Source organism: Zea mays, chromosome 1 (genome assembly GCF_902167145.1).
Source record: "Zea mays cultivar B73 chromosome 1, Zm-B73-REFERENCE-NAM-5.0, whole genome shotgun sequence".
In the NCBI taxonomy this organism is placed as follows: Eukaryota; Viridiplantae; Streptophyta; class Magnoliopsida; order Poales; family Poaceae; genus Zea; species Zea mays.
The window spans coordinates 79,430,735-79,502,823 of record NC_050096.1 but is presented as its reverse complement, the minus strand read 5'-3'; the positions used below and the strand labels follow the sequence as shown (position 1 = coordinate 79,502,823).

At 46.0% G+C, this 72,089-nt stretch overlaps 1 protein-coding gene across 1 annotated transcript; it reads left to right on the top strand.

Annotated features, from left to right (window-relative positions):
* The first annotated feature begins 35,133 nt into the window (after positions 1-35,133).
* On the top strand, positions 35,134-60,317 carry LOC100384368 (xanthine dehydrogenase). Its single transcript, XM_008659233.3, has 14 exons — positions 35,134-35,731; positions 43,721-43,820; positions 44,498-44,606; positions 50,517-52,019; positions 53,326-53,568; positions 53,671-53,985; positions 55,260-55,499; positions 55,749-56,033; positions 56,111-56,332; positions 58,031-58,192; positions 58,315-58,449; positions 58,805-59,041; positions 59,140-59,313; positions 59,777-60,317. Exons 1-14 carry the CDS (start codon positions 35,587-35,589, stop codon positions 60,017-60,019), a joined length of 4,113 nt encoding a protein of 1,370 aa, XP_008657455.1. The 5' UTR covers positions 35,134-35,586; the 3' UTR covers positions 60,020-60,317.
* The last annotated feature ends 11,772 nt before the right edge of the window (positions 60,318-72,089 follow it).

Sequence of the window (72,089 nt, the reverse complement as noted above, 5' to 3'; positions counted from 1 at the left end):
CAGGGGTGTCCTGCATTTTCTACCATACAGAGCTTCAAATGGTGACATCTTCAAACTGGCCTGATAGCTATTATTATAAGAAAACTCAGCATATGGTAAACTCTTCTCCCAACTGCCACCATGCTTGAGAGCACAAGCTCTTAACATATCTTCCAGCACTTGGTTAGTTCTCTCTGTCTGTCCATAAGTCTGGGGATGGTAGGCTGAACTAAAATTCAACTTTGTATCCAAACTCTCATGCAACTTCTTCCAAAATCGAGAAGTAAACTGTGATCCTCGATCAGACACGATCTTCTTAGGCACTCCATGTAGACAAACTATCCGTGTCATATACAATTCTGCTAGCTTGGCTCCCGTATAATTAGTCCTCACAGGTATAAAATGAGCCACCTTTGTCAATCTGTCCACAATTACCCAAATAGAGTCATATCCTGCTGGAGTGCGGGATAGTCCAACAATAAAATCCATACCAATTTCTTCCCATTTCCACTCAGGTATCTTCAATGGGTGCAATAATCCAGCGGGTCTTTGATGTTCGGCCTTGACTCTTTGACACACATCACACTTAGCCACATGAGCAGCCACATCTCTTTTCAGTCCATACCACCAATACTTTTGCTTCAAATCTTGATACATCTTAGTGCTTCCAGGGTGGATGGAGTAATCAGAATCATGAGCTTCTTTCAATATAGCCTCACGGAGGCTATCGATCTTTGGAACACAAATCCGATCTTTGAACCATATAGTACCTTGCTCATCCTCCGTGAATTCCGGAACTCGACCATCCGTGATCAGATCCTTAATCTCTTGAATCTTAGCATCACCAACCTGACCTTTACGAATCTCTTGCTCCAAGGTAGGTTCCAACTCAATGGTAACTCCTTCAGTGTGAGTAACAATTCCCAGGTTGAGTCTCTCAAAGTCTTTTGCTAATTCATCAGGTAGCTGGACAATGAAAGCGGAGTGAACATGCTCCTTCCGACTCAAGGCATCTGCGACCAAATTTGCCTTGCCCGGGTGATAGTGAATCTCCAAATCATAATCCTTGATGAGCTCCAACCAACGGCGTTGCCTAAGGTTGAGATCTTTCTGAGTGAATATATACTTCAAACTCTTATGATCCGTGTATACTTGGCACTTAATTCCCATAATGTAGTGTCTCCAAATCTTAAGTGCATGCACAACGGCAGCCAGTTCCAAGTCGTGAGTGGGGTAGTTCAATTCATGCTTCCGCAACTGACGAGATGCATAGGCAATCACATGTCCTTCTTGCATGAGCACACATCCCAATCCTTGGCCACATGCATCACAATAGATATCAAATCCTTTCTGTAAGTCTGGCATTACCAACACTGGAGGTGACATCAATCTCTCCTTCAATTGATCAAAGCTCTCTTGACATTTCTCATCCCACTCGAATTCTCTTCCTTTCTCTAAAAGCGATGTCATAGGCTTGGCAATCTTAGAGAATCCCTCAATGAATCTCCGATAATATCCTGCGAGTCCCAAGAAACTCCGAATCTCAGTAACTGTAGTGGGCACTCGCCACTCCATTATCTCCTTCACTTTAGCAGGATCCACTGCTATTCCTCCATTAGATATAATATGACCAAGGAATGGCACCTTGTCAATCCAAAACTCGCACTTGCTGAACTTAGCGTAGAGTTGATTATCTCGCAACTTCTATAGCACCAACCTCAGATGTTGTTCATGATCACTTTCATTCTTAGAATAGATAAGAATATCGTCGATGAACACCACGACGAATCTGTCCAAATACTCCATAAACACCTTATTCATCAAATTCATGAAATAAGCCGGTGCATTGGTTAATCCAAATGACATAACAGTAAACTCATATAATCCATATCGAGTCGAGAAAGCCGTCTTGGGAATATCCGATGGTCTAATCCTCATCTGATGGTAACCGGATAGGAGATCAATCTTCGAGAACACTCTAGCACCTCTCATCTGATCAAATAAATCCTCAATACGGGGTAATGGATACTTGTTCTTCACCGTGACATCATTAAGTGATCTATAGTCCACACACATCCGTTGAGATCCATCCTTCTTCTGCACAAATAACACCGGTGCTCCCCAAGGTGAGGAACTCGGACGAATGTAACCAGCCTCTTGTAACTCCGTCAACTGCTTCTTTAGTTCCTTCAACTCCTCTACGGACATTCTATATGGCCGTTTGGAAATAGGGGCGGTTCCAGGTAAGAGATCAATAACAAACTCAACTTCTCTATCAGGTGGCATCCCTGGTAACTCCTCTGGAAAGACATCCGGAAAATCTCTAACCACCCGGATGTTGTTACCAACAAACTCCTCAGGCATAAAGAACATTGCATGCATGGATGAGGAGGTTACTGCAATATTAACCTGAAATCTTTCTCCTTTAGCAGTAGTGAGTTCTACGGTACCTCGACCACATGCTATAACGGCCTTTGCCTTTCTTAGCCATGACATACCAAGGATCAGATCTATACTGCTTGACTCTAATATTATAGCAGTAGCTCCAAATTCTCTACCCATAATGGTTAATGTCAATCTACGTGTCATTTGATTCGCCTCAACAGGCCCTTTAGGTGTAATTACTATCATGGGTTTTCTCATATTTAGCAGTGGTATTTCATTTGTGTTGGCATAACGAGCAGACATGAATGAATGTGTAGCACCAGAATCAAATAATATGGTTGCAGGAATTGCATTAACATAAAACATACCAAGTACGAGGTCACCACCATCAGGAGTATCATCAACGCTGACTTGATTCACCCTGGCTATAGAATATCCCTTGCCAGGGGTCTGTTGCTTGTTCTGAGCTGGGGTAGTAGCAATCCTCTGTGGGCAGACATTTGCATAATGACCGGTCTTCCCACACTTGAAACATGTAGTGCCTGGACTCTGTCCTGCAAACTTCGTCGGGGTGCCAGTGGGAGTAGCCTGTCGAGGAGGTGGAGTCCTCAGTGGTGATTGCTGAACTGGGCGTGGTCCTCCCGGTCGAGTCGGTGTACCCTGTGGTGAACTGTAGCGAGGACGAACACTGCTGCTACCCTGTCCTTGAGAGATAGCCTTCCTCTTCAAATCACCCAGTTGAACACGCTTGTGTTCAATAGCAAGAGCCTTATCCAGTAGCCTCTGAAAGGATGGAAAAGTGTGTGCAACCAGTGCATACTGCAAGGGTCCATTAAGTCCTTCAATGAAGTGCTCCTGCTTTCTTTCATCCTCAGCAACTTCCTCCGGAGCATACCTCGACAGCTGAATAAATTTGTCTCTGTACTCGCTGACCGACATATTGCCTTGCTTCAATGACAGAAACTCCTTCTTCTTGATCTTTATCATCCCAGCTGGAATATGGTAGTTCCTGAACTGCGTACTGAACTCTGCCCAGGTAATAGTATCAGCAGCGTCATGGGCAGCAGTATAAGAATCCCACCAGTCAGCAGCAGGACCAGTCAGACGTCCAGAAGCATATAAAACCTTCTCCCGGTCAGTGCATTGTGCAATGTTGAGCATCTTCTCAATTGACTTTAGCCAATCATCCGCGTCCAGTGGATCAGGTGAGCTAGCGAATGTAGGTGGCTTATGACTCATGAACTCCCGGTGCTTATCAAGGGGTGGAACTGGTGGTGGTGGTGGAGGCAGTGGCACTTGTTGCTGCTGTTGCTGTTGTTGTTGCTGTTGAAGTTGTTGTTGCAGCTGCTGTTGTTGCGCCCTCCTTTCTTGGCGTATCTCATCTCTCTCCTGGCGCAACTCCTGGCGTATATCTTCTCTTTCCTGACGCATTTCCTGGCGTTCTTGCTGCATCTGGGCACGCATATCAGCCATAGTGTCCGCCATTTGCTGCATCACCGCCATCTGAGCAGCAACCAGTGGGTCAACTCCGCCTGGTGGAGGATTAGGAGGATTCATCTCTGCAGGCTGTGGCTGAGGTTGTCTGTATATTCTCCGAGTGTGTCGATTAGGAGGCAAATCAATTCCACCACCCCGCCTGGTATCGACCATCTGAGTTAGATACATATGGTAAGAAAATAGTAGCCAAGGCAGGTACTTACAAATCAGGTTATTTTTGGGGGATTTATTAGCTAAGCAGATTAATATTTCACCTACTAAAGCTAATTCAATACCTTATGTTGGTACATGCTAAGATGTCCATCTATAATAATTCAATCAATCAAAGAAGCAAATCAGGCATTGATCATCAGAACAATCAACCAACATTTTTTAAATAGAGAAAATAGTTTTGATTTTTGTCTTAGGCTTCCTATCTCTTATGAATGTCATAGGGGTAGGGATTCCAAGGTGTGAAATCCATCTTGTCTCAGAGTAGAAAAGGTAAGAATGATTAGAGTAGAACAGTAGAAGGTGAGACAGGATCAAGATAAGTGTAGAAAGAATTAGAATAAGATAAGTAGGTAAGAGTTTTGTCCATTTCTATCTAGGTTTCGTCCTACAGTCAACATTTCCTCTGATACCACTTCTGTAACACCCGGTTTTAAAGGACAAAGCCGGGTGCATCTCATACATGCGCCAAGAAGACAACATATATAATAACAGAGTGTATAGAGATAAATGTCATAAATCATCAGAGTATTTATTACATAGCGGAAGACTTATTACAAAATAAAGATAAATATAAAACGAACTAAGGATCGTCGGCGCCAATGTCGACTGAGAAACGCCACCTAGATCGGATCGAACTCCTCAGTGTTAGACGGCTCCTCCTGAACCACCTGTTCTTCTCCTGTGGGGGGGGGTGTGAGACAGCAAGAGTGAGCTCACATACGTTCATAGCTCAACAAGTCGTGGGGAATAATGTGGCATGAACTCACCAAAGGTGGGAGTTCATGAAGTGTAAGGCTGATCAATGAAATAAAGGCTGAAGCTGAGCATTGCTTTTACAAGTTGGTCAAAATTTTATTAGCAGTTACTAAGTGTAAGTAAATACCAAACCATAGTAATAATAAGTAAAAGTAATAATAAAATAATCCCAAATGCAATGAAATGACAGGTTAAGTTTAAGTTCCATAATTTAATCATGTGAGTGTCCGAGCCGCTCATGACCGTGAGCACGGCTAGTATACCAGTTTTACACTCTGCAGAGGTTGCGCATCTTTACCCACAAGTCGTGTTACCCATTTGCCACGGAGTTGATCAGACTCCATACACCTCTACCTAGGAAGCGAGGCAGGGTACCACTACGAGGCCTTTACAAAGTTCCACTAGCTTCAGACTACCCGCTACAGTTTATAGGAAGCTCCAGTGCAGGGTTCTTGCCTGACCGCCATCGCAGCAAAATCAACCCAAGGACCTCCCTACACTGACCACTCCCCTACTGCCCTTGCCCCTTTCGGGTAAGGTAGCCCTCCACTAGCTTTCCTAGTTAATCAGCCAAGGGCGTCCCATTAAACCCTTGTGGTAGCACTGTTTTCCCGGGTGGTTCTCCATGTTCCCATTAACATAATGATCTTAACATGAACATTGAAGAATAAAACAGATAACAATAAATAGTATAACAATGAGTGATGAATATCTCTATACCCAAATCCACATAAAGCAATAGCATGTACTACCCAAAACTTTAGTAGTAAAACCAGTGGTGAAGCAAGGTATAAAGATAGTCAAATCTAGGGTATCCTATTGGGTCCCAGCAAAATTATCCTATGCAGATCATTATGAATAATAAGAACATGAATGGGTAAAAGAAGTGATCAAGGGCACAACTTGCCTTCCACGAGCTCCTGCTCAGCAGTCTCTACTTGTTGAACCCCAGTTTCCACAGTGGCTTGCTCGTCTACTCGCATCAATACAATACATACATAGCATAGCATAAATTAACATCACATCAAACATGCAAATAGAATATACAGTAATAGACTAGACATTAAAATAAGATCACAGGAATTGGAATCATTAAATTTGGAGTTGTATATTTTAAGTTATGGATTTTCTAAGGTTTTATGCATTTAATACAAGATTAAGTGAAAGAATAATGTTAATGTGTTTGTCATGTCAGAACAGAGGCACTAATGGGTAGACAATATTATTACAAAAATTTAGGAACTGGAATGGACCAATTTGGAGTTCCTATGCAATTTCTATGAATTATACAAGTTTTATCATTTATTTATGCACTAAAAATTGATTTCTGATATTAATTTCTAATTTTCAAAGTTCTCTGGATTGGGCCTCAAATACAAGGAAGCGCAGGGGCTACGGTGTAAAATATCCTAAGACTCAGTGGACTGCACAGGATGGACGGCGGGTTTATTCATCAATACTACGAGGACTCTTTTGTAAGATGAGCTATGCGAAAGGGTATGGTGAGTTCTGGGCCGTCCGATTAGATTTCAATGCTCCCGATTAGACTTAGACTACTTCCTGTAGCGACACGCGGATATGGCCATTGGACTTGGGATCGACGGTCGCAATTTAATGAAGCGAGGCGCAATCCACGCCGTAGGATTGAAGATCCACGGTGCCCACTCACCTACGCGAAGAGATTCATCTACTCTAACCACAGCCGCACATCACGAAACGGACGGCGGATATCTCATCCCCAAGTTCGTGACCCCGCCAGTACAGCGCCGCCGGAGGCCACGGCCAGCGCACTCCGGCGAGCAAATTCCGGTAACCCCAGACCCTAATCCTAGTTCGAATTGACACCAGGCAAAGTGTAGAGGAAAGCGGAGCGGTCGGGGGTGAGCTTACCAATGACGGCGGCCGAAGAGTCTCTGCCCACGAGATGGGGGTATCCCGCGGCGAGCTTCTCACACCGGTGAGAAATTCCACCCCACCTGGTCACTGGCGGCCCCTAATTCCTCCTCTACCACCTCCGCCGTGGCACAGCGAAGCGCCAAAGCCCGACCTGGTTGGTTGAATAGGCGCGTAGGTGCCAATCCACGGTGGAGGTCACGCAACCGTCACTCTGCGGCAACGCGGCGGTGGCTTGGGTTGTGCGGCGATTTCTTTCCTGGGAACTTCTGAGTGCAGGAAAGCGGGCGTAGTTGCCTTTATCCAGCTGTGAAGGGCACGGCAAGCGCGAGATCGTTGGCAATCATGTGCAACAGCCATGCCGACATTCCCGGTGAGGGGCTCGCGTGGTCATTGGGTCCGCCCGACGCGGCGCTCGGAGCGGAGGTGGGTGAGGGGTGCTGCCGTCCTGGGTTTGGCTTAACGTTCTCCCGCTCGCCCAGTCCGTGGACGAGTCCCCGTTCGTGGTCAACGGGAAAATCGCGCCGAGTAGCGGTGAAATCGGCCAGCCGTTGCGGAGTTGGGGGAGAAGGTTCTGACATGGGGGGGTCCCAGTTGCGGTGAAAGGCAGTCGGCGTGGGAAGCAGCTTTGAGGCTGACTGGTTGGACCCACAACCCAGTGAGCGCGCGGTGGGTTCGTTGAAGAGGCCTGACCTGTCGGGCCCACGCGCCAGAGAAGGGGAATCAAGCGAGCGCGTGAGATGAAAAAGAGTCTGGCGGCTTGGGTCCACGAGTCAGAGAGCGGGCGCGAGAGTGACCAGCCAAGCGCGCGCGGGTGGGATTGAATCAGGGCCGCGCGGATGAAAACAGTTATTGGGCCAGATTTAGGGATCCGAGGCCCAGCTGGCTTTTTATTCTTTTTCTTTTATCTTCTTCTTTCTATTTTCTTCATTTTTAAATCCAATTGAATTCAAGTTTGAATTCAAGTTTGAATTCAAACTTGATGGCTCATCATTTACACTGTATTTGTATAGTTAACAGTAGTAAGTTTAAGGATATCTATTTTTTTATATATATTTTTATATCATTTCTCCTTTTCTTATTTTCCAAACTCTGGAATTTCTTTTAGGATTTAACTTCCCATTGGGGTATTAACATAATTAATAATATTTTTTTTGTTTACCATATTTTTATATCATCACAAAATGCACACAAGGTAAGATCCAGTATGATGCACAAGTTATTTAGGTTTTCTTGGTTCTAATTGCTCACTTAACTAGTGTTGATCACATGCAATGAATAGCAGAGGCCACAACAAATGAGTTTTTTTCTATCCACCTTTATCACACTTTTGAGTATTACAGGATGTGTGTCACCACTTTGTCCGAATGAGTTGAAACGATTTTGTGAACATTGTACACCAAAATGAATGGTCCATGCAAGTTTTTAGAGTTTTCTAGCTAGGCTATGGTATTGTAACAAATATCTTTACGAAATACAACAAATAATTACAATAATTAGTAAACTAGGTCTGAAAAATGCATAACTGCACACAACATCATAGGTTGGTTCCATAAACATGCCATTAAAGTTTAAAATGATTTGGAGAAAGTGGTAGTATAGATCCATCACAAGCATGAACATGTCTCACTTAGTAATTAGCCTTATATGAGGGCTGTATGCATTTTTGTAGGATGTATGTCACCACTTTGTCAGAACAAATTGCATTTTTTGTCAACATTGTACACCAAAATGAAGTGTAGATGCAAGTTTATAGATTTTTCTAGCTACCTAAGGTTTTTTAGCACTTATTCTTTAGTAAAATAACAAATACTTACATTAATAGTTAAACTAGTTCTAAAAATTGCACCGGCACAAAACATCATGGTACACCTCCATCAACACCCCAAAAAAAGGTTGAAATGATTTGGAGAAACTGGTGCTATACATGTAAATAAATAAAAGAAAAATTCGAAAATGATTGAAAAATGTAAACAAAACAAAAAAAAACCTACCTATCCTAAAGCTCGAACACAAGACGCCAGGGTTCACAGCAGCAAGGAGTTACCATTGGACTAGTCACGTTTGTTCGTTAGTAACAGAGCGCAGTTATATTTAAGCATAAACTGTTCTCTGTCCAGGATGTAACCGAGCGCCCAGTTCAGAGTTCTGAATGCCCAGTTCAGAGTCTGCATTTTCAGATTGTTCAGTTCAGAGTAAACTCTGCTGCCCAGTTCAGATTGCTGCCCAGTTCAGATTGTAAACTCTGCCCAGTCCAAAGTTCAAAGTTGCCTAGTCCAAAGTTCAAAGTTCAGATTCAAAACTAGCTCAGTTCTCTGAGATATAACCAGCTCAGATTTGTTGGTTATCTATTTGTTCAAAGTTCAGATTCAAATCCACACAATTGTTCTTGCACACATGGATGTTTTCGTATCCAAGGCCCAATTCTTTAAGATATTTCATGGCCTCATTATATGATTTTGGCAACTCACTGTTAGGGTATCCATCGGACATCAGCTTCATCATTGCTGAAAATGCTGTATTGCTGATTCGATAACGAGACTTCATATACAATATCCTCACCATAAAAGAAAATTTTGAATGGCTAGAACCCGGACTAAGTGCCTTCTTTGAATCTCCAAGAACTCCTGCAAATCTTGGCTCTTCTCCATCAGCCTCTGCCGCTGCAAACAGTTCACCGATCATCTCAGGTACTCCATGATCATCATCGTAAACATCATCGTCCACATCCATATGTATCCCAAAGTCATTATCATATCCTTCGACATCCTCCTCTATACCCTCAACTTCTGTATCTGCCGACTCCCCATGATGAATCCACCTCGTGTATGTAGCTGACATTCCATAAATGTGTATATGAGTTTCTACTTCACTCTGAGGTCGCAACCTTTGATTAAGACAATTCACGCACGGACAACGAATGTCTGTGTCTTCTGGGTATCTTTCAGTAACAAAATTCATGAACTCTTCAACTCCTTTCACATATGCAGGTGTGAATTGTTTCCCATAAACCCATCTTCTATCCATCTATTTTGACAATAAATTAAAACTTGCATTAACTCCATAACTATGATTACATTGAACAAAATTGAAAACCACATCAAACACATGCATATATGAAATAAAATTCAAACGCACATAGAACCTTATTGTCAAAAACACAACACATCAAACCTTGTCTTTTCTCCCTGCCCTGCCGCTGTTCTGTCCACGCCCGCTGTAGCTATGCGCAAGACGCCGCTGCTTTGCCGCGCCCGAAGCTTCTCTGCCTCGCTGTTTGCAGACGACGTCGTTCTTCCAACACAGTTGGATCAATGGATCAGGCGACAAGATCGCTCGTTCGTTGCGACGCTACCCAGTTGCCGATCAAGCGGACGACGACAGACACCGGCGTCGTTGTGTGCCGTAACCTGACGGCCGATCGCAGAAGCGCAGATCGCAGCAGGAAAAAATCAGAACAGGCGAACCATGCAGATCGCAGAATGGCGGCTGGGAAAACCTGTTAACATAACGACAGATGGGAACACATTAACAAACGGATAGTTTCTTTATATACACGAACAAGTCCGTAGTCTGGTGGTAGCAACGATTTAACGCAAGCCGCAAGTCCCTGGTTCGAAGCTCCGTGGGCGCACCTTTTTTTTGCCAAATAACTAACTGCCGCTTCGTACTGGGCCGGGTCCGCGTCGCCAGGTGGGGGCTGTGTCCCAAAAAACTGCGGCCCATGTAGGCCAAGGATCCCACGCCGTCAAGTGGTGTGTACACGTGGGCCGTTTTTTACTAAAACTCATCTGTGACCAATTTATTTCATCATTACGTCAGCCGATCAAGCCAAATTAATCTGTGACGTTCCTTTCATTTTCGTCTATGACGTTCCTTTCATTTTCGTCTTTAATATTCAAGTCTAATCTTCGTCCCTTGTAATTGTTGACGAAGCTATCAATTTGGTCATAGAAATGTATCAATCTGTGACTGAAGTCACCAGCGTCACTAGAAAATCGTCACTGATGATCACATTCTTACTAGTGCTTGAAGGTTCTTGAACTCGGACCCGTTGTCGCTTCTAATCTTTTTCACCTTGAGCTCAAATTTGTTTTGAGCTCGCCTTAGAAAGCGCTTGAGGGTCCCTTGGGTTTCTAATTTATCCTGCAAAAATAATACCCAAGTGAAGTGGGAAAAATCATCAACAACAACAAGACCATACTTACTTCCCCCTATGCTGAGGTAGGCGACGGGTCCGAAGAGGTCCATGTGAAGTAGCTCCAAAGGTCTTGATGTGGTCATCGCATTCTTGCTGTGATGAGCACTTCCCACCTGTTTGCCTGCTTGACAAGCTGCACAAGGTCTATCTTTTTTGAAAAACACATTTGTTAGACCTAACACATGTTCTCCCTTTAGAAGTTTGTGAAGGTTCTTCATCCCAACATGTGCTAGACGACGATGCCACAGCCAGCCCATGCTAGTCTTAGCAATTAAGCATGCATCTAGATCGGCCTCCTCTTTCGAAAAATCCACTAAATAGAGTTTGCCATCTAGTACACCCTTAAAAGCTAGTGAACCATCACTCCTAAAGACAGACACATCTACATTTGTAAATAGACAATTATAACCCATATGGCACAATTTACTAACAGACAGCAGATTATAGCCTAGCGACTCTACTAGAAATACATTAGAGATAGAGTGCTCATTAGTGATAGCTATCTTGCCTAAGCCTTTGACCTTGCCTTGATTCCCATCTCCAAATATTATTGTATCTTGGGAATCCTTATTCTTGACGTAGGAGGTGAACATCTTCTTCTCCCCCGTCATGTGGTTTGTGCATCCACTGTCAATAATCCAGCTTGAGCCCCTAGATGCATAAACCTGCAAGGCAAATTAGGCTTGGGTTTTAGGTACCCAACTCTTGTTGGGTCCTACAAGGTTAGTTATAATAGACTTTGGGACCCAAATGCAAGTCTTGTCTCCCTTGCACTTGGCCCCCAACTTCCTCGCAATCACTTTCTTATTCTTACGACAAATTTCAAAAGAAGTATTGCAAGCATGGTAAATTGTAGAAGATTCATTACACACTTTCCTAGGCACATGAGCAACATTTTTCCTAGGCATATTTCTACCATGCACAAAAGAAGAACTTGATGCAATCATAGCATGTGAATCATAAGCATAACTCCTATGAGCATTTCTAGAAAACTTTCTATCGCTATAGATGAAAGCATGATTTCTTTGAGCACTATTAGCCATAGGGGCCTTCCCTTTCTCCTTGGCGGAAATGGAAGCCCTTTGACTTATTAAGTTCTTGGCTTTCTTTCGAAAGCCAAGCCCATCCTTAATAGAGGGGTGTCTACCAACAGTGTAGACATCCCTTGCAAATTTTAGTTTATCAAAGTCATTTTTGCTAGTCTTAAGTTGGGCATTAAGACTAGCCACTTCACCATTTAACTTAGTAATAGAAGTAAGGTGCTCAACACATGCATCAACATCAAAATCCTTACATCTATTACAGATAACGACATGCTCTACACAAGAACTAGATTTATTAACAACTTCTAGCTTAGCATTTAAATCATCATTAATACTTCTTAAGCTAGACACAGTTTCATGACAGGTAGATAATTCGGAGGAAAGCATCTCATTCCTTTTTACTTCTAAAGCAAGAGATTTTTGCACATTAATGAATTTGTCATGCTCTTCATATAAAATATCTTCTTGCTTCTCTAACAATCTATTCTTCTCATTTAAAGCATCAATCAATTCATTGATCTTATCAATTTTAGTTCTATCTAAACCTTTGAATAAACTTGTATAGTCTACTTCATCATCACTAGATTCATCATAACTTGAGGAAGCATACGTAGGGGTATCTCGAGCGTTTACCTTTTTTTCTTTTGCCATGAGGCAGGTGTGGCGCTCGTTGGGGAAGAGAGACGACTTGTTGAAGGCCGAGGTGGCGAGTCCTTCGTCGTCGGAGTCGGACAAAGAGCAATCCGAATCCCACTCCTTGCCAAGGTGCACCTCGCCCTTCGCCTTCTTGTAGGACTTCTTTTTCTCCCTCTTCCCATTCTTTTCTTGTCCCTGGTCACTGTCATTATCGGGACAGTTAGCGATAAAGTGCCTAGTCTTACCACACTTGAAGCAGAAGCGCTTTCCCTTTGTCTTGCTTTTGTTGGGATGCTCCTTGCGTCCTTTTAGCGCCACTTTAAAGCGCTTGATGATGAGGGCCATTTCATCCTCGTTTAGCCCGGCCGCCTCAACTTGCGCCACCTTGCTAGGTAGCGCCTCCCTGCTGCTTGTTGCTTTGAGAGCAACGGTTTGAGGCTCATAGATAGGCATTGGGTCATTCAATGCCTCATCAACATATCTTGCCTCCTTGATCATCATATGCCCGCTTACAAACTTTCCGAGTATTTCCTCAGGCATCATCCTTGTGTACCTAGGATTCTCATGGATTGAATTCACAAGATGAGGATCAAGAACAGTGAAGGACCTGAGCATAAGCCAGACGACGTCGTGATCGGTCCATCTCGTGCTTACATAGCTCCTGATTTTGTTGACCAGGGTCTTGAGCCGGTTGTACGTTTGTGTTGGCTCCTCTCCCCTGATCATTGCGAACCTCCCTAGTTCGCCTTCCACCAACTCCATCTTGGTGATCATGGTGGCGTCGTTCCCCTCATGAGAGATCTTGAGGGTGTCCCAGATTTGCTTGGCGTTGTCCAAGCCGCTCACCTTATTGTACTCGTCCCTGCACAAGGATGCTAACAAAACAGTGGTAGCTTGTGCATTTTTATGGATTTGCTCATTAATGAAAACGGGGTTGTCAGTACTATCAAAAAGCATTCCATTTTCAACAATCTCCCAAATGCTTGGATGGAGAGAGAATAGGTGACTACGCATTTTGTTACTCCAAAATGGGTAGTCTTCTCCATCAAAGTGCGGAGGTTTCCCAAGTGGAATTGAAAGTAAATGAGCATTAGAGTTAAATGGAATACGAGAATAATCAAAAGAAAAGTTTGAGTTGACCGTTTTATTTTTCTCATCGTAGTCGTCGTGTCTTTGGGAAGAAGAAGACTCGTCGCTATCGTAGTAGATGATCTTCTTGATGCGCCTCTTCTTCCCATCCTTTTTCTTATGACTCGAGCCAGAGTCCGAGGGCTTATCATCTCTTGGCTCATTAACGATGGACTCCTTTGTCTTGTCGTTGACCACCATCCCCTTTCCTTTAGGATCCATCTCTTCGGGCGATTAGTCCCTTGCGTGAAGAGAACGGCTCTGATACCAATTGAGAGCACCTAGAGGGGGGGGGTGAATAGGTGATCCTGTAAAAATCAAACACTTGTAGCCACAAAAACTTGGTTAAGTGTTATCTCAATAGAAACAAGTGGCTAAGGACCGAGCTCTTGTGAAACACAATAGTCACGAAAAAAATAGGCACAAGAGACACGATGATTTATCCCGTGGTTCGGCCAAGTAGCTCTTGCCTACTCCACGTTGTGGCGTCCCAATGGACGAGGGTTGCACTTAACCCCTTTCAAGTGATCCAATGATCAACTTAAATACCACGATGTTTTCCTTTCTTTTACTATCTCCCGTTCGCGAGGAATCTCCACAACTTGGAGCCTCTCGCCCTTACAAATGATGATCACAAAGAAGCACGGAAGTAAGGGAGGGGAAAGCAACACACACAAGACTCAAAGCACGAACACAAACACGCACACAAGCCACAACTTGAGCTCACAACACAATGCGGGGAGTTCTCTACTCAACTAGAGCTCAAGTCACTTATCACAAAGAATCGAATGCGCGAGAATGGAGTCTTGGTGCTTAGAGATGATCAAAGAATGCTTGGGTAACTCCTCCATGCGCCTAGGGGTCCCTTTTATAGCCCCAAGGCAGCTAGGAGCCGTTGGAAGCAACCTGGGAAGGCAATTCTTGCCTTCTGTCGGGTGGCGCACCGGACAGTCTGGTGCACCACCAGACAGGTACTGTTCATAGTCCGTTGCAGATCTCCTTCCAAAAATAGAACAGTCGACCGTTGCAGAATTGGAGCCGTTGGCGCACCGGACACTGTGCGGTGCACACCGGACAGTCCGGTGCTCCCTGCCGACCGTTGGCGCGCCCATGTGTCGCGCGCGGATTGCGCGGCCGACCGTTGGCGTAGTCGACCGTTAGCTCACCGAACAGTCCGGTGCATCACCGGACCGTCCAGTGAATTTTAGCCGTACGCCGTTGAACGATTCCCGAGAGCGATGACTTCGCCGCAGACAGCTCATCGGACAGTCAAGTGCACCACCGGACAGTCCGATGAATTATAGCCGTACACCGCCGTCATTTCCCGAGAGTGGCCTGTTCACCGGAGGCTGGCCTGGCGCACCGGACACTGTCCGGTGCACCACCGGACAGTCCGGTGTGCTAGACTGTGCTGAGTCTTGGCTGCTTCGAGCCAAGTTCTTTTCTTCTTCTCTTTTCTCTGATTCCAGTACTTAGACAAATACATTAGTACACAAAAACCAATGTACAAAGTCTAGAATCATACCTTTGCTTTGATTATCACTTTTCTCTTGATTTAGCACAAGAGGGCTCATTTAAATGTGTTGGGCACTTAATCACCAAAACATAATGGAAATTGCCCAAAGGCACATTTCCCTTTCAGTAGAGCATAAACGGTAGCATTTGCATGAGGGCTAACAGTGCTTCGGGTTTCAAAATACAAATTCTTTTGAACAAGCAAAAAAAATATCATCTATGTGGTCGACGGACCGTCCGGGCCAGAAGGCCGGACCATCCGCGACTCTGCCAAACAAGTATGCTGGCGCCCTGTCTCTGTCTCCCTTCGCGGTCCATCTGGGCCAGGAGGCCAGAACGTCCGCATAAGCTAAATTGAGTTTGGGTAGGGATAATGTGTTTTTATGTCCTTGCACTACGGACCGTCCGGAGTTTTTAGCCGGACGGTAAGTGGTCCATGTGCGGACCGTTAGGCCATGAATGGCGGACAGTCCGCTCGAATTGTTTTGACTAACCAGTGCTCTGCTATTCCAAGTTGTCAGGTCCCGGACCGTTCGGCCCAGGAGGGCGGACCGTCCAGCCTTGACTTTTGTCTAACAACTCTGACAGGTTTCAAACGGTCCATATAGCTGTTACTAGTACGGCGGACCGTCCGGCCATGGGGCGTGGACCATCTGCATGTGCACAGAAGCTGTGCTAGTTGCACATAACGACTATGTTTGAGTTGTGGGCTATAAATAGAAGTGGAGCTCATGTGTGAGGCTTCACTTGGCCACTCCCAGCACACATTGAGCTCATTTGTGATCCTCCAACTCAAACTCTCACACTCGTTGCTTGAGATCGCATTCTAGTGAGTGATTGAGAAGTTCTAGTGCATTTGCATTCTTTGTGATCTTTTGAGGCACTAGATGGTACACCAGGCAAGCGTCATCGACTTGTTACTCTTGGAGGTTACCGCCTCCTAGACGACTTGGGTGTTGTCTCCGTCGAGCTCTCCGTGAAGATTGTGGAGGAGCCGCGATGTTGATTGTGAGGGGTTCGCGCTCACCTCGCCGGAGCGGCAAAGGCGACACTAGTGGAATCGAGGTATTGAGTGAGTTCTTGTCCACTTGGCTCAAAGATCAAGCCGTGTCTTGGTAGAGGAGCAAGTGAGAGCTTGAATTCCACCTCAACGTGGATTAGGGGTGATCGACAAATCACCGATACCACGGGATAAATTTTGGTGTTATTCCCTCAACTTTTACTCATTACTTGCAAATAGTTAGTAATTTGTGTATTGTCTATCTTTTGTAGTGTTAGCATAAATTGCTCATTATATGTTGTTGACTCATCAAGGCTAGTAATTTTATATCTCTTGTTGATTTGATTAAATTTCTCTAGTGTATTTTATTTTAGTCAAAACCGTCTACTCACCCTCCCTCTAGCCGGTGTCCTAGATCCTACAGTAGGAGAGAAGAACGCCGCACGATGGGAGAAGGAGACGCTTGTACGTGCGATTTGAAGATAAATGTATGTCCGATTTGGGAAAGGTAAATGACAGACTTTGTAATTTTGTGAACATAACCATGGGTAGTGGGTCTTCTACCAAAAATAATCCCAAGTAAGCTCCTTTTGATGAGATTACGAGATTATCATAATCTGGGCTTCAGATTATATAATCTGAACCTATAATCTAGGTGTTTGTTTACCTGCCAGATTATTTACGTCAGATTATATAATTTGGATAGATTATAATCGGAAACAAACATGCCTTAAGGAATGCCTCGGGGGTATTTAGTTGTGGGTCCCAACCGGGAAGGGCTCATGAACTTGGTCGAGCTAGAGGCTTGGTTCCCTATCTTATAGAGCCCTAGGCTTAACTAGAACTAGGCATGGGCCTTAGGGTATGAGGTTGGCTTCAACTAGGCCTTCTATGGGTTTCCTTCTACAGATGAGATGTTGAAATACGTATTGTAGTGTCATAAGGTATGACCTTCCTCGGACATTGAGAGTGATAATGAGAAAATATCAATTGGTTACTAAGCAATGGCTAAGGAGAATGTTCATGTGTTGGGAGATGAAGTTGATGAGGTGCATCCTATTCATGCACAACGTGTTAGTGGTGCCATGCGATGAACTAGTGTGATGTTTGGATTTGTTTTTTGCCATATGTGTAGCTCATCTCCTTAGGGTTTGGAACTGATAAAGTATTTAAGGAGGTGCATCTAAATTAGGTTGCCAAAGTTCTCCATGAAATCACTTGTTTAGTTCATTTCTCACCTCCTTTGATTTTCTCATGTTATCCATACAAATTTTGCCTTACTAACTCGACCACGACATTTAAATATGCCCATCCTAAAGATCTTGAATTTTTAAACAATAAAAAATACTAGTAGATAATGACCATATTTATATTGGTTAAGTCACATGGAAGTATGTTAGAGGTCAAATGAGGCCTTAGGAAGTCCATTTGACTTTGTTGATAGAATCGCCAAAGCTTGGAATTTTATGATGATAAAAGTTGCTAAGGCCACAAATGTTACTGCTAAATTGTGGTAAGATTATACTAAGGAGGCCAAAGAGGGTAGTAGTGGCTCTGGTCCTAGCAACAAGAGAAAGAGGTTTGTCTTTTCTGAAGACGTGATGCTATCTTCACTAATATTAGTATATGACTAATGTTTTGAAAGATGTGGCATTTGCTATTTTTTGGATTTGTCCCCTACTCTATGCAAGAGTTTGTGTGGTGTATTGTAATACTCATGGATCAGTTAGACATTATGCAATCAGAGTTAGATCTGAATTATGAACAATTGACTATTGCCTATGTTGAGCAATGTTTTCATTTTCCCTCTCATGTGTTGTATGTGATTCCTTCCTATTTCTATGATGATTGCTGCCCGTGGTATCACATTTTTACTTTTTTATGTTTTGTTTGTGCTTATGGTCATTGTCTATGATGTAAACTTGTATTCTAGTCAATTATAGGTTTGTGATGTCAATACTATACACTACGACTATTCTAAGCACATGCCCATTCCTAATGATTGCTATGTGTAACGATTTTTGTTTTCTTGGACCTCATGAAATGATATATTTTGCTGATATCTTTACCACAAGATCTACACTATTGTATCGAGTAAAACTTATGTTTTCGTTGATTTATGAGTAGAGCTATGGCATGGTATGTACAACTAAGAGTGGACGTGTGACGCTTTTGCAAGAGGGAAATGACATGTACAAGTTTATGGGTTCCCAAGTGCCCTTAACAAAAAACACATGTCAAAAGAAGAAGCATTTGTAACTGTAGGAAACGGGTGACGCCTAAGAGGGGGGGGTGAATTAGGACTTCTAAAACTTTTACTAAACTAGGCCACAATTAAATCCTTAGAGCAAAACCTTATGCAAGTAATCAAAACTAGAATGTGCAAACTAGGTTTTGTCTAAGTGTTGCTATCTCTACCGCAAAAGGCTAAGTTTCAATCTACACTAAATAAGTATGACTACAAGATTGAAACTTAAATGCTTAATATAAATGCGGAATGTAAAGAGCTAAGTAGAGAAGCAAACTCTCGTGGATGACGCCGGTATTTTTACCGAGGTATCCGGAACCGCGCAAGGTCCCGACTAATCCTCGTTGGTGCCCCTACGCAAAGGGAAGCCCACGCGAGGGCCAAGCACCTCGGTCGAGTAACTCCGTAGAGAGCCGCGGGCCTTCTCCACGCGCAAGTGGTGCTCCGCTTCCGGCTCCTCTCGGACGCTCCCCGCCGTCTCCACTATCGAGCTTCCGGCCGAAACGCCGCGGGCCTCGTTCCCTCCGGTACACGATGGCGGCCGTGACACAAACGCGGTTGTCACGGTCTCACAAGACTCTCGCCCCACTCGGTACAATTACAACGGCTCGCGCAAGAGCCGAGGGGTTGTGAGGTTTATCTAAACTCACTCAACTAACTAGGATTCACCTAGAGCAAGCGCTAAAGCGGTCTAACTAACCTAAGCACTTCGCAAAGCACCTACGCTAATCACCGAGTGATTCTATTAAGCACTTGGGTGTTTGAGCACTTGGAAATATGCACTATGTGTATTGGAATGTTGCTTGGGCTCTCACACTAGAGAATGGCCGGTTGGGGTGGTATTTATAGCCTCCACACCCCCAGCTAGCCGTTGGACAGAAAGCAGCAGCTTTCTGTCGTCGGGTGCACCGGACAGTCCGGTGCACCACCGGACACTGCACAGTAGATGTCCGGTGCATGCCACGTCAGCCGACCGTTGGCGCCTGTAGCAGTCGACCGTTGGATCCGACCGTTGCCGTCTGCCCGTTGGCACACCGGACAGTCCGGTGCACACCGGACAGTCCGGTGCTACAGCCAGAGAGCGCCAGTCTGCGGCCTCTCTGCGCAGACTGTCCGGTGCCTCACCGGACAGTCCGGTGCACACCGGACACCGATGTCCGGTGCGCCACCAGGCGCTGGCTGACAGCCCTTGTCTTGGATTTCTTCGCTGATTTCTTCGGGCTTCTTTGTTCTTGAGTATTGGACTCCTATGCATCTTTTTATGTCTTCTTTTGAGGTGTTGCATCCTCATTGCCTTGGTCCAATTCTCTTCGCATCCTGTGAACTACAAACACAAACACTAGAAAACTTATTAGTTCACGGATTGTGTTGTTCATCAAACACCAAAACTCAATTAGCCAAATGGCCCGGGGTCCATTTTCCTTACAATCTCCCCCTTTTTGGTGATTGATGACAACACAACCAAAGCAAGCAAATAATACAAGTATTTGAATGAAAATATGCAATCTACTTGCTAAGATGCATGATTGTCCCCACAATGTGATATTATGGACTTAAGCCTCCCCCTAACTCCATAATTCACTTACTTCCTATTTTTGGACCAAATAACCAAAACCACTTGAAAAGCCATTTGTAGATATAAAGTTTTAAATTAGTGGTGTTAGTGGTGTTTGGTGTTTGATATAGTTTTCATTGCTTTGGCCCCTAAACTTCTCCCCCTTTGGCATCAACCACCGAAAAGGAAGACATTAAAAGCATGAAGGAAGTAAATAAACGCTTGCCCTCAACAAGAATTGTATCAAATGATATCACTAGAAGGATATTAAATTAAGCCATGAAAGATACCACTTGTAGACCATGAAAGATACCACGTGTAGGAGTTCCTCAAAAGATTACTCCCCCTAAATGAGTATTCTCCTTTAGAAAGAGTTTTTCTCCCCCTTTAGAGATGAAGAAATACTCCCCCTGACAGAGATCCTCTACTTAGGAAAAAGCATGTGAAAAATTAGAGGTGCAAGACATGATTTGAAAAGACTAACTTCCCTTATGCATAGGTAACAGAATATGAGTTAACTACTTATGCATTTTTAGCAACATGGAAGCATATGATATGAAATATAGTCTAATCAAATATTGGAGAAGACATGTAAATGATACTGAATGTAGTCTCAAAAGATACCAATTGAAGACCAATGGCGAGCTTGAGAGACATGAGAGTTCTTGGAGATTTTGCAGTGGAAGATTGTTGTCTTTCTTCGGGGACTTCATTTTCCTTACAATGAGACTATCACATGAAATAGACTTGAAAAGGTGTTAGTCTCAAAGTATTAGATTATAGAGTAACCTCCCCCTAAAGGTGTGCATACAAGTTTTGAATACTTGTAGGAGACATGCACTTTGATTTGATATCAAGTGGGGTAAATTATCCATAATCCAAACTTTGGCACATATAAGTTAAATGATACACTTTGTAGAAATCAAAATTTTCAATTGATGCATCATTTACTATGGAGTGATATAAAAGCTATGTGCCATGCTTAAATAAACATTTTAAGCCATGTAGGTTTGCTTAAGTATATGAATTAAAAACAAGCAATCCTACCATATGATTTACCTAGTATGCATGATTTTAAACAAGAGTACATAACAAATGTAATACTAGGCAAGAAAGGTAAACTAGATACAAGGTAAAATAGATATGCATATCTAAAAACAAGAGAAATACAATAAACTAGTTACCTTAGTCATGGGTGGGAAATTTGGGTCCAAAGTTTTCACTAACCCACTTGGCAATAAACTTGATCCAATATGATGTATCCCATGATATACATCCCAATTTTGCCAAGTCTCCAAATTTCCCGAAGACCTTCGGTCCACTCACTTCCCTTTAGGGATCCAAACCTTTTTGGTGCTTTTCATGGTTGAAATTATCTCCTTTGGCACCCAGATGCGTTTGGCCCCCTTTCCTTTGTTGGCTTGCTTGTTGGCCTTGATAGCTATCACCTTTCCGTTCTTTTTCTTCTTGATCAAATATGGTGTAGCATCCTTTTTGTTCACCTTTTTGATGTAGGTGTTGGAGATTTTGCTTGATGGCTTTTGCTTGAGCTTTCGCCTTTGTTTATCCCCGGTCATCGCCTTGCATTGGAAAGACTTGTGGCCTTCCTTGTGGCACAGCCTACAAATCACAGTTTCTCCCTCTACAGGCTTGTTCACTCCCGCAGTGGTGTTATCCTGTGGAGGTCGGATTTGTTTGGCTTTGCCTTTCTTGTCATACAAAGCCTTGCCGAGGCGAGCCACTTCTTGCTTTAATTGTTCATTTTCCTTTGCAACCTCATCCGAACATGTCTCTACAACAATATTCTCAACAACAACTTGGTTGCAGGGGTTAGAATCATCAATTAAATCAAAGCAGGAAGTAGAAGCATCTTTCTTAATTATTTCAGGTATTTCAACTAAAGATGCTGCTGGGGTGCTACCAATGTTTTCTAGCTTAGTAGTTAGCTCATTATTGTGTATGCTAAGAATTTCCATTTTCTCTAGCAAATTTTCAATAGCTTCTTGGGAGCTAGCTAACTTAGCCTTAAGTTTTTCATTCTTTTTGATAAGGCTATCTGATAGTCGCCTAGAGGGGGGGGTGAATAGGGCGAAACTGAAATTTACAAATATAAACACAACTACAAGCCGGGTTAGCGTTAGAAATATAAACGAGTCCGCGAGAGAGGGCGCAAAACAAATCGCAAGCAAATAATGAAGTGTGACACACGGATTTGTTTTACCGAGGTTCGGTTCTCTCAAACCTACTCCCCGTTGAGGAGGCCACAAAGGCCGGGTCTCTTTCAACCCTTCCCTCTCTCAAACGGTCCCTCGGACCGAGTGAGCTTCTCTTCTCAAATCAAAGCCGGGAACAAAACTTCCCCGCTAGGGCCACCACACAATTGGTGCCTCTTGCCTTGATTACAATGGAGTTTTGATCACAAGAACAAGTGAGAAAGAAAAGAAGCAATCCAAGCGCAAGAGCTCAAATGAACACGGCAAATCACTCTCACTAGTCACTAGGGTTTTGTGTGGAATTGGAGAGGATTTGATCTCTTTGAATGTGTCTAGAATTGAATGCCTAGCTCTTGTAAGTGGTTGAGAAGTGGAAAACTTGGATGCAATGAATGGTGGGGTGGTTGGGGTATTTATAGCCCCAACCACCAAACTTGACCGTTGGCTGGAGGCGTCTGCACGATGGCACACCGGACAGTCCGGTGCACACCGGACAGTCCGGTGCCCCTGCCACGTCATCACTGCCGTTGGATTCTGACCGTTGGAGCTTCTGACTTGTGGGCCCGCCTGGGTGTCCGGTGCACACCGGACATGCACTGTTTGATGTCCGGTGCACCGGCATGGGCGTTCCTGACGTCTGCGCGTGCTGCGCGCGCATTAAATGCAGCGCAGGGAGCCGTTGGCGCCGCAGGGAGCCGTTGCTCCGCTGGCACACCGGACAGTCCGGTGCACACCGGACAGTCCGGTGAATTTTAGCGGAGCGGCTGCCGCGCGAACCCGAGGCTGGCGAGTTCAGGAGGCCGAGCTTCCTTGGAGCACCGGACATGTCCGGTGCACACCGGACAGTCCGGTGAATTATAGCGCGCCGGCTTCCGAGAATTCCCGAAGGCGAAGAGTTTGAGTCTGAGTCCCCTGGTGCACCGGACAGGTACTGTTCACTGTCCGGTGGCACACCGGACAGTCCGGTGCGCCAGACCAGGGGTGCCCTCGGTTGCCCCTTTGCTCCTTTATTGAATCCAAAACTTGGTCTTTTTATTGGCTGAGTGTGAACCTTTTACACCTGTATAATCTATACACTTGGGCAAACTAGTTAGTCCAAAGATTTGTGTTGGGCAATTCAATCACCAAAATTATTTAGGAACTAGGTGTAAGCCTAATTCCCTTTCAATCTCCCCCTTTTTGGTGATTGATGCCAACACAAACCAAAGCAAATAGAGAAGTGCATAATTGAACTAGTTTGCATAATGTAAGTGTAAAGGTTGCTTGGAATTAAGCCAATATAACTACTTACAAGATATGCAAGGAATGTTCCTTTCTTATTTAGCATTTTGGACCACGTTTGCACCACATGTTTTGTTTTTGCAAATCCTTTTGTAAATTCATTTCAAAGATCTTTTGCAAATAGTCAAAGGTAAATGAATAAGAGTTTGCAAAGCATTTTTTCAAGATTTGAAATTTTCTCCCCCTGTTTCAAATGCTTTTCCTTTGACTAAACAAAAAAACTCCCCCTAAAAGAGATCCACCTCTTAGTGTTCAAGAGGGTTTTGATATACCATTTTTGAAATACTACTTTCTCCCCCTTTTGAACACAATAGGATACCCATTGATAAATACTTTTGGAAAGCACTAAGTTTTTGAAATTGGTGGTGGTGCGGTCCTTTTGCTTTGGGCTCATTTCTCCCCCTTTTTGGCATGAATCGCCAAAAACGGAATCATTAGAGCCCTCGTTAGTGTTTTTCTTCCTCTTTGGTCATAAATGAATGAGTTAAGATTATACCAAAGATGAAGTCCGTTCCTTTTGCTTTTGAGCTTTTACTCTCTCCCCCAAGGATGAAGTTCTTTTCTTTGATGCTCATTTCTCCCCCAAAGAGTAGAGAGTTGCTCGGAGTGATGGCGAAGTATGAGTTGCGGAGTGGAAGCCTTTTTCTTCGCCGAAGTCTCCAATTCCCTTTCAATATACCTATGACTTGGTTTGAAATAGACTTGAAAACACATTAGTCATAGCATATAAAAGAGATATAATCAAAGGTATTCAAATGAGCTATGTGTGCAAGCTAACAAAAGAAATTTCTAGAATCAAGAATATTGAGCTCATGCCTAAGTTTGGTGAAAGATTGTTCATCAAGTGGCTTGGTAAAGATATCGGCTAATTGATCTTTAGTATTAATGTAAGAAATCTCGATATCCCCCTTTTGTTGGTGATCCCTAAGAAAATGATACCGAATGGCTATGTGCTTAGTGCGGCTATGCTCGACGGGATTGTCGGCCATTTTAATTGCACTCTCATTATCACATAGCAAAGGGACTTTGGTTAATCTGTAACCATAGTCCCGCAGGGTTTGCCTCATCCAAAGCAATTGGGCGCAACAATGTCCTGCGGCAATATACTCGGCTTCGGCGGTGGAAAGAGCGACCGAATTTTGCTTCTTTGAAGCCCAAGACACCAAGGATCTTCCCAAGAACTGGCAAGTCCCCGATGTGCTCTTCCTATTAATTTTGCACCCCGCCCAATCAGCATCCGAATAACCAATCAAATCAAATGTGGATCCCCGAGGGTACCAAAGCCCAAACTTAGGTGTATAAGCCAAATATCTCAAGATTCGTTTTACGGCCGTAAGGTGGGATTCCTTAGGGTCGGATTGGAATCTTGCACACATGCAAACGGAAAGCATAATGTCCGGTCGAGATGCACATAAATAAAGCAATGAACCAATCATCGACCGGTATACCTTTTGATCCACGGACTTACCTCCCGTGTCGAGGTCGAGATGCCCATTAGTTCCCATGGGTGTCTTGATGGGTTTGGCATCCTTCATCCCAAACTTGGTTAGAATGTCTTGAGTGTACTTCGTTTGGCTAATGAAGGTGCCTTCTTGGAGTTGCTTGACTTGGAATCCTAGAAAATACTTCAACTCCCCCATCATCGACATCTCGAATTTCTGTGTCATGATCCTACTAAACTCTTCACATGTAGACTCGTTAGTAGACCCAAATATAATATCATCAACATAGATTTGGCATACAAACAAGTCATTTTCAAGAGTTTTAGTAAAGAGTGTAGGATCGGCCTTTCCGACTTTGAAGCCATTATCAATAAGGAAATCTCTAAGGCATTCATACCATGCTCTTGGGGCTTGCTTGAGCCCATAAAGCGCCTTAGAGAGCCTATAGACATGGTTAGGATACTCACTGTCTTCAAAGCCGGGAGGTTGCTCAACATAGACCTCTTCCTTGATTGGTCCATTGAGGAAGGCACTTTTCACGTCCATTTGATAAAGCTTAAAGCCATGGTAAGTAGCATAGGCTAATAATATGCGAATTGACTCAAGCCTAGCTACGGGTGCATAGGTTTCACCGAAATCCAAACCTTCGACTTGTGAATACCCTTTGGCCACGAGTCGAGCTTTGTTCCTTGTCACCACACCATGCTCGTCTTGCTTGTTGCGGAAGACCCATTTGGTTCCTACAACATTTTGGTTAGGACGTGGAACCAAGTGCCATACCTCGTTTCTCGTGAAATTGTTGAGCTCCTCTTGCATCGCCACCACCCAATCCGAATCTTGAAGTGCTTCCTCTACCTTGTGTGGCTCAATAGAGGAAACAAAAGAGTAATGTTCACAAAAATGAGCAACTCGAGATCTAGTGGTTACCCCCTTATGAATATCGCCGAGGAAGGTGTCGACGGGGTGATCTCGTTGGATTGCTTGGTGGACTCTTGGGTGTGGCGGTCTTGGCTCTTCCTCATCCTCCTTTTCTTGATCATTTGCATCTCCCCCTTGATCATTGTCATTATCTTGAGGTGGCTCATCTTCTTGATTTTGCCCTTCATCAACTTGAGCCTCATCCTCATTTTGAGTTGGTGGAGATGCTTGCGTGGAGGAGGATGGTTGATCTTGTGCATGTGGAGGCTCTTCGGATTCCTTAGGACACACATCCCCAATGGACATGTTCCTTAGCGCTATGCATGGAGCCTGTTCTTCACCTATCTCATCAAGATCAACTTGCTCTACTTGAGAGCCGTTAGTTTCATCAAACACAACGTCACATGAGACTTCAACAAGTCCAGTGGACTTGTTAAAGACTCTATATGCCCTTGTGTTTGAGTCATAACCAAGTAAAAAACCTTCTACAGTTTTAGGAGCAAATTTAGATTTTCTACCTCTTTTAATAAGAATAAAGCATTTGCTACCAAAAACTCTAAAGTATGAAATGTTGGGCTTTTTACAGGTTAGGAGTTCATATGATGTCTTCTTGAGGATTCGGTGAAGATATAACCGGTTGATGGCATAGCAGGCGGTGTTGACCGCTTCGGCCCAAAACCGGTCCGGTGTCTTGTACTCATCAAGCATGGTTCTTGCCATGTCCAATAGGGTTCGATTCTTTCTCTCCACTACACCATTTTGTTGTGGCGTGTAGGGAGAGGAGAACTCATGCTTGATGCCCTCCTCCTCAAGGAAGCCTTCAATTTGTGAGTTCTTGAACTCCGTCCCGTTGTCGCTTCTTATCTTCTTGATCCTTAAGCCGAACTCATTTTGAGCCCGTCTCAAGAATCCCTTTAAGGTCTCTTGAGTTTGAGATTTTTCCTGTAAAAAGAATACCCAAGTGAAGCGAGAATAATCATCCACTATTACAAGACAGTACTTACTCCCGCCGATGCTTATGTAAGCAATCGGGCCGAATAGATCCATGTGGAGTAGCTCAAGCGGCCTGATGGTCGACATGATGTTCTTGTGTGGATGATGGACTCCAACTTGCTTCCCTGCCTGGCATGCGCTACAAATCCTGTCTTTCTCAAAATGAACATTTGTTAATCCTAAAATGTGCTCTCCCTTTAGAAGCTTATGAAGATTCTTCATCCCAACATGGGCTAGTCGGCGGTGCCAGAGCCAACCCATGTTAGTCTTAGCAATTAAGCATGTGTCAAGTTCAGCTCTATCAAAATCTACTAAGTATAGCTGACCCTCTAACACACCCTTAAATGCTATTGAATCATCACTTCTTCTAAAGACAGTGACACCTATATCAGTAAAAAGACAGTTGTAGCCCATTTGACATAATTGGGAAACAGAAAGCAAGTTGTAATCTAAAGAATCAACAAGAAAAACATTGGAAATAGAATGGTCAGGAGATATAGCAATTTTACCAAGTCCTTTGACCAAACCTTGATTTCCATCCCCGAATGTGATAGCTCGTTGGGGATCTTGGTTTTTCTCATATGAGGAGAACATCCTTTTCTCCCCGGTCATGTGGTTTGTGCACCCGCTGTCGAGTATCCAGCTTGAGCCCCCGGATGCATAAACCTACAAAACAATTTTAGTTCTTGACTTTAGGTACCCAAACGGTTTTGGGTCCTTTGGCATTAGAAACAAGAACTTTTGGTACCCAAACACAGGTCTTGGAGCCCTTGTGTTTGCCCCCAACAAATTTGGCAACTACCTTGCCGGATTTGCTAGTAAGCACATAAGATGCATCAAAAGTTTTAAATGAAATGGCATGATCATTTGATGCATTAGGAATTTTCTTCTTAGGCAACTTAGCATGGGTTGGTTGCCTGGAACTAGATGTCTCACCCTTATACATAAAAGCATGATTAGGGCCAGAGTGAGACTTCCTAGAATGAATCTTCCTAATTTTGCTCTCAGGATAGCCGGCAGGGTATAAAATGTAACCCTCGTTATCCTGAGGCATGGGAGCTTTGCCCTTAACAAAGTTAGACAAGTTCTTAGGAGGGGCATTAAGTTTGACATTGTCTCCCCTTTGGAAGCCAATGCCATCCTTGATGCCAGGGCGTCTCCCATTATAAAGCATGCTACGAGCAAATTTAAATTTCTCATTTTCTAAGTTGTGCTCGGCAATTTTAGCATCTAGTTTAGCTATATGATCATTTTGTTGCTTAATTAAAATCATGTGATCATGAATAGCATCAATATCAACATTTCTACATCTAATACAAATAGATACATGCTCAACAATAGATGTAGAGGGTTTGCAAGATTTTAATTCTACAACCTTAGCATGCAACATATCATTTTTAGTTCTAAGGTCAGAAATTGTAACATTGCAAACATCTAGTTCTTTAGCCTTAGTAATCAACTTTTCATTTTCTACTCTAAGGCTAGCAAGAGATACATTCAATTCATCAATCTTAGCAAGCAAATCAACATTATCATTTCTAAGATTGGGAATTGAAACATTACAAACATGTGAATCAACCTTAGCATTTAAAATAGCATTTTCATTCCTAAGGTTGTCAATCATCTCACGGCAAGTGCTTAGCTCACTAGATAATTTTTCACATTTTTCTACTTCTAGAGCATAAGCCTTTTTAACCTTAACATGTTTTTTGTTTTCTTTAATTAGACAATCCTCTTGGGAATCCAAAAGGTCATCCTTTTCATGAATAGCACTAACCAATTCATTTAATTTTTCTTTTTGAGCTATGTTAAGGTTGGCAAAAAGGGAACGCAAATTATCTTCCTCATCACTAGCATGGTCATCACTAGAGGATTCATATTTAGTGGAGGATTTAGATTTAACCTTCTTTTTGCCGTCCTTTGCCATGAGGCACTTGTGGCCGACGTTGGGGAAGAGGAGTCCCTTGGTGACGGCGATGTTGGCGGCGTCCTCGTCGTCGGAGGAGTCGCTTGAGCTCTCGTCGGAGTCCCACTCGCGACAAATATGGGCATCGCCGCCCTTCTTCTTGTAATACCTCTTCTTTTCCTTTCGTCTCCCCTTCTTGTCGTCACCTCGGTCACTGTCACTAGATATAGGACATTTAGCAATAAAATGACCGGGCTTACCACACTTGTAGCAAACCTTCTTGGAGCGGGACTTGTAGTCTTTCCCCCTCCTTTGTTTGAGGATTTGGCGGAAGCTCTTGATGACGAGCGCCATTTCCTCATTGTCGAGCTTGGAGGCGTCGATTGGTTGTCGACTTGGTGTAGCCTCCTCCTTCTTCTCCTCTGTTGCCTTGAATGCAACGGGTTGGGCTTCGGATGAGTCGCCAAGCTCGTTGATTTTCCTCGAGCCTTCTATCATGCACTCAAAACTTACAAAATGCCCGATAACTTCCTCGGGGGTCATTTTAGTATATCTAGGATTACCACGAATCAATTGAACTTGAGTGGGATTAAGAAAAATGAGAGATCTTAAAATAACATTTACCACTTCGTGATCGTCCCACTTTTTGCTCCCGAGGTTGCGCACTTGGTTTACCAAAGTCTTGAGCCGGTTGTACATGTGTTGTGGCTCCTCTCCTTTGTGAAGCCGGAACCGACCGAGCTCCCCCTCGATCGTTTCCCGCTTGGTGATCTTGGTGAGCTCGTCTCCCTCGTGCGCGGTTTTGAGTACATCCCAAATCTCCTTGGCGCTCTTCAACCCTTGTACTTTGTTGTACTCCTCTTTACTTAGAGAGGCGAGGAGTATTGTTGTTGCTTGAGAGTTGAAGTGCTCGATTTGGGCCACCTCATCCTCATCATAGTCCTCATCCCCTACGGATGGTACCTGCGCGCCAAACTCAACAACATCCCATATGCTTTTGTGGAGCGAGGTTAGATGAAATCGCATTAAATCGCTCCACCTAGCGTAATCTTCACCATCAAAAGTTGGTGGTTTGCCTAATGGGACGGAAAGTAAAGGTGTATGTTTGGAAATGCGAGGGTAGCGTAGGGGAATCTTACTATACTTCTTGCGCTCTTGGCGCTTAGAAGTGACGGAGGGCGCATCGGAGTCGGAGGTCGATGTTGATGAAGTGTCGGTCTCGTAGTAGACCACCTTCCTCATCCTCTTGTGCTTGTCGCCTTTCCGGTGCGGCTTGTGGGAAGAAGATTTTTCCTTCTTCTCTTTGTGGTGAGAAGAAGATTTCTTCTCCTTCCCTTTGTTGGAGGAGCTCTTCTTCTTCTCCCTCCTTTTAGTGCGGGACTCTTCCGATGAAGTGCTCCCTTGGCTTGTAGTAGGCTTTTCGCCGGTCTCTACCTCCTTCTTGGCGTGATCTCCCGACATCACTTCGAGCGGTTAGGCTCTAATGAAACACCGGCTCTGATACCAATTGATAGTCGCCTAGAGGGGGGGGGGGTGAATAGGGCGAAACTGAAATTTACAAATATAAACACAACTACAAGCCGGGTTAGCGTTAGAAATATAAACGAGTCCGCGAGAGAGGGCGCAAAACAAATCGCAAGCAAATAATGAAGTGTGACACACGGATTTGTTTTACCGAGGTTCGGTTCTCTCAAACCTACTCCCCGTTGAGGAGGCCACAAAGGCCGGGTCTCTTTCAACCCTTCCCTCTCTCAAACGGTCCCTCGGACCGAGTGAGCTTCTCTTCTCAAATCAAAGCCGGGAACAAAACTTCCCCGCAAGGGCCACCACACAATTGGTGCCTCTTGCCTTGATTACAATGGAGTTTTGATCACAAGAACAAGTGAGAAAGAAAAGAAGCAATCCAAGCGCAAGAGCTCAAATGAACACGGCAAATCACTCTCACTAGTCACTAGGGTTTTGTGTGGAATTGGAGAGGATTTGATCTCTTTGAATGTGTCTAGAATTGAATGCCTAGCTCTTGTAAGTGGTTGAGAAGTGGAAAACTTGGATGCAATGAATGGTGGGGTGGTTGGGGTATTTATAGCCCCAACCACCAAACTTGACCGTTGGCTGGAGGCGTCTGCACGATGGCGCACCGGACAGTCCGGTGCACACCGGACAGTCCGGTGCCCCTGCCACGTCATCACTGCCGTTGGATTCTGACCGTTGGAGCTTCTGACTTGTGGGCCCGCCTGGGTGTCCGGTGCACACCGGACATGCACTGTTTGATGTCCGGTGCACCGGCATGGGCGTTCCTGACGTCTGCGCGTGCTGCGCGCGCATTAAATGCAGCGCAGGGAGCCGTTGGCGCCGCAGGGAGCCGTTGGCGCCGCAGGGAGCCGTTGCTCCGCTGGCACACCGGACAGTCCGGTGCACACCGGACAGTCCGGTGAATTTTAGCGGAGCGGCTGCCGCGCGAACCCGAGGCTGGCGAGTTCAGGAGGCCGAGCTTCCTTGGAGCACCGGACATGTCCGGTGCACACCGGACAGTCCGGTGAATTATAGCGCGCCGGCTTCCGAGAATTCCCGAAGGCGAAGAGTTTGAGTCTGAGTCCCCTGGTGCACCGGACAGGTACTGTTCACTGTCCGGTGGCACACCGGACAGTCCGGTGCGCCAGACCAGGGGTGCCCTCGGTTGCCCCTTTGCTCCTTTATTGAATCCAAAACTTGGTCTTTTTATTGGCTGAGTGTGAACCTTTTACACCTGTATAATCTATACACTTGGGCAAACTAGTTAGTCCAAAGATTTGTGTTGGGCAATTCAATCACCAAAATTATTTAGGAACTAGGTGTAAGCCTAATTCCCTTTCACTATCATCGGTAGCAGTGGATGGAGCACTAGATTCCAATAGCTCAATTTTAGTTGACAGCTCACTATTTAAGTTTGCAAAAGTTTCAAATTTTTCTAGCAAACCTTTGTAATCATTTTGAGAGCTAACCAACTTATTTTTCAAAGTTTTAAGTTGAGCTTTTTGCTTAGTGCAAATATCCTGGAAAAAATTTACGGCTTCCGCAAGTTCTTCTAGAGAGGCCTTTCCCTCACCTTCATCATCACTACTACTTTCATCACTAGAGGATGGAATGCTTTTGTTACCTCTTGCCATAAGGCATTTGTGTGATGACCGTGATGATCGTGACGAGGACCGGTGGCTGCGCGTCCTTGGAGGTTCATCTTCACTTGAGGAGTCATCCCAAGTTCTAACACTTGTGAGCGCCTTGCCTTTGCTCCTCTCCTTTTTGGGTTTGGCCATATTTGGACAGTTGTCCCTGAAGTGGCCCTTCTCCCCACATGCGAAGCATCCTCTCTTCCTTTGCTTTTTCCTGTCAATGTTAAAGAGAAGATCCTCGACCTGCAGGGGCACACCCATTAGATTAATCTTGCGGATCATCCTCATTACCTTTCCGACACGTCGGATTGTTTCTTCGTCCTCGGAGGATGATGTGCATGGTTGATTATCTTCATCATCATCACTTTCTTCTTCTTCCTCTTCTTCACTTGAGGAACTTGGAGTGAGAGCCTTCTTTTTGCCCTTCCTTTCATCACATGCAAAAGCATATGGCTTTGAGGGAGTTGGCTCCTCTCCCCGACTCATTTTTCGCGACATCTCAAAGGCCGCGATTTTCCCAATCACGATGGTCGGGGTCATGTTGCTCAAGTCCTCCATGTTATGAAGGATGGTGATGATGCTCCCATATCTTTGTTGTGGTAGCAGGGAGATAATCTTCCTCACAATGTCCGCATCACCTAGCTTATTTATGCCAATAGAGTTGAGCTCATTGATTATTAGATTCAAACGAGAATACATGTCTCTAACAAGCTCATCATCTTTCATAGCAAAAGAATTATACTCATTTAAGACTAGGCAATGTTTTTGCTCACGGACATTTGATGTGCCGTCATGGAGCTCATGCAATTTTAGCCAAATCTCATTAGCAGTTTTCAGGGTAAATACTTGATTGAAAATATCCATGCTAAGAGATTCATACAAGCAATTTTTGGCTCTAGCATTTAAATGGATTTCTTTTTCCTCACTCGTGGTGGGTTTCTCGGGATTCTTGAGAGGTTTCATCCCGTCACGAGTGACTCTCCAAACACCTAAATCAACGGCCTCTAGGTAACAAGCCATTCTAGCACTATAATATGGGAAGTTAGTGCCGTCAAAGTGTGGTGGCCTATGGGTATCCATCCCTTCCTCTAAAAAGCGTCGGCTCTTTTAGCGGTGAAGCTAAAGCGTTTCAAATGAGCCAAACCGGGCTTTGATACCAATTGTAGGAAACGGGTGACGCCTAAGAGGGGGGGGGTGAATTAGGACTTCTAAAACTTTTACTAAACTAGGCCACAATTAAATCCTTAGAGCAAAACCTTATGCAAGTAATCAAAACTAGAATGTGCAAACTAGGTTTTGTCTAAGTGTTGCTATCTCTACCGCAAAAGGCTAAGTTTCAATCTACACTAAATAAGTATGACTACAAGATTGAAACTTAAATGCTTAATATAAATGCGGAATGTAAAGAGCTAAGTAGAGAAGCAAACTCTCGTGGATGACGCCGGTATTTTTACCGAGGTATCCGGAACCGCGCAAGGTCCCGACTAATCCTCGTTGGTGCCCCTACGCAAAGGGAAGCCCACGCGAGGGCCAAGCACCTCGGTCGAGTAACTCCGTAGAGAGCCGCGGGCCTTCTCCACGCGCAAGTGGTGCTCCGCTTCCGGCTCCTCTCGGACGCTCCCCGCCGTCTCCACTATCGAGCTTCCGGCCGAAACGCCGCGGGCCTCGTTCCCTCCGGTACACGGTGGCGGCCGTGACACAAACGCGGTTGTCACGGTCTCGCAAGACTCTCGCCCCACTCGGTACAATTACAACGGCTCGCGCAAGAGCCGAGGGGTTGTGAGGTTTATCTAAACTCACTCAACTAACTAGGATTCACCTAGAGCAAGCGCTAAAGCGGTCTAACTAACCTAAGCACTTCGCAAAGCACCTACGCTAATCACCGAGTGATTCTATTAAGCACTTGGGTGTTTGAGCACTTGGAAATATGCACTATGTGTATTGGAATGTTGCTTGGGCTCTCACACTAGAGAATGGCCGGTTGGGGTGGTATTTATAGCCTCCACACCCCCAGCTAGCCGTTGGACAGAAAGCAGCAGCTTTCTGTCGTCGGGTGCACCGGACAGTCCGGTGCACCACCGGACACTGCACAGTAGATGTCCGGTGCACGCCACGTCAGCCGACCGTTGGCGCCTGTAGCAGTCGACCGTTGGATCCGACCGTTGCCGTCTGCCCGTTGGCACACCGGACAGTCCGGTGCACACCGGACAGTCCGGTGCTACAGCCAGAGAGCGCCAGTCTGCGGCCTCTCTGCGCAGACTGTCCGGTGCCTCACCGGACAGTCCGGTGCACACCGGACACCGATGTCCGGTGCGCCACCAGGCGCTGGCTGACAGCCCTTGTCTTGGATTTCTTCGCTGATTTCTTCGGGCTTCTTTGTTCTTGAGTATTGGACTCCTATGCATCTTTTTTGTCTTCTTTTGAGGTGTTGCATCCTCATTGCCTTGGTCCAATTCTCTTCGCATCCTGTGAACTACAAACACAAACACTAGAAAACTTATTAGTTCACGGATTGTGTTGTTCATCAAACACCAAAACTCAATTAGCCAAATGGCCCGGGGTCCATTTTCCTTACAGTAACCTTCCATCGTGGAGAGAATCAACTAGAGGAAGAAGTTGATGAGAGGCCTTTTGCTGCTACGGAGAGAAAAAAAGAAGACAATTTGGATGTGTAAAGATGGTCTAATTTTTATTTCAAGCTATGGCTATTGTATTTTCAATTTGAAAGTTGATGTAAGTTTGTTTGTTATGTGTAGCAACATGGATTAAGCTCAGTAGGTGTTGGAGACATCACCATCCTATGCATGTGGTAACTGACATTTTTATGCAAGCAATTAAACAAGTGAGCTTACATGTACCTTTTATATTTTTCATGTGGCTCTAACAATCAAAGAGCTGCTTGCTGCATCACTGGAGATGGAGACAACCAAACAATATTCAGTTACATGGCTAAAAATAACCTCGAGATGTGATGCAGGCTATGTGACATGAGATAAAAGCTAAACTAGAAACACAAAAATGCTACTTAGATCATCTAACCAACTTGAAAAATAGCCAAACTGACCCTTTTGGAATTTGATTTACGATATATATGCGTATGAAAGTATATCCGGTGTGCTAGGATGTTGTACCAGGACGGATGTGTGTCCCTATTTTGATGATGCCTCCGTATCCACTTAACCAGAGGGACATGATCAGCAAAATCTACCAAATCACGTGTAGACAGTCTGTGTCTCACCAAAATCTACAAACCACACGTAGACAGCGTCCGCTCAAAATTTTTTTTTACGGAAAGCTGTATGGCGTCAGAAATTTTTTAACGGAAAAGCTGTATCGCGTCACCGCCGCCAGTACGCCCGCCACCGGCGCTCGTTCTTGTCTTCGTCCATGCACTGTACACTACACATCACCGACTGTACCGCACCCGCACATGCGGGAAGCCGCCTCATCCTCTTCGTCGCCGTGATCCATCCATCCACATCACTGATCAGACCCGTGCCGTGCAGTTCCACCACACTTGGGGGAGGCAGAGCCCCAAGCGCGCGTCCGACCTCTGGACCTCCGCAGGCGGAACCTATTGCTCCCTGCAGGTTCTCTCGCGGGCCTAGCCGTGCTTCTTCCCCACCCGGAATCTGATGGGATCGCTCACGCGGGTGCCGGCGGAGGACCCAGCAGCGGCGGAGGAGGAGTGGTCCGACGAGGCGGTCATCTACGTCAACGGCGTCCGCCGCGTGCTCCCGGACGGCCTCGCCCACCTCACCCTGCTTCAGTACCTTAGAGGTCACTCTCTCCCTCCCTCTCCCTATCTATTTTTACTATTTCTGTTGAAGGACGTTAAGATTAGGAGATTCGCCTGATACTGGAACTGTTCGCTCATCTCACCCTGCTGCAGTACGGTAGAGGTCGTTCTCTCTCCCTCTGTTTTTATCATTTGTGTAGCACGTTAAGCTTAGGAGATTCGACTGATACTTGGAATTGTGCAGTTGGTAGATGGTCGGTAGGAGACTAGGAGTGTTTTTACCTCACCTTCTTATACTTGGATGTGCTGGTCCCAGATTGGGACCGGGATCCACTGCAATATATCGCCTGCTTGTCTTTCTTCTTTTAGAGCAGAGGAATCAACGATTTAAATTGTTGGACTAGTGGAGGTGCCGAGATGGTTTGTCAAGCTGGCCCAGTGGAGCTTGTCAGCTTTTTGCAAACGGAATTACTCTGAGAAGGGAAGGACCGAAAAAGAACATGAATCTGTAACGGCCAATAGTACTTAGATTCTTCTGTAATTCCAGATAAGGAATATTAGGTGTTTTCTGGTGGATTAGCAGTGAGAAGAAAGGGGGATTAAGAGTGTTGGAGACTGAACCCACACCCTAATCAGGGGTTGGGAGTGGTATTAAATAGGGAGAGTAACTGGGCCAAGGCCCATTACACAGGGGTATAATGGTCATTACACAGGGAATAGCACAAACCCTAGACGGGTAGTCTAACACCCCCCCGCAGTCACAACTCTATCCTGTACAGATGTTGAGACTGGATCGGAAGTCTAAAAAGACACTCGACGGTAACCCCTTGGTGAAGATGTCGGCGAACTGAAGCGTGGTGGGGACGCTGAGAACGCGGACGTCACCGGCAGCGACACGCTCGCGGACGAAGTGCAGGTCGATCTCCACATGCTTCGTGCGCTGATGCTGCACGGGGTTGGTGGAGAGGTAGACCGCGCTGACGTTGTCGCAGTAGACGAGGGTGGCGCGCTGGAGGGGACTGTGGAGCTCGTGGAGGAGCTGGCGCAGCCAGGAAGCCTCGGCCACGCCATTGGCCACGGCACGGTACTCGGCCTCAGCGCTGGAGCGAGAGACGACGGGCTGCCTCTTGGCGGCCCAAGAGACGAGGTTGGCGCCCAGGAAGACGGCGTAGCCGGAGGTGGACCGGCGCGTGTCGGGACAGCCAGCCCAGTCAGCGTCGGTGTAGACCACGAGCGCCGACGTCGGGGATGGGCGGAGTAGGAGACCGTAGTCGAGGGAGCCGCGGAGGTAGCGTAGAATCCGCTTGAGCGCAGTGAGATGGGGCTCCCGCGGAGTGTGCATATGCAGGCACACCTGCTGGACGGCGTACGCGATGTCGGGCCTGGAGAACGTGAGGTACTGGAGCGCGCCGGTGAGGCTCCGGTAGGACGTCGCGTCGGCGACCGGAGGCCCGTCGTCCTCAGAGAGCTTCGCCTGAGTGTCGACAGGCGTGGAGCAGGGCTTGCAGTCAGACATGCCAGCCCGCTCCAGGATGTCGATGGCGTACTGGCGCTGATGGAGGAAGAGACCCTGGGGCCGACGTTCGGCGGTGACGCCGAGGAAGTGGTGGAGGGGCCCCAGGTCCTTCATCGCGAACTCCCGCTGAAGGGCGACGATCGTGCGCTGAAGGAGGTCGGCGGTGGATGCCGTGAGCACAATGTCGTCGACGTAGAGCAGGAGGTAGACGGTGTCGTCGCCGCGCCTGTAGATGAACAGGGACGTGTCCGACTTGGCCTCGACGAAGCCGACAGAGGCCAGGTAGGAGGCGAAGCGGCTGTACCAAGCCCGTGGCGCCTGCTTGAGGCCGTACAGGGACCTGTTCAGCCGGCAAACCAGATCCGGACGGTCAGCGTCGACGAAGCCGGTGGGCTGGCTGCAGTAGACAGTCTCCGTCAGAGTGCCATGGAGGAAGGCATTCTTGACATCGAGCTGATGGATCGCCCAGTCGCGGGAGAGGGCGAGGGAGAGGACGGCGCGAACAGTGGCGAACTTGACGACAGGGCTGAAGGTCTCGTCGTAGTCCACTCCGGGGCGCTGGGTGAAGCCCCGAAGGACCCAACGGGCCTTGTACCTGTCGAGGGAGCCATCCGAGGTCAGCTTGTGGCGAAATAGCCACTTGCCGGTGACCACGTTGGTGCCTGGTGGACGCGGCACCAGGTCCCAGGTGTGGTTGGCCAAGAGGGCTGCGTACTCCTCCTCCATAGCACGACGCCAATGTGGGTCGGCGAGGGCAGTGCGAACGGAGGAGGGTACCGGCGAAGCGTCGGGTGGAGTGCTGGTCGTAGCAGCTGCCAGGATGAGCCGGTCGACGGGGCGAAGAACGCCAGCAGCGCGCCGAGTCACCATCGGGTGGACGTGCCCGGGGTCGCGGTGGATGGCGACCGGGTGGTATACGGACGACTCGGAGTGGACCGCCGGGACGTCGGGAGCGGCTGGTGGGGCCGGCTCACGGCGGTGATAGACGACGGCGGGGTCGGCGAATCGGGCCGCACTCGTTGACGGGCCCGAGTCGGGGGGCGCCGAGGTAGTGGCGTGGCCGCGGCGATGGTAGACGAGGGCGGGGTTGGCGAATCGAGCCGGAGTCGACGGGGCCGCGCGAGGCGCAGGCGGGGTCGACGGGGCCGCGCGTGGCGCGGGCAGGATCGACGGGGCCGCGCGTGGCGCAGGCGGGGTCGACGGGGCCGCGTGTGGCGCAGGAGCCGGAGTCGACGGGGCCGCGCGAGGCGCAGGCGGGATCGACGGGGCCGCGCGTGGCGCGGGCAGGATCGACGGGGCCGCGCATGGCGCGGGCAGGATCGACGGGGCCGCGCGTGGCGCAGGCGGGGTCGACGGGGCCGCGCGTGGCGCGGGCAGGATCGACGGGGCCGCGCGTGGCGCAGGCGGGGTCGACGGGGCCGCGCGTGGCGCAGGCGGGGTCGACGGGGCCGCGCGTGGCGCGGAAGAGGTCGTGGGGGCCGCACGAGGAGCAGGTAACGGCGCAAGTCGGGGAGCCGAAGGTGGGGGAGGAAGCGGATCGGACTCGAGGAGGGAGTCAAGATCGGTGGGTGGGGTGGAGCCTGCAAGGGGAAACACATCTTCGTCAAAGATGACATGACGAGAGATGATGATGCGGTGGGAGGTGAGGTCCAGACACCGGTACCCCTTGTGGTCAGGGGAGTAGCCAAGGAATAGACAGCGGGTGGAGCGAGGAGAAAGCTTATGTGGAGCGGTAGCGGAAGTGTTAGGGTAGCAGGCACAGCCGAACACGCGCAGGTGGTCGTAGGAAGGGGTTGTGCCGTACAGGGCAAAGTGAGGAGTAGGGTGGCTCACCGCCTTCGAGGGAAGACGGTTGAGGAGATGCGTGGCAGTATGAAGGGCCTCTGCCCAGTAGGTGGCGGGGAGAGACGCCTGAAAGAGAAGGCAGCGGATCATGTTGGTGGTGGTGCGAATCATACGCTCGGCCCGGCCGTTCTGAGCAGAGGTGTAGGGACACGAGAGACGCAACTGGACGCCGTGAGTGAGGAAGAAAGAACGGGAGGCGTTGTTGTCGAACTCGCGGCCATTGTCGCACTGCAGGGCACGGACCGGGCGCCGGAACTGGGTGGATACCCAGGTGAAGAAGTGAGTGAGGGTGGGAAACGTGTCGGACTTCAGCCGAAGGGGGAAAGCCCAAAGGAAATGGGAGTAGTCATCCAGAATGACTAGGTAGTACTTGTAGCCGGAGAGGCTAAGGACAGGAGACGTCCAGAGGTCACAGTGGACAAGATCAAAGGCCTGAACAGCCCTGGACGTGGAAGTGGAAAAAGGGAGACATGAGTGACGGCCGAGCTGACAAGCATGGCAGAGGCGCTCAGAAGAGCCCCGAGTATATGATATGTCTGAGTGGCCGGAAAGCTGGGACATGACGTCAGGTCCAGGGTGCCCGAGGCGACGGTGCCAAATGGCGGAGGAGGTGGTGGTAGTAGCGAGAGCATGAGATGAGGCTACTTTGGTGTGGGGAGTGGAGGGCAAGTGAAGAGAATAGAGGGGGCCGGAGCTGTCACAGCGAGCAAGCACATCATGTGTGGGGAGGTGGCGTATGGTGAGGCCCCAGGGGTCGAACTCCATAGAGCACTGGTTGTCACTAGTGAAGCGACGAACCGAGAGGAGGGGATGAGTCAGTCCGGGAGCAACAAGGACGTCGTTAAGGCAGAATGGTCCTGGAAGAACCGATGTACCTACTGAGGTAACCGGGAGGGTGGAACCGTTACCGACGACGATGGAGGTAGGATGTGAGGGGTGGGGTGGATGGGAGTGGAGTAACGAATTAGTGGTGGGGGTAGTGTGGAAGGAGGCCCCGGAGTCAACCACCCAATCGGTGGTGGTTCGGGGAGGTGGAAGTGGCGAGGGTACGGTGTGAGCGGAGAGGGCCAGGGAAGGTGCCCCGACAGGTGCACTAGGAAGGGAGGGAGAGGACACGGGCTCAACCGCTAGGGAGGCGATCGTAGCACGTGGAAAGACAAGCGGTCCAGGCACGTGACGGCCCGCCTGAGGGTGGACCTCGACGCAGTCCCGAAGAATAGGGTTCCAGACTGGATCGAAGGACATGAACATGCCACGGATGAGCTGGCCGTCGTGGAGGAGGACACGCACAGTCACGAGAGCGGCGGGCATGGCGACCGGTGCAGGAGGGGCGAGGCACTGCTGGAGCCGGGGAGCGGTCAGCCGACGCAGGGAGGCGCGGACTGGACAACCGGGCGTCCACGACACGGGACAGCAGGGGTGCAGATCCGCGTGGAACAGCAGGGGCGCGCGTCCGCCGGGCGGGCGCTCCTGGACGGCGCGACAGGTCCTGTGCCGGGGCTCCGGTCGGTCGGCACCAGGGCGCGACGGACGGTGCAGCACTGCAGCGACGAGGGGCCGCACGGACGTCGGGGCAGAGGGCGACCGTCGGGGCGGCGCAGGAGAACGGCGCGGCGGCGTCCTGGCGACTTGGCCGCGGCGCACGGCGTCGGCGCGGACGGGTCGAGCGGCGACGACCCGCGGTGAGGGGAGGCCCGCCTGCACGCTGCGGCGGCGGCTGTACGGCGCGCGGTGGTCGGCGGCTGGAGACCGGCGGCCGGCGCAGGGGAGATGAGGGAGAGGCGCGGTCGGGGAAGGGATGGAGGCGGCCGGAGGGAGCCCGAGCTCGCCGGCTCGGGTGGCTTGGTCGGCTCAGACGCGTCGGGTCGCGGCCGGTCGATGCAGCGCGCCGTCGGGGCACGCGCGGGGTCGGCCGGGCACGGCGCAGGGCAGCGGGGTCGTCGCGACCTGGCGTGGCCAGGACAGGGGCGGTCGGCCCTGGCGCGCGGACGAAGCAAGGTAGGGAGGAGAGAGAGTAGGGGAGGGGAGAGGAATAGGGTGGCGGCCGGAGGGAGCCCGAGCTCGCCGGCTCGGGGGTGGCGGCGGCCAGAGGTCGGCGGCCTGGCGGCTGCGCAGGGGAGAGGAAACAGAAAACCTAAACCTAGACCTCTGATACCATGTTGGAGACTGAACCCACACCCTAATCAGGGGTTGGGAGTGGTATTAAATAGGGAGAGTAACTGGGCCAAGGCCCATTACACAGGGGTATAATGGTCATTACACAGGGAATAGCACAAACCCTAGACGGGTAGTCTAACAAAGAGGTGTGTGGCCTTAGGCCGTTTGGGCATATATAAGCCCTTTCTTGTAATCAATCAGAGGCATTGAGAAATAACAGAAATCATAACCACCCACAACTAACTGAGTTGAGGAATACTTGGCCCTTACCTGGCGACTCCGGGTTGGCGTCCTCACGTCGCGACGCCAGGGCTCGTCGACGACTAGTAGGCGTTACACTTGGTATCAGATTTGGTGATCTTTGGTGGCCTCCACGCCGTCTTCCTCGTCTTCACTTTGTTGTCATCGTTCGGGACGGTCGCGTTCAAGCACAGTCGTTGTCATGTGTCGACGACGTGCGAGTCTTCAGGTGTTCATCACGGCTCCACCTGCACGGTCTTTGGTGCAGACGCGATTTGTGCTGGACGCGATGGCTGAGTCTTCCCGCGCAGAGGGCGATCGTTGGACACAGATGATGGACGAGTTGAAAGCGATCAATCAATGCATCGGGGCGGTTGAGAAGGTTCAAACTCAATTGATGGGGCAACAGGTGTTGTCATCTTTGATGGCCGAGCAAGCGGCGAAGGACAGGGACACGATGACTCGGCAGATTGAGGAGACAGGGAAGAGGGTGACATCCTTGACGCTGGAGCGCATGGCAGAGGAGATGAATCGATTTGGTGAGCATGGGTCTGAACCCTCTGGTGAGCCTTCTGTTACACCTTCTGGACCTTCACCATCCTCTTGTCCAGAAGGACATGCACGTGGGCAGCAGAGGTTTGGCCGGGAGAATGTGCATGAATTTTCTCAGCAGAGACATGAGGATAGTGGTGGTCATGCTTTGTTGCTGAAATTTTCATTTCCCAAGTTCCAGGGAGATCGACCATCGATTTGGTTGGACAAGTGCAAAGACTACTTTACCATTTTTCATGTGCCGAGTTTTATATGGATCATGATTGCTTCGATGCATATGGAGGGTAAGGCTGCAAAATGGTGGCAGGTGTATAAACTGCATCATACTTTGGGGAGTTGGCAGCAGTTTGCAACTGCAGTGGTCAAATGTTTGGTTCTTATGAATACCCAAAGGCTATGTATGATTTACTGCATTTGAAACAAACTGGGTCTATGTATGATTTACTGCATTTGAAACAAACTGTGCATAATCCTGAAATGGATGAGATATTTTTTGTCACACAGTTTGTGAAAGGGTTGAAGGATGAAATTCAGGGCCCAGTTCTGTGTCAAATTCCTACTACAGTGAATAGGGTTGTACTTCTGGCTCAACTTCATCAAGATGTGTTGGCTAAGAGCAGAGCTAAATCTTAGAGAACTGCTTATACATCAAGACTAGCAGGTCAGCCCAAAATGGAGGGTAAGATTGGTGTTGGTGTTGTGGATTTTTCCTAAAGAGAGACAGCTTCGGGATTATAGGCGTTTGCATTGCCTTTGCTTTACGTGTGGAGAGAAGTTTGAGGTGGGACATGCTGCAAAATGTAGTAAGAAGCCTAAGGCTCAGTTACAGGTGCTGTCTGCTGAGGATATGGAGAAAGAACTCAGTGAGGAGGTGTTAACTCATTTGGAACAGGAGGATCAAGTTACAGAAGAGTTGTGTAGTATATCTATTCATGTTGTATCTGCAACTGAAGGAGTGGAGAGTATTAGATTGAGCGCTTTGGTGAAGAATCAGATGTTTCTGTTGTTAGTGGACTCTGGAAGTTCTGCTACCTTTGTTAATTCTTCTTTTGTGCAGCAAGTAGGATTGCAACCTATTCAGTGTAAAGTAGTACCAGCTGATTAGTTCGAACCAAATTTAAGGCAAAACAGGAGATCAACTATTAATTGCACATGAATTAAAAAAATGGATATTACGATTCAATGTTCTCAAGTTTGTGTTGTTTGTGGCTTAGGTTGGAATGTACATTTACAAAACCATTGAAACCCCACAACTGGAGGCCTAGCATCTCTATTGTCATTATATTTGAATCTCTGGAATAATATAGTAGTAACAGTATGCATTATCCTGAACATATGCATTCATCATCAGAGTTTAACTGTAGCTGGTAAATCACAATTAAATGCTCCTCATACTGATAAACTTGAACGAAGAGGGGCAAAAAAGCTCCAAAAAAATCCACTGTTGTCACTATCTTTTGAACCAGGCTATTTCTCGCTCTAGCATTTCAATTATAAATGATCTAAGGATCATTACATGTTAGTTAATTCTAAGATTGTCTATTCTGTTGTATTTTTTCAGTTTGCATTTATCTGTGCAATCTGATTTGAAAAATAGTGCCATAGATGCATTCCAAAAGGCTTGCATTTTCCTGCTCTAACATACAATATGACACATATACAAAGTATTTTAATTCATGCTCTGCAGTTCTTTTAATGTTTATTAAACTATGCATTGTAGATATTGGCCTTCGAGGGACAAAGCTTGGATGTGGTGAAGGTGGTTGTGGAGCTTGCACTGTCATGGTCTCTTGCTATGACCGAATTACAAAGAAATCACTGTAAGAACTACATTCCTGTACTGACTAATGTTCTGAATGCTCTCTCTTCTGCCTAAACCAATTAAAGTGACAGGTGACAACAGAAATATATTTCAATGTTGTCTGGGAGTTGTGGAAGCATAGGAGTGCTTGTCTTTGAGGGTGCTAGTCCCTGTGTTCAAAGAGTTCTATCTGTAGTTTTTGATGAGTGTTTGTTGTGGTGTTAGGCTGGAGCTAAGGCTCTACAACAGCTTCTTAGTAGGTTTCTTCCTTTAGCTGTTTAGGCATTTCTTGGGCAGTGGTCGTCTGTTTTTAGTGTGGCGCTAAGAGTCCTGTACTTGGTTTTTGGGGGAGCAGGCTCTACGCCTCTGCCTCTCCTCTGTTGTTTTTATTATCTTCTTAATGAAATGGCATGCAGTTCCCTTGCGTGTTCGAAAAATATATATATTTCAATGTTTACTGTTCTCCAGAGTCCAGACCATACTCATGTGGGAGTCTGTGGCACTGGGTCTGCCCACTCTTCTTAAGTTCTCTTTCTAAAAATGGCTTTTCCTTGTTCGAGTTGCAACCACTCCCTTGCATGGGATGTAGAATCTATATACTTTAGTTGCTATTTGTGTTTTAATTTTGTATTTTATATGTATTATACTGGCTAGAAATCAGGCTTCAACTAAAATAAAGCCACCTTCTTTATTCAGGCATTTTGCAATCAATGCATGCTTGGCTCCACTTTATTCCGTGGAAGGAATGCATATAATCACAGTTGAGGGAATTGGAGATCGTCAGCGAGGTTTGCACCCAGTTCAGGTGATGCACTGTTCTCATATAACTTGGAGATATTCATGTTGTCTTATAAGAAATGGCTGAGCTAGAGGACATCATTTATTTTTCTCTGTTTCCATGACGGCTAATATGGAAGGCATTTAAAGCATAATAGAAACTACCAAATGGTGAGATAGGTTCAATGATAACTTCTCCTATACAGAAAGAAAAACATACCAGCATGGTGCACCCCTCTCTAAAGATAAACCTGTGATTGAGCTTTAAAAGGAAAAAAAAAATGAAGTATATACAACTGAAAGAAAAACTTCTCTTAGGACAATCAGGGATTTATATTGTTTGTGGCTGCTCTTGTTGGGCTTCATCTCTATCCTACCCAACTTGTTCTTGTTGTTGTATATTTGGTTTGTGTCCGTATCTCAAGTTTTTTTAACTATGTAATTTTTCTCATAGCTAACTATTAGAACACATAACTCCCACAATTCATGGAATGCTGACCCAAAACTTCTAATGACATGATGTGCGGTGCTCCTGTGTCTTAGAGGAAAAGAACTTCTAAAAGATCTTGTCAAGGACGCCAAATCCCCGACTGGCCGGACCCCGGCTACGTAACTCGTAGCCGCTGTCCGTCACGCCGGCGAGGTTATACCCCTCAGCCGTCGGTTTGTAGAGAGAGAGGGAGAATAGGACTGAATTATTGCTTATCCCAAATGATGTCTCGTACATGCTTATATAGCCACAGAGGGGGCAGCTATAAGGAAATAACTAACAAGGAAACAACTAGTAAGGAAATAACTAACAAGGAAACAACTCACAAGGAAATAACTCACAAGGAAATAACTAACAAGGAAACGACTAATAAGGAAATAACTAACACAGGAAACAATTGATTAGGTGGCTAACTTTCCTTCTAGCCACTTGCCTTCCCTTCCTGTGTCCTGGCTGCGCGCTCTGTTCCCCTGCGCACATCACGCGCGCGCCTGGCGTATGTGCGCCCGCACATCACATCTCTCCCGCCGTCGAAGACCAGCTCGTCCTCGAGCTGGAAATCAGGGAAGCGAGCGCGAAAGTCGTCGTAGTCCTCCCAGCTTGCTGACGCAGCTGGCTCACCTTGCCACTGGACCAATAGCTGGCGAATCCCACGAGCCAGGCGCCCGGCTGTGACCCCTGCTGGCACGGGCACCACAGCGCCATTGTGCGTGGGGGGTAATGCCGGGGGTGTTGCTGGTGGTGTGCCGACGAACTTCTTGAGCACTCCAACATGGAACACATCATGGAGGCGGGCCCCTGGCGGAAGCTCGAGCCGGACAGCCACGGCGTTGATGATCTCCAGGACGCGATACGGTCCAACGAACCGTGGCTTGAGCTTGCCGGTGGAGGTCCGTGGTAGTGATGCTGCCGGGCGTTGCCGGAGTCATAGTAGTGCCCAGTCCCCAACTTGGTACTCCACCGGACGATGGTGTTGATCATAGACACGCTTTTGGACCGCTTGGGCCTGTTCGAGGCGGTAGCGGACGTCGGCGAGAAAAGCCGTGCGGTCCTCCATCTCCAGTGCAACAGCTGCCACACGCGTCTCACCAGGCTCATAAGAGCGGATGGAGGGCGGGTCGCGGCCATAGACCACGCGGAACGGCGTCTCCCGGAGCGACGATTGGAAAGCCGTGTTGTAGGTGTATTCGGCCCACGGAAGCCAGCGAAGCCACTGCCGAGGACGATCACCTGTGAAACAACGGAGGTACATGACGATTACCCTGTTGGCGGCCTCCGTCTGTCCATCCGTTTGCGGGTGAAAAGCCGACGACATGAAGAGCTTGGTGCCAGTGAGCCGCATGAGCTCGGTCCAGAATGTCGACGTGAACACCGGGTCGCGGTCCGAGACGATGGATTGCGGCACACCATGAAGGCGGACGATGTCGCTGAAGAATGCTTGGGCGACAGACTCGGCGGTGTAGGGGTGTGCTAACGGGATGAAGTGGCAGTACTTGCTGAAGCGGTCGACGACGGAGAGGATTACTGTCTTGCCCTGCACCCGGGGGAGTGCTTCAATGAAATCGATGCCGATGTCGGCCCACACGCTGGACGGAATGGGCAGTGGCTGGAGCAGCCCGGCCGGCCTCAGGTGGTCAGTCTTGTACCTCTGACATGTGGCGCACGCCTTCACAAAGTCCTGCACCACACGACGCATGTTGGGGAAATGAAAATCACGCCGCAGGCAGTGCAGCGTGCGATGAACGCCTTCATGGCCGTCGTCGTGGACCGCGGCCAGGATTTCCTGAAGTAGTGGCGATGCTGGCGGGATGTAGAGGCGCCCCTCCAGGGCGACCATGCTGTCGGAGATGGTCCACGGCGCCGTGCGGGTCCCCGCCCGGAGCTCATCGTGGACGGCTACCAGCGCCGGGTCGGTAGCCTGGGCATGGCGGAGGCGCTCGATGAAGTCGAACCGGGGCGCTGAGATGGCCAGCAGCTCTCCTTCCTCGTTGTCGCGGCGGGATAGGGCGTCGGCGACAGTATTCGTGGCCCCGGAGCGGTACTCCACTGTGAAATCGAAGCCCAAGAGCTTGCCGACCCAGTGGTGCTGCGGAATCGTGGCGAGGCGCTGGTCGAGGAGGTATTTCAAGCTGTAGTGGTCCGTCTTGACGAGGAAGCGGCGCCCCCATAGGTATGGCCTCCAATGCCGAACCGCCTGGACCATGCCAATGAGCTCTCGCTCGTAGGCGGCCAGCGCGCGGTGGCGTGGCGCTACTGGCCGGCTGAAGTATGCCACCGGGTGTCCCTCCTGGACTAGGACCGCCCCAAAGCCGATGGTTGACGCGTCACATTCGACGACGAACAGCTTGGCGAAGTCGGGCATGGCGAGGACTGGTGCCGAAGTGACCGCCGCCTTGAGCGCGGAGAACGCCGTGGCCGCTGCATCATCCCAAGTGAAACCGTCCTTGAGCAACGCCGTCAGGGGCGCGGCCACCGTGCCATAGTTATGTACGAACTTGCGGTAGTACCCCGCGAGGCCGAGGAAGCCACGGACGGCACGGGCGGATCGTGGCGTCGGCCAATCATGGATGGCTTGCACCTTGATGGGATCCATGGCGACGCCCGCCGCAGAGATAACGTGGCCGAGGTAGGCGACGACGGAGACCCCGAAGGAACATTTGGTGCGCTTGACGAAGAGCTGGTGACGGCGCAGTTCTTCCAGGACAGCACGCAGGTGCCGGAGGTGATCTGCCCAAGTCCTGCTGTAGATCAAAATATCGTCAAAAAATACGAGGACGAAGCGACGGAGGAACGGCCTCAGGACGTCGTTCATGAGGGCTTGGAATGTGGCCGGCGCGTTGCAGAGTCCGAACGCCATGACCAGGAACTCATATAGGCCGTCATGCGTGCGGAACGCCGTCTTGTGGATGTCCTCGGGTCGCATGCGGACCTGGTGGTATCCCGACCGTAGGTCGAGCTTGGAGAAAAATTTGGCGCCGTTGAGCTCATCCAATAGCTCATCCACCACCGGGATCGGGAAGGCGTCCTTGACCGTCATGGCGTTCAGGGCCCGGTAGTCGACGCAGAAGCGCCAGGATCCATCGGCCTTCTTGACAAGGAGGACCGGCGACGAAAACGGGGAGTCGCTGCGTCGGACGATCCCTTGTTCCATCATGGCTGCACACTGCCGCTCCAACTCATCTTTGTGGGCAGCTGGGTACCGATAGGGGCGCACGGCGACCGGCTGTGCATCGGGCTTCAACAGGATGCGGTGATCATGTGCGCGCTTGGGGGGCAGTCCCGTTGGAGTGGCGAAGACCCTTGCAAACGCTCCGAGGAGAGCATCCAAGAGCGATTCTTCAGCGGACAAGGCGCACACCGCCGGGCCCGACGTCGTGGATAGGCCCGCCCATGAGATGGTGCGGCCCCCTCGCTGGAAGGACATGCGCCTGTTGGCCAGGTCCCAGACAATGGGTCCCAACGCGCCGAGCCATTTGGTGCCGAGGACGATGTCGTACCCGGCCAAGGGCATGACGAACAGCTCCGCCGGGAACGCAGCACCAGCGATGATTAGTGGGGCTTTGCGGATGACGCCGGCGCAGGTGATCTTCTCACCATTAGCCACCATGGCCGTTAGGCGGGGACGTTGTTGGAGCGGAAGACCCGTTCGCCGAGCGGCTTCTTCGGAGATGAAATTGTGGGTGCTGCCGGAGTCGAGGAGGGCGACGAGCTGAGCGGCCCCTAGTGTGACTGCGAGCTGCGTGGTGTCCGTCATGGACACCCCAGCCACCGCCTGCAGCGAGAAGCAGGGGGCGTCCCTGTCCCCGTCGTCGGTGACGGGTTCGGTGTCATCAATCTCCACCCCGTCCACGAAGAAAATCCGCTTGCAAAACCTGTTATGGCCACGAGAATACTTTTCGTCACAGTTAAAACAAAGGCCAAGGCGACGTCGTTCCGCCTGCTCCGCCGTAGAGAGGCGCCGCTGGTTGCCCTCGCGTCGTCCCTGGTCGTTACCCGCCGGCAGGTTTGGAAGAGCCAGCTGCTGGGGTGGCGCGGCCGGAGCGGTTCGAGGCGGCGGTGGCGGAAGTAGACCGCGCGCTCCCTGTCGGACCAGCGGTCGCTCGAGCTCCATGAGCTCCACTTGCCGCGCCAGGCTCATCGCAGCGGCGAGCGTGGTCGGATTATGGATGCGCACCGCATGACTGAGAGGCGGGAGGAGGCCTCCGGTGAAGAGTTGCACTCGTTGAGCTTCGTCCAGCCGACCGGCACGGGGCAGGAGCGTCTGGAAACGATTAGAGTACTCCTCCACAGATCCTGTGCGCCGGCATTCCGAAAGTTCGAACAACGGCGCGGAACGGAGTGGAGGTCCGAACCTCTCATTCAGGAAGTCTTTGAATCGACCCCATGACGGGGCACCATCATCTTCTTCAAGCTGGTTGTACCACAGCTGCGCGACGTCGTCCAGATGGTATGATGCCATCCGAACACGTTCCTCCCCCAAGGTGCGGTGATGCCGGAAGTATGACTCACATTTGTTGATGAACAACATCGGATCGACGGAGCCGTCGAAGCGGGGGAAGTCCCACTTGCGGTGCTGGAGGTACGGATCGTGGTCGCGCTGCCCCTCGGGTCGCCGACCGTGGCCCCCGTTGTCCGAGGCCGACGCAGACTTGTCCTTCATGGCCGCCATGTCGAACTGCAGCGTGTTGACGTCCGTGCGGAGTGCCCGCAACTCAGCGAGGACGTCGGCAATGGTGGGCTCGGCCATGGCTGTGGTGGAGGCTGGGAAAGGTGGTGGCGTTGGCGGCTGCTGGGCGTGGTTGGAGCGGGTGGGTGAGGATCGACGAGACCGTGATACCAGGTTGTCAAGGACGCCAAATCCCCGACTGGCCGGACCCCGGCTACGTAACTCGTAGCCGCTGTCCGTCACGCCGGCGAGGTTATACCCCTCAGCCGTCGGTTTGTAGAGAGAGAGGGAGAATAGGACTGAATTATTGCTTATCCCAAATGATGTCTCGTACATGCTTATATAGCCACAGAGGGGGCAGCTATAAGGAAATAACTAACAAGGAAACAACTAGTAAGGAAATAACTAACAAGGAAACAACTCACAAGGAAATAACTCACAAGGAAATAACTAACAAGGAAACGACTAATAAGGAAATAACTAACACAGGAAACAATTGATTAGGTGGCTAACTTCCCTTCTAGCCACTTGCCTTCCCTTCCTGTGTCCTGGCTGCGCGCTCTGTTCCCCTGCGCACATCACGCGCGCGCCTGGCGTATGTGCGCCCGCACATCACAGATCTTGTCTCTGTCATGTTTAATTTTGACAACTTAAAGGATAGATGAGATGGATCAATTCTATCATTGTTTACTAAGTAATAAAGCTGTTTTCATGCATTCAGGTCGTTCCTTTCCTACCTGTGCACCTTCCTCTTTTATCATAATGCTCTGCCTCCCTTGCAGGAATGTTTAGCCAAGGCACATGGTTCACAATGTGGATTTTGCACCCCTGGTTTTGTGATGTCTATGTATGCACTGCTGAGATCTAGCAAACAGCCTCCCACTGAAGACCAGATTGAAGACTGCCTTGCAGGAAATTTATGTCGTTGTACTGGCTACCGACCAATTATAGATGCCTTCCGTGTGTTTGCCAAAACAGATAATTTGGCATACACCAATTCATGTTCAGAAGATGCAAAGGACCAAGCTATCTGCCCTTCTACTGGGAAACCATGTTCCTGCAGGAATGAGACAGATGTCAATGTTAATGAGTCCTCGTTATCATCGTCTGTGGAAAGATATTCACCTTATTCATACAATGAAATTGATGGGAGTGCATACAATGAAAGGGAACTCATCTTCCCCCCAGAACTTCAGTTGAGAAAAGTTATGCCACTTAAATTAAATGGGTCTAATGAGATCAAGTGGTATAGGCCTCTTAAACTAAAGCAATTACTACATTTGAAATCTTGCTACCTGGATGCAAAGCTTATCATTGGTAACTCAGAAGTGGGAGTCGAAACGAAGTTTAAGAATGCCCAATATAAGGTCTTGATCGCAGTTACTCATATTCCAGAGCTTAATACCCTCAAAGCTAAAGAAGATGGCATACACATTGGTTCTGCTGTAAGACTTGCACAACTTCAAAATTTTCTTAAAAAGGTTGTAGCAGAACATGATTTGCCTGAAACTTCGTCATGCCAGGCAATAGTACGTCAGTTAAAATGGTTTGCGGGTACACAAATCAGGAATGTTGCATCCATTGGTGGTAACATTTGTACTGCTAGTCCAATATCAGACCTAAATCCACTTTGGATAGCTGTAGGTGCGAAATTCCATATAATAGATGTGAACGGTAATGTTAGAACTACCCTTGCAAAGGACTTCTTTCTTGGTTATCGTAAAGTTGATATAAAACCAGAAGAAATATTGCTTTCTATTATACTACCATGGACAAGGCCTTTTGAATATGTCAAAGAATTTAAACAGGCACATAGAAGGGAGGATGACATTGCTTTGGTTAATGCTGGAATGCGTGTGTATTTACAAGAAACTGAACGAAATTGGATAATATCTGATGTTTCAATTGTCTTTGGTGGGGTAGCAGCAGTTCCACTTAGTGCTTCAAGAACTGAAAACTTCCTTACTGGAAAGAAATGGGACTCTGGGTTGCTGGATGATACTTTCAATTTATTGAAAGAAGACATCTCTATTTCAGAGAATGCACCTGGTGGAATGATTGAATTTCGCAGATCGCTTACTTTGAGTTTCTTTTTCAAATTTTTCCTGTCTGTTACCCATGAAATGAAAATAAAAGGGTTGTTAGCAGATGGATTGCATGCAGATCATCTGTCAGCTGTACAGCCTTACAGTAGGCCTGTTACTGTTGGAACTCAAAGTTATGAATTAGTAAGGCAAGGAGCTTCTGTAGGTCAGCCAATGGTTCATATGTCAGCTATGCTTCAGGTACTGTTAATCAACCAGCATTGCACACATTTTGATTTATGCCATTCTGTTTTGGTTATAGAATTACAAAAGAACCGTTTGCGGTAAACTCCTCCAAGGATTATCCTAGTCTCTGTCTACCAATTCTATAGCATCTAGGGACAGCGATTCAATAGATCTGTTGTGGAAGCTTGCCAACAGTTGAGTCCACAAGTTTTTTCTTGAACACACAGGAGAGCTGCATATCTTTATATTAAATGGAAAGAGGGTTGACCCAGTACAAGAACCACTTACTCGTGGCTCATACCTTGCAGTGTTTTGCACACACTTCTTTTTCTACAAAGACAACCCAACCAGATCCTAGAGCTTTGCAGGGGGATAGCCTCCAACTGCCCTCAAACTGGCGCAACTGAGTCAGCAAGCTTACATTGGTCATTGGATTCTGAGCATTAACAATTGTTTGTCCTTGTTTTTTTAATCTATTGAACCCGCAGCTGAGTCAGCAAGCTTACTTTGAATTCTTGAGCGTTAATATTTACATGTCCCTGGCTTAAAACAGCGTTGTGGGTCGTGTTTCCTCCATGTTTTAGTCGGTGATTCTTAGTTAGTCTCTAGTGGTGTGTGTGCTGTATTGGGGTTCTCTCCCCCCTTTCTTTTCTTCTATTAATACAAAGATGCGCAGCTCTCCTGCGTATTCCAGAAAAATATTTACATGTCCATGTTTATTTAATCCATTGAACCTTAATCAATATACATGAGAAATTTATGTATTTGCAATGGGTGTGATGTACAGTCAGAACTTTATGCCATGATAGACCTCACCTTAACTCTATTCATTTTACTCGTCTTGTGCTTCAGTAAGACGAAGCTTGGTTTCCCTGTTCTGCCTTTTTCTTGCTGGCAAGGAAACTCCTAGCTTAGGAAGTTGAGGTGAAAGAACCAAAAACATTTTTGGCCCACAGCTCACTAACCTTGTCAGCCTGAGGACACTCGATTCCATCTGTTCTTCTAACGCCCATTTGCCAGAGCTTGTTGGGAACATGGGATTTTCTCTGACCCAAGTGCTACCCCCATTTTGAGTTAATGATTCTTTGAAGATCTACAAGCTCGGTTGAATAGTTGAATGCCCTGTTTTTATGTATAACCATCAACAAGAAGGGGAAAAGTAAAAAATATTAAAAATAAAAGTTACTTGAGAGAACCAAATGTGCACTTATTCCATACATCCTTCATGCAACATTGATACTCTCTCTTTGAAAATGTTCCTCAAATCATGTGTGCATTTTCCTTTCATTTACTTTATGTGCTATTTCACTCATTTTGCTAGGTCACTGGTGAGGCTGAATACACTGATGACACACCGACACCTCCCAATACTTTGCATGCTGCTTTGGTGCTGAGTAAGAAGGCTCACGCTCGCATATTGTCTATTGATGATTCACTTGCCAAATCTTCCCCTGGCTTTGCTGGGCTGTTCCTTTCAAAAGACATTCCCGGTGTTAACCATACTGGACCAATTATCCATGATGAGGAGTTTTTTGCATCTAACATTGTTACTTGTGTTGGTCAGGTATCTTGTATTCTGTACATACTGTCACTGATTTCTATATTAGTTTATGTGAAATCTCATAACTAGGCTAATCCATCAGTTGCATCTCTTTCTTATTGACAGATCATTGGAATTGTTGTTGCTGATACTCATGATAATGCAAAAACTGCTGCCAACAAAGTACATATCGAGTATTGTGAGCTCCCAGCAATTTTATCTATAGAGGAAGCTGTCAAGATTGGAAGCTTTCATCCAAATACCAAGAAATGCCTTGTGAAAGGCGATGTAGAACAATGTTTTCTGTCTGGTGCATGCGATAGAATTGTATCAGGACAAGTTCATGTCGGAGGTCAAGAGCATTTTTACATGGAACCTCAGTGCACTCTTGTCTGGCCAGTGGATTCTGGAAATGAAATTCATATGGTCTCATCTACTCAAGTATGCTCTCTTAGGGCCTGTTCGTTTACTCCGGAACGGTTCCATTACAACCGTTCCGGTTAGAATGATAAGTTTATTTTCACCACAGGGGTGTAGCACATTTCTATGCCATTGCTTTGGCGTCGCCGTAGGTGCAGCCTGGTGGAATGTGGCTGGGAAACAAAGCACGCCCTCAGTGTTGTTGCATGCCTGAATAGTATTTTTTAGCAAATAATTTAGGTAGAAGGGAGCATTAAGATAAATCCCATAACTGGAGGTTTGCAGAACTTTTAACATAAACCCACTTAATTTGGTATTTCTTGAAATCTGCTAGTGTTAAGATCGTGTCCAACTTGGCAAACTTTAGGATGGTACCTGGGTAACACTGATAGATGCTGTTCAGGAGGCCTTCTGATTGTAGGATGACTGGCTCCTGCTGCTGCCTGTTTTCACTGTAGCGTTCATTTCAGAGATATTTACATTTCTACTATCCCATAATGTCTACTGATCTACTCAATCCCACGAATTGTTGGGTTTTAGTTGTGATAAAATGATCTATCATGTATCTTGCACCAATAAAAGCCATCTTTGTAAGTTTGAGTACGTTCTTCCATCCATAGCTTCAATTGAACAGATGTCATTCACATTGAGGAGGTAGATTTCCCTGTTTTTGTTGAGGTTCCTTTTTGGTTTGCCCCTACTTTCTACCACAGTGAAATCCATCTGGAGCCTTTGGTTGTACAAGTGCCATGGTGTGCCTCAAAACTGCCACGTGCCTTGCCCCAGAGTACTTTAGTGACCGTATGGAAGCTGCCTTGCCTGTCATAATCCTGAAGTTGCTATTTTTTTCAAATTTTATACTTACACGGTTACACTGTAATCTCCAGGAAGATATATATTTTTACAATGTCCCTTTTCCTTGGTTCTGTTAAAATTTCAGGGTTAGTGAAGAACTGAAGAACATGAGGTACAACTGTTTTATGTGAAACAGTTCAAAACAACATATACCAAAGAAAAACATAACATGAGCATGCTGGAGCCCCAGCAGAACCGTTTCATGGTTATTTCATGTCAAATTCAAGATAAATTGCTGTAAAATTTATAATTTATTTTATTTTTTGGGCTGCACTATACTTGCCAACCTTATATTTGTGGGGCTACCTGTTTAAGGAATGAATAGCTGCTTGGAATGCAATTCTTTTTATGTTGCTTCTGGTTGTTTCCATATTATTTGCATTATACTACCTGTTTAGTCTCTGTCATTGCCAATTTGTCATATTGTTCTTTATTTTTAGGCTCCGCAGAAGCATCAGAAGTATGTTGCAAGTGTTCTTGGTCTTCCACAATCAAAAGTCGTTTGCAAGACTAAGCGTATTGGTGGTGGATTTGGTGGAAAAGAAACCAGATCAGCAATATTTGCTGCTGCAGCATCTGTACCCTCTTTCTGTCTGAGAAGGCCAGTAAAGCTTGTTTTGGACAGGGACGTTGACATGATATCAACTGGACAGAGGCACAGTTTCCTTGGGAAATATAAGGTATTGAAACTTTAACAGTGTTGTCTTTCAGTTTTTATCCAAAAAAAAATCAGTAGGCTATGTGTTTTTTTTTTCTTTAAAAGGGTTACCCTGCTTTTATAGAAAGCGTTGCAGTAAATTGGGAACGCTAATTGCTGAAAATTTAATGCTTCCCATAACTGCAATGTTCCGACTGGACACTCATATACCAAATTTTTTCTGCTCTTTTGTACTTATTTAGATTAACTAACTTCCCCATTGATGTTTTAGGTGGGATTTACCAATGAAGGGAAGATACTGGCCCTAGACCTGGAAATTTATAACAACGGTGGCCATTCACTTGATCTATCCCTTGCAGTACTGGAACGTGCTATGTTTCATTCAGAAAATGTCTATGACATAGAAAACATCAGAATCAATGGGCAAGTATGCTTTACAAACTTCCCAAGTAATACTGCTTTCCGAGGTTTTGGTGGTCCACAAGGCTTGTTGATTGCAGAGAATTGGATTCACCATATAGCTACAGAACTCCAACGAAGTCCTGAAGAGATAAAAGTAAGCATAAACTTGCGCTGTGAATGGCACTGGCCTTGTCAAACTATTGTGAGATTAACCTATTTGAGTCTTGACAGGAACTTAATTTTCACAATGATGGAGTTGTGCTACATTATGGCCAGTTGCTCCAGAATTGTACAATAAGTTCAGTTTGGGATGAACTAAAAGCATCTTGTAATTTTGTGGAAGCTCGCAAAGCCATAAATAATTTTAACAGTAATAACCGCTGGAGGAAGCGAGGAATTGCCATGATTCCGACAAAATTTGGCATATCCTTCACTGCAAAATTCATGAATCAGGTGATCCACCATGAAGCTCTGCCAGTCTATCATTACAAATTGGAGTTTGTGGGATTACTGATTTCCTTTTAGTTTTGATATTTGATGCATGAAAATTCTTTAAAGGTGTGATTAGTTTGTTGGGAATAGTCCCACATTGTCTAGTGAGAGTGAGAAAGCAAGGTTTATATGGTTGAGGGTGCAACCCCCTAATAGGCTAGCTTTTTGGGGGGATTGTTGGACCGGACCGCCAACACATGGCGTGTCCATCGGGGCCACCCGCACACACGGCGCGCCCATCCAGGCTGTCGGGCCACGACACAGATTGGCCCAAGAGACCTAAAGCCCGCTGCTATACGTACGGGCGCGTGTGTCGTGGCCCGACAGCCTGGATGGGCGCGCCGTGTGTGCGGGTGGCCCCGATGGACACGCCATGTGTTGGCGGTCCGGTCCAACAATTGGTATCAAAGCCAGGTTGGTCCAGTGCATTCTCAGACAAATCTCGGCTCACAATGTGTGAGGGGGAGATTGTTGGGAATAGTCCCACATTGTCTAGTGAGAGTGAGAAAGCAAGGTTTATATGGTTGAGGGTGCAACCCCCTAATAGGCTAGCTTTTTGGGGGGAGTATTGGCCCAAGAGACCTAAAGCCCGCTGCTATACGTACGGGCGCGTGTGTCGTGGCCCGACAGCCTGGATGGGCGCGCCGTGTGTGCGGGTGGCCCCGATGGACACGCCATGTGTTGGCGGTCCGGTCCAACATAGTTGAGACCACAGACCCACACAGTTGTTTAACTTATGGTAAATTATACACTCACATATTTTAGTTACAATTGCCATAAAATTGGTTGTTTTTCTGTTGTTTTATTTGAGACCACAGATCACAGCTCCATACATATTTTAGTTGAGACCACAGACCCACACAGTTTCTTATTTTATTTTGGTTTCTGCTTAGCCCCATACATCATTTTTGTGTTGAATGTACTGCCATAACACAACATGTCATTTGATGTTTATAGTGTTATACTATATTGTCAGCAGTATCAGTGTATCCTCTCAGTGGTTTTGTGACCCTTCACGATATTGGGTGTGTGACTGAAATATTTGGACTCTATTGGTGCAGTGACACTGACCTTGGTTTGTGTTTATTTATTTGCCATAGGGCATGTTTGTTTCAGATTATAGATTATATAATCTAGATTATAATCTAAATTATATAATCTAGATTATAATCTACATATGGTTGTTTGGTAGTTTAGATTATACACATGTACATTATTCACAAAGACAACAATACCCTTATTTGTTAATTTGAGGTGAGAAAAAAAGGATGACATATATTGTAATTTCTATTTACATAACCATGGGTAGTGGGTCTTTTGCCAAAATAATCTCAAATAAGCTACTCTTGAGAAGATTATGAGATTATCATAATCTGGAGTTTAGATTATATAATCTGTACTCATAATCTAGGTGTTTGTTTACCTACTGAATTATTTGCACTGGATTATATAATCTGGAGAGGTTATAATCTGAAACAAACAGGGCCATAATATACTCCAGTGCCATCCCCAATTTTTTTTGGAACCCATTTTCGGATCATAGAGGTTCCATCTAAAATTATCAAAGAAGCAGTAAATTAGACATGACATTGACTTATGTTCTTAGTTTCATCATCCTTATTCAATCTAAGATAAGTTTCGGTCGATGAAATAATGCAGGCTGGCGCTCTTGTGCAAGTTTACACTGATGGCACTGTCCTGGTAACACATGGCGGGGTCGAGATGGGACAGGGTTTGCACACAAAGGTAGCCCAAGTTGCTGCCTCGTCATTCAATATCCCTCTTAGCTCTGTATTTATATCAGAGACAAGTACTGATAAGGTGAGGTCCGACACATGGATGTACCCCTTCTGCATGATTTTTACACTAGTTGTACTTTTTTTCATTACTTTTATTTATAAGTTGTGCCAATACAATGAGGTGATGGGATTCCATCTGTTTAGGTTCCTAATGCATCACCAACAGCAGCCTCTGCTAGTTCAGATCTGTATGGAGCTGCAGTTTTGGATGCTTGTCAACAAATCAAGGTTCGAATGGAACCCATTGCTAGCAAAGGAACCCACAACTCGTTTGCAGAGGTAATGTCATGTCTTATCCTCTTTCATTGGTGGTTGGACTACATCATTGATTCTGATGTGAACACAAAGCTGAAACCTTCATTGAGCTGTGAAAATCATAAGTTTGTTTGTACGTTTGATAATTTGTAGGTATGTGTTAGCTTTATTTGAAGTAATCATCATTGGTTTAGATGTTCCCAACTTATTGTTTTAACTGTTGGAACTAACAAATTGACTGTTTTCCAAGTTTTTAAATAATTTTGTCACTCCTAAACACCTGATACTGTAGTATTATTGAATTAAAATTATCTTTTTAAAATTTTGACTCCATAATTTTATGGTTTAACTAAAATGTGGATATTATGCTTTTTGCCAGTTGGCTCAAGCATGCTACATGGAACGTGTGGATCTCTCTGCTCATGGGTTTTATGCTACACCTAATATTGGGTTTGACTGGACGATTGGCAAGGGAACTCCATTCAATTATTTCACGTATGGAGCTGCATTTGCAGAAGTTGAGATCGACACCCTAACTGGGGATTTTTACACAAGGACAGCTGATATTGTTATGGATCTCGGATTTTCAATTAATCCAGCAATTGACATTGGCCAGGTATGTGCTCTGCGGAGGAAATGTTTTGCTAATTTGCTTCAACACGAAAGAGAGGTTCCTTCTACATATTTCCTGTAGTTTAACGTACTGTATTTCAGATTGAAGGAGCTTTTATCCAAGGATTGGGCTGGGCAGCCATAGAAGAGCTAAAATGGGGGGATGATAACCATAAGTGGATTCGACCTGGACACCTCTTCACCTGCGGTCCTGGTTCTTACAAAATACCCTCTGTAAATGATATACCTCTGAATTTCAAGGTTTCTCTATTAAAGGTAAATATATTAAGTTCATATTCACATTTTTGTAGCAGTTGTTTTCCTTTTTGGGAAAAGAACCAGACCTTACTGATGAAGTTATTTTAACTGTTAGTGTTCATGGCTAGAGGGATACTGTGGCAATTTTACTAGTCAGTGTGACAATATAAATTAGCTAGTAGCTACTATAACATCATAAGATTATTTTAACGAGGTTCTAGCACGTATTTAAGTTTGTGTTTATGCACAAAAAGGAGAGCCTAAATGTCATGGACGTGAACATATTTGTGCTTATTAAGTCTGAACAGAAATAGACGACATGAAATCTCCATAATGGAATAAATACAGAGAGAACCTTCTAAAGATTGACCTGGTGATATTTTTACAGCCCTTGAAATATACTAATGTTTTTGCCTTGGTGTACAAAATTATTTTATCTCATGTTTTCAGTTATTTTATCCTAAAATGACTTTCGTTGCAGGGTGTTCCAAATCCAAAGGCTATTCATTCTTCCAAAGCCGTGGGAGAGCCACCATTTTTCCTAGGTTCCGCCGTCTTATTTGCGATAAAGGATGCGATCTCTGCGGCAAGGGCTGAGGAGGGGCACTTGGACTGGTTTCCACTCGACAACCCGGCGACACCGGAAAGAATAAGAATGGCATGTGTGGATTCCATTACAAAGAAATTTGCCGGTATAGATTATCGGTCCAAGCTTAGTGTATAGCGGCTGCTGGGCTGGTCACGGGAGAATAAATTGGAAACAGAAGCCCGCATTTGTAAAGTTTCATGCCCTTTGTGCTAAAAAGAATGGGAGGGACGGTTTAGTGTTACTTGTGGGAAACTTTAACCCTAACAAAGGATTGGGTGATGTATTAATAGACTGAGTTAGTTGGGTCTGACATACACATGGATGAGAAGATAATTATACGGTAAACCCTAAGGCCCTGTTCGGTTTTTAGGGATTGGAGCCCCGGATTGATTCCTAGCCGGATTACTTCTCTAATTTATATAGATTTTGATGAGCTGGAACAAATCTTGGTTTATTCCTGTACAACCGAACAGGCCCTAAACGGGTACTCTAACACCCCCGTAGTCGCATTGACGACCGGAGCAGGATCGAGGATGTGACGCGTCAGAGCGGCGCCCATGGCATACTCTTGCTCTAGGGTGAGGGATGCGACACGCTTGCGCTCCTGCGAGGCGTCCTATATGGTGGCGATGGTAGAGACCAGCGTGGCATCGGTGGAGGGCGCTGGGGAAGCCTAGGTGGGGTTTGCGACGAGTGGGCGAGTGGTGGAGAAGCCAGGGAGCGGCTGCCGGGAGAGACGGGCTGACGAGAGAGGTCCCGATTCCACGATGGCGGCGAGGGCACCCGTGCACGTCGGATAGCCTGAGAGTTTGAGCCTTAAGAGGTGGAGGTTGGCTACACAAGCATTGGACGCGGCGACAGCGGCTGCGCTGCGCGCAGGAGGGCCAAGCATGGTGGTGGTGCGGACCACGGCGGCTGCGCTGGCCGCAGCCATGGTGTTGTACATAGCAGGGTTGAGGACGAGGACCGGGTCGACCGTACCGGTTCCGGTGGCGGCGGTGACTACAGCCGCGATGGTCTGTAGGGCCATGACAGCGGCTGCGTCGATGAGGGAGGCCATCAGGCGTAGGGGAGAGCCGGCGGCGGCGGGGAAGAGGATCCGACACGGGGGGCGACGACGAGGAAGAGGAGGTCCGCGGCCAACCGGCGACAGGCAAGAAGATCTGGCGCAGGAAACCGATGACAGCGAAGAAGAGGGCCACATTCGATGGTGGGGCGCGGGGGAGCGGGCCAGTGGCTTGGGGAAGAGGGACCAACGGTTGAGAGATTCTGATATTTGCCATCAGCAAGAAACAGGTTTGTAAAATTGCCATTAGACCCACATTTTATAGACCTAGCTGGACCCATAATTCATAGACACAGTGGTAATTATAACAAGAAGACAACATTGTGAGTGGCAAAAATCCAATTATCTCCAACGGTTGGGGGCACTGTTTGACCTTATGTGGGCGTCGACGGCTGCTGGAGGGGAGGGAGGGGAGTGGAAAAAACAACCTAGCTCTATACTATGTGAGAAATCCTAACCCTAAGTCCCTAACAAGGGATTGTGTGATGTATTAATAGACTGATTTAGTTGATCTTGGCCCATTACACTGGGGTAAGAAGGTAATTACCAAGGTAAACCCCAAACCCTAAACAAGTACTCTAATATTACTGAACATCGTTCAGAGCATGAAAATATAGGTGAAAAACAATAAACTTTTGTATATTGTAACTGATTGAAAAACAATAAATAGAAGGCTTACCTTCAGTATAAAATGGTAATGCGCCATTGGTATTGGCCTTAATTTTAATTTCACTTCCCATGTGTACAATGGGAGGCAATGAGGCATATAATGTGGTAGGTGCTTGTCATGTCTGAAAGCATCTAGGTCTCTAGTTGAGTTATGATGATTAATGACTATACAAAATTATCATAACTAATGTGTTTTGAAGAGGTATTGAGTTAGGTCATATGATAATAACGACTGTTTAGACAATCGATGGTTTTTATGTCACTCATGATGAAGTTCCTTTTAATTTTTAAATAATGATGACAAGGCTAAGGACACACCAGTTCTAAGTGTTATTCCAAGAGACAAGATGGTCATGATTAATTCAAAATGTGACGTTAGTCGAGCAAGGCATGCTTCGAGCAAATAGGAAGGACCATCATAATTTAATGTCCCTTTGTTAGATGGTGCTATCATGCTCTAATGACAAAGGTTCAAGGTAAATGGTCAATATTTAAACGCTTTTCCTTAAATCTAGTATGAACATAAATAAAAAAACTAAACATGTCTAAGATATAAATTTACATGATAGAACTTAATTAACTCAACATGTCTTATTATTTACCTTTGTTCGTAGCCTTTCACACACCCTTTTTCTTGATCTCCCAATCTTAACTAGTTGAGCTAAAATGTGCATGCCTTTTTCATTAGGAGAAGAATTCCATGATCAAATAAACCTTGACACATTTTTGTCATAGAAGTTGAGTTGCCCAACCCCTTCACGTGTTGGACAACTAAATTATTTTGGCCAAACATGTTCAAACTTTACATACACGCTCATATCTTTCCTTCTTATCTTACGCCCATGTCACAAAAGTAAAACAAGGAACATGGATTCAACCTTATCCTATTTAACCTATGCAATGTTTCTAGTTTGCTTCCAATCTAAATAAAATTTGACTCTATGGTGCCTCACACTGGTAGGGCCCCTCTGCATTTGATGTCTATTGCCTCGGAATAAAAGACATATATAGTTTGGAAAAGTGTGGTGATCCATTTACCCCCCATTTTTACAAATGTAGGATGTGATAATGCAATGACAATGTACATTGAAAAAGATGTTGTCGCACAAAATTCGAGTTAAAATAGCCACCAAAGATCCATTTCCCGTCAGATCAATTTGTGAAAAACAGATAAGCACAAACACAAAAAGATATCCTTAGAATAGGACACACGCCTAAGAGGGTTTGGTGGCTCCATGTGGTACAGCCAACCCCACCCTAGGAACAGGCCCACCTACCAGCCTCTACAACCACTTCCTAACACCTCTACACTAGTTTGACTCCTTCCCTTCTCTTTCTAGTGTTTATTTTTGCACACTTTTGTGAGTTCCATGCAAAATAAAATGAACTAAGGCCATATGTTAATTAAAACTTTGAAAAGAGACATGCTTATAACATTTTTGAGGTAGAAGTTTGCATAAAGTTTGTTCCATATACATATACTTATGCTTATGGGGAAAGATCCTGATAGGATAATCATATTTACTAAGTTATTGTAAAGTGTGATATAATTTTGGATTAAAACCCTACCTTTTCTACTTAAAGTACTAGGAGATTTTTCTTTTTGATAAAAATATCATAAAACCATAGTTTTTTATACTCCTTAATGGTGAGAATTACCTATTGTAGCCAATATGCTATTTACTTACATGTTTAAAAACCTTTTACATATAATGGTTATTAGTGCATTGAGTTTAGCCAAACCTTGTTGGCCCTTGTTTAGAGATTTATCATGCTCCCAAGATCAAGATCATGTACACACCAAATATACATGTTATTTCTACACTAGAACTACATACACCAAGCCTACCATTTCCACCAAATAAATACTCCATATTCTAAAAGTTGTGTCTCTCTCTAATATGTTTTTGGCAAAAGTAAAAAAACACACACATTAATGTCCAAGGTATTGAAAATGTGAGCATGTGAAGGCTCATGCTTGAAAAACAAGATGATATCCATGTCTCAAAGAAATAAGTTAGAGAGATGAATCATATCAAATGAAAGAGTATTTTTACATATCATATTCCATAAACATGCACTTCTTGATCTAAGCATATGTCAATTTTTTACTTAAATCCTTGTTTTGACTTCACAATATGTGCAATGCAAGTATGTCCACATGTTCATCATTAGTTGAGCTCCAAATAAGTAGGATGAGAAAAGAAGGCAACTCTAAGTTGTGCCTTGGTAAGGAATCATGTGCCATTGAGCGATTTGATTGTACCATTTGAGGAGTGAAAAGTGGTCTATGTGCTTTATTTTAAATCTATCAAAAAATCCAAGTATTAAGATGTGAAAATGGAAAGATGACTTTGCTTTGAGAACTATTTTACTTTTTAACTTCTAAAGGATATATGATAGCTAGTGTCACATATCCCACATGTATAATAAATGTTTTGGAATGACTTTTATGTTAGTTGTATCTTAAAATATTATGCTCATGATTACTTTTATCTTTAACCATTACTCAAGGACAACAAAGACTTAAGTGTGGGGGTCTTGTTGATAGTAATTGTTTCATGGTTTTACATAGTAAAAACTATCAACAAAGTGTCTCTTTTGAAAAAAAAAATGTAAGGTACTAATGATTTTTATAAAAATAAATTGGCTCCACATGTACATGTCCTTATTTAATTATAAGGGCACGAATGGAGGAGATTAGAGGTTGTCGGTCCACATATGGGGGTTGTTTGACCGTCTAAGAGTCACCTAGAGGTGGGTGAATAGGTGATGCCTGAAATACACAACTTTAAACACAAACTTGATCCAAATGAAAAGTTAGTGCAAAACTAGATCAAGTCGGAGTGAGAAAGAGGAGAGAAGTTCTCTTCACTTGATTGCTTGTAACGCCCCCCTCCACTCTCGGACCGGTGGTACTTACTCTTGGTAGCTCTCTAGGATCATATATTGTCCCCATAGACCAACACGAGTCTTTTTGTGTGCACTTTGTCCTCACTCATGCGCACCCGAGAAAACTTTCCAGTCGGTCACCCATCCCAAATTGCTCCAACCCAAGCACACTTAACTTGAAGGTTATTTCGAGATAGGCTTCTGAAAAAGAAGATGCATCTTATTGATATGAGTACTCTAATAATTCTATTAAGCCTTGGGCAAATATATCACCATCTCCTTGAGCCAGGATATCACAATCCAACCCCCTTAGAAGACCGACGTCCTCATTGGTCAACCCCAAGCTAGGAACCTCCCCTCTTGACCACGTCTGTGTCGAGTGTTGTCATATGCCATGCCATGTGACCACTCTGGGCCCACATGCACCATGCACCATAAACCCGAACCCCTAACCCACACATGCCCGTGAAACCGCGAGAATCAACTCTGATATCACTTCTAACACCCTGTCCACTCCCGGACCGGCAATACTTACTCCTAGCAGCTCTCTAGGATCATATATTGTCCCTATAGACCAACATGAGCCTTTTTGTGCGCACTTTATCCTCACTCATGCGCAACCAAGAAAACTTCCCAGTTAGTCACCCATCCCAAATTGCTCCAAGCCAAGCACGCTTAACTTGGAGGTTCTTTCGAGATAGGCTTCCAAAAAAGAAGATGCACTTTGTTGATATGAGTACTATATTAATTCTATTAAGCCTTGGGCCAGGATATTACATTGCTCTAACAAGATGTTAAATAAACTTAGAGCAATATTGTAAGTGAAAGAAATAATTTAGAGAGGAGGAAATAATCACAATAAGAAATCACACAAGAGAGACAATGATTTTCCCGTGGTTTGGCTAACCCTAAAATGCTTGTCTACTCCATGTTGTAGTGACCCAACGGACAAGGGTTGCACTCGACCCCTCTCAAGCGATCCAATGATCTACTTGAGTGCCACGGTCTTCCTTATATCAATATGAATCCCCACGCAAGGAATCTCCACATGTTGGAGTCTCCTGCATCCGTACACAAAAGAATGAGTTATAACTGTGAAGTACAACAAAAGGGAGAAGAATACACACAAGAGTAAACACAACCACATAACATAAGAAGATCACAAGAACGCACTCCCATTGAATGACTAGAACAACTCAGAACGATGCTTGGATCCCACTAGAATGACTAGAATGTGTTGTGGTAGAGTGTAGGTGTGCTCAACAGCTCTTACTATGCTTGGGGTACTGAAGGGGGTCACCAATGGGTTCATTTATAGCCCAAACATGCCCCCTAGGCATTACTCCTTCCTTCTAAAAGCATACTAAATTATAGCCTCGGCTGGCGCACCGGACCGATCTGGTGTGTAAGGAAAATGAACCCCGAGCCATTTGACTCAATAGGTTTTGGTGTTTGATGGTCAACATAACCTGTGGACTAATGTGTTTGCTAGTGTTAATGTTTGTAGTTCACAAGATGCTAATGTTACTTGGACCAAGGCATTGAGGAAATCAACACCTCAAAAGAAGGCATTATGAAGATCAAGTGAAGTCCAAGAAATGAAGCAAGTGTTGCAAGGCGGACTGTCCGGTGCAACACACCGGACTATCCGGTGCACCAGGGAACTGTAGCCCAATAACTAGTTCCAGGTGGCACTGTGGAGAAAAGACAACTGGACTGTCTAGACTGTCCGGTGTGAAAAGCATGCGCGCCAACGGTCACCTGCGGTGTCAGACTAACGGCTAGGCACATCGGAGAGGGGCACCGGACTATCCAGTGTGCCACAGAAAGCGACAGCTTTTCTCCAACGGCTAGTTTTGTGTTGGGGGCTATAAATACACCCCCAACCGGCCATTCCAAGGTGTGGAAGCCCAAGAGACATACCAAGGCACATAGTTCACATTTCCAAGAGCTCATACACCCAAGTGCTTAATAGAATCACTCGGTGATTAGAGTAGGTGCTTTGCGAAGTGCTTAGGTTAGTTAGACCGCTCTAGTGCTTGCTCTAGGTGAATCCTAGTTAGTTGAGTGAGTTTAGATAAACCACACAACCCCTCGGCTATTGCGCGAGCCGTTGTAATTGTACCGAGTAGGGCAAGAGTCTTGCGAGACAGTGATAACCACATTTATGTCACGGCCGCCACCGTGTATCGGAGGGAACGAGGCCCACGATGTTTTCGGCCGGAAGCTTGATAGTGGAGATGGCGGGGAGCGTCCGAGAGAAGCCGGAAGCGGAGCACCACTTGCGCGTGGAGAAGGCCCACGACTCTCTACGAAATTACTCGACCAAGGTGCTTGGCCCTCGCGTGGGCTTCCCTTTACGTAGGGGCACCAACGAGGATTAGTCGAGACCTTACGTGGTTCCGGATACCTCGGTAAAAATACCGGCGCAATCCACAAGAGTTTGCATCTCTACCTTCTCTTTAGCTTCCGCATTTACATTAAGCATTTAAGTTTCAATCTTGTATTTCTAGTTAGATTTTTTAGATTAAAACTTAACTTTCACGGTAGAGATAGTAACACTTAGACTAAACCTAGTTTGTACATTGTGAATTGATTATTTGCATAGGTTTTGTCTAGGGATTTAATTGTGGCCTAGTTTAGTGAAAGTTTTAGAAGTCCTAATTCACCCCTTTTAGGTGTCACCTATTTCCTTCAATTGGTATCAAAGCCAAGTTTGGCTCATTTGAAACACTTTAGCTTCACCGCTAAAAGAGCCTACGCTTTTTAGAGGAAGGGATGGATACCCATAGGCCACCACACTTCGACGAAACTAATTTCCCATATTATAGCGCTAGAATGGCTTGTTACCTAGAGGCCGTTGATCTAGGTGTTTGAAGAGTCACTCGTGATGGGATGAAACCACCCAAAAATCCCGAGAAACCCACCATGAGTGACGAAAAGAAATTTATTTAAATGCTAGAGCCAAAAATTGCTTGTATGAATCTCTTAGCATGGATATCTTCAATCAAGTTTTTACATTGAAAACTGCTAATGAGATTTGGCTAAAATTGCTTGAGCTCCATGACGGCACATCCAATGTTCGTGAGCAAAAACATTGCCTGGTCTTAAATGAATATAATTCTTTTGCTATGAAAAATAATGAGCTTGTTAGAGATATGTATTCTCGTTTGAATCTAACCATCAATGAGCTCAATTCTATTAGTATTAAAAAGCTAGGTGATGTGGATATTGTGAGGAAGATTATTTCCCTGCTACCACAACAAAGATATGGGAGCATCATCACCATTCTTCACAACATGGAGGACTTGAATACAATGACCCCGACCATCGTGATTGGGAAAATCGCGGCATTTGAGATTTTGCGAAAAATGTGTCAAGGAGAGGAGCCAACTTCCTCCAGGCCATATACCTTTGCGTGTGATGAAAGGAAGGGTAAAAATAAGGCTCCCACTCCAAGTTCCTCAAGTGAAGAAGAGGAAGAAGAAGTGATGATGAAGAAGATAATCAACCATCAACATCATCCTCCGAGGACGAAGAAACAATCCGATGTGTCAGAAAGGTAATGGGGATGATCCGCAAGATTAATCTAATGGGTGTGCCCCTACAGGTAGAGGATCTTCTCTTTAACATTGATAGGAAAAAGCAAAGAAAGAGAGGATGCTTCGCATGTGGGGAGAAGGGCCACTTCAGGGACAACTGTCTAACTATGGCTGAACCTAAAAAGGAGAGGAGAAAAGACAAGGCGCTAACAAGTGTCAAAACTTGGGACGATTCTTCAAGCGAAGATGAACCTCCAAGGACGCGCAGCCACCGATCCTCATCACACTCATCACGCAAGTGCCTTATGGCAAGAGGTAAAATAAGTATTCCATCCTCTAGTGATGAAAGTAGTAGCAATGATGAAGGTGAGGGAAAGCCCTCAGTAGATGAGCTTGCGGAATCCATTAAATTTTTTCAAGATGTATGCACTAAACAAAATGCTTAACTTAAAACTTTGAAAAATAAGTTTATTAGCTCTCAAAATGATTATAAAGGTTTGCTAGAAAAATTTAAAGCATTTGCAAATTTAAATTGTGAGCTATCAACTAAAATTGAGAATTAGAGTCTAGTGCTACATCCATAGCTACCAATGATGGCCTTATTAAAAGAATGAAAAACTTATGGCTAAGTTAGCTAGCTCCCAAGAAGTTATTGAAAATTTGCTAGGGAAAATGGAAATTCTTAGCATACACAATAATGAGCTAATTACTAAACTAGAAAACATTGGTAGCACTCTAGAAGTATCTTGGTTGAAATACCTAAAATTATTAAGAAAGATGCTTCTACTTCCTGCTTTGATTTAATTGATGATTCTAACCCCTGCAATCAAGTTCTTGTTAAGAATGTTATTATAGAAACTTGTTCGGACGAGATTGCAAAGGAAAATGAGCAATTAAGGCAAGAAGTGGCTCGCGTTGGCAAGGCTTTGTATGACAAGAAAGGCAAAGCCAAACAAATCCAACCTCCACAGGATAACACCACTGCGGGAGTGAACAAGCCTGTGGAGGGCGAAACTGTGATTTGTAGGTTATGCCACAAGGAAGGTGAAAGGGAAAAGGACTTAAACATTTCCTATAAACGATTTTGGCTTTAAAGAAGCAAAACTCAGTAGCTCTATCCACCGCCGAAGCCGAGTATATTGCTGCAGGACACTGTTGTTCACAATTACTTTGGATGAGGCAAAGCCTTAGGAGCTATGGCTACAGGTTAAGCAAAGTCCCTCTTCTATGTGATAATGAGAGTGCAATCCGCATGGCGGATAATCCCGTTGAACACAGCCGCACTAAGCACATAGACATCCGGTATCACTTTTTGAGAGATCACCAACAAAAGGGGGATATCGAAATTGCTTATGTTAGCACCCACAACCAATTAGCTGATATCTTTACCAAACCCCTAGATGAAAAGACTTTTAGCAAGCTTAGTAATGAGTTAAACATCTTAGATTCTCAGAACTTTGATTGAAACATTGCACACATTGCTCATTTATATATCTTTGATCATGTCTCTTTCATTTGGTACAAATGCATATTTCTTATTTTTCTTGTGCCAAAGCTAAGACTAATGTGCTTCCATGAGTATTTCTATGATTAGTCTTAGATTGAAAGGGAAATGGAATATTTGGCAAAGGCAAGGCCTCCACTACAACTCTGTCGGTATCACTTATCCTTTGTCCTCCTCATAAACTTTCACTCATATCCTTTTACCAAAGGGGGAGAAAATAGGCCCAAAAGGGGAGATTTAAAAGGTCTCTCAAGTTTCTTGGTTTTTGGCACTTAATGCCAAAAGGGGAGAAAGTAATAGGCCCAAAGCAAAAGGACCGCACCACCACCCACCCATTTTCAAATTTTCAAAAAAAACTTTTCACAAAGGGAAGAAATTATTTCAATTACAAAAACCCTCTTGACAACTAAGGGGAGAACTTCTTTAGGGGGAGTTTTTATTTAGCCAAAGGAAAAGAATTTGAAACATGGGGAGAATTTTCAAAATCTTGAAAATTCTTTTTGAAATCATACTCTCATACTATTGGCTATTTGCAAAAGAATTTGAAAAAGACTTTTTCAAAAGATTGCAAAAACAAGCAAAGTGGTGCAAATGTGGTCCAAAATGTTAAACTAGAAAAAAGCAATCATATATACTTAAAATTACTTTCGGTTGGTTTAAATTCAAGTAACTTTTGCACATCTGTCGAAATTGCAAACTAGTTACATTCCTACACTTTATATTTGCTTTGGTTTGTGTTGGCATCAGTCACCAAAAAGGGAGAGGTTGAAAGGGAAATGGACTTAAACATTTCCTATAATCGATTTTGGTGTTTGACAACCATCATAAACCTTATGGACCTTATGGACTAACTAGTTTGCCTAGTTGATCATTTCTCAGGTGCATAAGTTCATCTACAACTATTCTAAGTCAACTGTCCGGAATGCCGTAGATTATTCCGGAGAGGAGAAGCTTTTTGGAAAAACACCTATGCGCGGACCGTCCGGGCCCTTGCGGTGGACCGTCCGCGACACCAGGGTGAGCCTCGAGCAGGAACAATGCAAAAACCTAGGTTAACACTACAGACCGTACGATGGAGAAGCGAGCACCGTCTGAGACCAAGCGCGGACCGTCCAGCCTTAAGCGCGGACCGTCCGGGGTGCACAACCGGACCGTTCGTGACTGCTTTATCTGACATCTGATGATACATTAAATGCACTATAGCCGTTGATATAGTCGTTACTGGTGACCATTGCGATTTTAGCCGTTGATGTACAGGGGCAGACCATCCGGACCAGGAGCGCAGACCGTCCGCGGTCGACAGAAAAGGAGCAACGGCTAGGAAGTGGTTAGAGGCTATAAATACAACCCCAACCACCTCCATTCATAGCAAGCAAGCACTCCACTTATACACCTTCAATACAAGAGCTAGCAATCCATTCCAAGACACATTCAAAGCTTCCAATCTCTCCAAGTTCCACAATTGAGACAAGTGATCATTAGTGATTAGTGACTTGAGAGAGTGTGATTCGTGTTTCATTTGTTTCCCTTGTTGCTTGGTTTTCTTAATCGTGCTTTCTTCATCTCTCTAAACTCTCTAAGTGTTTTGTAAAGCTTGCAAGAGACACCTAATTGTGTGGTGATCCTTGCGGGGTCTTAGTGACCCGTGAGATTGAGTGACCGATTGAGAGAGGGAAAGGGTTGGAATAGACCCGGCCTTTTAGCCTCCTCAACGGGGACTAGGTTCTTTGAAACCGAACCTCGGTAAACAAATCACCGTGTTCATTTGTGTTGATCTCCATTCGATTTGTATATCCTCTCTCCTCTCTCTAAAAGTTCCCTTGCTCATATTGATTTGAGTTGGCCCCCAAAGTTATCTGCATTGATTGAGCAACTCCTAGCAAGGAAAACTATCTTCCGCACTCCGAATTAATTCTAACACTAACCCTGGGCATAGTGCGTGTTCAAAAGTTTATAATTTTTAGGTTTCGCCTATTTACCCCCCCTCTAGGCGACTTTCAGAAGGCCATAAGTCTTTCCAATGCAAGGCGATGATCGGGGATAAGCAAAGGCAAAAGCTCAAGCAAAAGCCAACAAGCAAAATCTCGAACACCTACATCAACAAGGTGGACAAAAAGGCTACTACACCATATTTGATCAAGAAGAAAAAGAATGGAAAGGTGATAGCAATCAAGGCCAACAAGCAAGCCAACAAAGGAAAGAGGGCCAAACGCATCTTGGTGCTAAAGGAAATAATTTCAACCATGAAAAGCACCAAGAAGGTTTGGATCCCGAAAGGGAAGTGAGTAGTCCGAAGGACGATGGGGAATTTGGAGACTTGGCAAATTTGGGATGTACATCATGGGATACATCATATTGGATCAAGTTTATTGCCAAGTGGGTTAGTGAATATTTTGGACCCAAATTTCCCAACTCTTGACTAAGGTAACTAGATTTATTGTATTCCTTATTTTTAGATATGTGTATCTATTTTCTTGTATCTAGTTTTACCTTTCATGTCTAGTATTTCATTTGGTACTTATTTTAGATTAT

Coding starts and splice junctions, on each gene's coding strand:
- LOC100384368 (XM_008659233.3), top strand. CDS start 35,587: ATGGGATCGCTCACGCGGGTGCCGGCGGAGGACCCAGCAGCGGCGGAG. Junction 52,020..53,325: donor ATATGTCAGCTATGCTTCAG/GTACTGTTAATC, acceptor TCATTTTGCTAG/GTCACTGGTGAGGCTGAATA. Junction 53,569..53,670: donor TTGTTACTTGTGTTGGTCAG/GTATCTTGTATT, acceptor TCTTATTGACAG/ATCATTGGAATTGTTGTTGC.